The 72,089-nt window shown below is 45.9% G+C and overlaps 1 protein-coding gene and 1 long non-coding RNA gene across 2 annotated transcripts; both read right to left on the reverse strand.

Moving 5' to 3' along the window:
* Window positions 1-952: 952 nt before the first annotated feature.
* Window positions 953-16,892, reverse strand: slc67a1 (solute carrier family 67 member 1). Its single transcript, XM_006793751.3, has 10 exons — window positions 16,411-16,892; window positions 12,188-12,285; window positions 11,965-12,110; window positions 11,681-11,813; window positions 11,342-11,454; window positions 10,496-10,606; window positions 9,245-9,345; window positions 3,520-3,621; window positions 2,138-2,258; window positions 953-1,880 (listed from the first exon to the last, which is right to left on the reverse strand). The coding sequence occupies exons 1-10, from the start codon at window positions 16,564-16,566 to the stop codon at window positions 1,693-1,695; spliced, it is 1,269 nt and encodes a 422-aa protein (XP_006793814.1). The 5' UTR covers window positions 16,567-16,892; the 3' UTR covers window positions 953-1,692.
* A 15,151-nt stretch (window positions 16,893-32,043) lies between these two features.
* On the reverse strand, window positions 32,044-34,228 carry LOC148106444 (uncharacterized). The gene is made up of 3 exons (XR_015719397.1): window positions 34,163-34,228; window positions 32,939-33,043; window positions 32,044-32,193 (listed from the first exon to the last, which is right to left on the reverse strand). It is a non-coding gene; the product is annotated as an uncharacterized LOC148106444 (long non-coding RNA).
* Window positions 34,229-72,089: the final 37,861 nt, after the last annotated feature.

Consider the following 72,089-nt stretch of genomic DNA (forward strand, 5'->3'; position numbering starts at 1 on the left):
TGAGTCACCTGGTCTATAAACAAGAATCCCTATTCACACTGCGCTGTGTGATCTGGAGAGAGCAAGATACATACACAATCATGTATTTTGTGTTCATCTGGACTGCTTAGTTTGTATAAGGAGAAACTCTACTGGTGACACTGATGCCACTTACACAGCACACAGCTGGATGCTAAAAATGCTAAACCAAAACTGATCTGTGTTTCTAAACTGTATAAGAAATGTACAAGAAATAAATAAAGAGTTAATGAATGCTTTAGGCCTGAAATATTCAATAATTTTAAATACAGCAGGTAAAATTAGTTTTGAACATGTCACCAGTTTTCTAAGTAGATGTATTTCTAAATGTGCTATCGAGATGAACTTCTCACCAGATGTCGGTAACAACCCATCCAATCCACACATGCAAAGAAATCAAACCTATATTTAATATTTTCAATACTTTTTTTTTACCAGCTGTATGTTGGTTGCAAACTCTGTTAGAGCTCCAAACAGACTTTGCCAGACTAATACAGCTTTGATGTTGTAGATGTCTCATAGATTTAAATTCAGATAGGATTACAGCTTATAAAAACCTTTTCCAAATTCATATCAGGTGTTGTGAAGACTTATAAATATGTATCTGCAACAGTTAAAAACGTATTTCATCTTTGGGAAAAATTGACTTGATGGTGTGTTACATTAGACACGGATTGGCCATTTTGTAGGTGGCTGCAGTGTTATGATTTTTCCATTTATATACAAATGGAAAGGTTAAAGTGAACAAAGGTAAGCAAAATCAGAGGACACTAGTTAAGTTCTGTAAATGTATTTTAGTTACTTAATTCCAGTTGGTGGTTACTGGATATTGGGGGCACTTAGACTTTTTGTGGGTTGCCAAAATACCCAGAAACGCTCCAGCGACTTTATATCCATCACATGTTTAACATGAGGTGAAACAGAACAAAAAAGGTTTGGGAACCACTGGTTTAATCTTTAACATGCTGTATTTTATCAGTTCACTTTTTTTCACCACATCATTCTAAACCTAAATATGAACAAGTAAATAAAAGTAGTTCACTTACAGTGGTGAGTTGAAGCCTGGCTGGGTGATACTAAGGGTGTTCCAGGGCAGCACTGGCATCAAAGTCTCTGAACTATTCTGGCAATTATTATTATTAAATTTGCTTTTTTTCCCCCTCACACATTTATTTATATGAAAGTTTACAGCCATTAAAAAGTGTGGTTGTTTAGAATTAAGATTGGTCCTTTTCAGTGCAAAGGTAAGTCTACAGTGCATTCCTGACTTTGAATTTATATAGAAAAAACAAAAGCATTTCCGAAAGTTTAATGCAAAACAATAACTTAAGAAAATTAACTTTTATTCTAAATTGTAGTAGCAATGGAGTTGGCCCTGTTTTCAATCATAATCAAACTGATTAAACTCTGATGTTTATGTGAACAACGAGCCAATAAAATCATCAGCCAGTAAAATAGAGGATTTGGTGCCATCTAGTGATCTGACACTGAATCAACAGAAACTTGAACAGAGCACAAAATCTGGAATAATGGGATATGATCTAATTATGGCAGTTACTAAAAAAAGGGAAATATGTGTGTATATGATGCTTGTTTTTAAAATCAACAGCTGATTTCCATCTCCTCTCCTTTTTTTGAGTTTTTGAACAAGCGAGACAAAAAGACTGAGAGGTGTCACTTTCTCTGCTCGGCTGTCTTGTTGAGTCGTCGCTGTAGCAGGTAGACAAACACAGCAATATTCACGAAAAACTGGATTAAACCTATAGAGGAAATGCCATAGTTCATATACAGGAAGCCCCCTATAGTAGGTCCCACTGTGCGAAGCAGAGATTGAACAGATGCGCACAGTCCCAGCATTGTGCCTGCAAATGAGAACAAGATTAAAACTGGCAATAATTCTTTACACTATTTCACAATAGGTTCACCTGTAGTTTTCTAAACCATTTTATTTGGTATTATTACATTTTATCTTTGAATACTGGAGTGTCTTTGCTTCTTTAGTTTAAAGCAGCTTTATTCGAATGCAGTCACACATCAAGTGATCTAAAATGAAGCTTTTTAAAAGTTGAGCCTGTCAAACACCATCTGGTTGTAATAAAGTAAAGCGGGATGGTCTCACCTGTGTCAGAGGACGGTACACTCTTGGTGAGGATGCTGTCTGTGATGACATTAAACACACTGAGAGAAAACATCATCGGGAGGATGTTAAAGCAGAACTGCCACACATTCTGTATATATGCCTGTACAGAGAAATACCAGAAATAAACAGTTTTCAGCAAGGAGTTCAATGGCACATTATATTCATTGCTAGTTAATTATGTTTAATAGGGATTGCTGTCACAACGAGTCCAACGAATGCCTGCAGCAGAACTCTAATGGGCTGTGCTATTGATTAAGTTTTTGCTCTGGATTTCTATGGATTTTTTTTTACCCATATTGTTCATATTGTTTCCTGCCCTCCTTTAAACTGTTTCTTTTTATTCTGTCTTATACTATTGCTCTGACCAACTTTGAAGGACTTTGGTCAACTTTGATGTATTATTATGTGCTATAGAAATAAATTTTGATTTGATTTGATGACGCTCCCCAATTCAGCTGTGAATCCAAATATCTGTCTTAAGGGGCTTTGGCAGTGTGGCAAAGGGGTAACTGATAGTGAGGCCTGTTAGGGGCAGCACCATGTACGAAACATGTAAATGTGGCTGTTAGCATATTGATGTATCAATTCAAAGCTCTGCTATGAATTGATACAGTTTTACGCCCCAGTCACAACTGGTGGTTACCAACCACTTGGTAACCACCAGTTGTTGGGGAAAATTGAGTATTTCTCAACTAGTTGTGAGTGGTTCACAGTCAATTGGAAGTCCCAGTCATGCAGGCCTAAAGCAGTCACCGAGCACTTGATATCCTCTGGTCATCGAACGCTCTCCATTTAATGTTTGCGACGGACATTTTCACCTTTCACTTTTTCAAGTTAATTAGTTGACATTCCTTCCATGCAAACTATGAGTGGCCGGAGTACTCTAGCAGCAACCAAACAAATCACAAAGGTTTCAGCTGCAGCAACCTGTTTTTGACGGATTTCACCCAGTGCCAACCAGCAATCTCAAGCTGTTGAACAAGCTCTTGGGCTCTTATCTGAGCTGATAAAAACAAAGAAACATGAACACATTCATAATAATAAAACAAACAAAAAATACCCTAACAAATTCACACTTGTATACAGGTGAACAAGTATTCAAAAAAGTACAAGCACAATATCACAGTGGTTCAATACCAGGCGATAGTAAAAGTTGTAGTAAGATTTACTATAAAAAAAAACTCATGGTAAAAAAAAAAAGGGGGTTAAAACTTTTCATTTTACTTGCATCAAACAATGGAAACAATTTTTTTTTTTTCATCAAGCTGAGACAAGAGTTTTGCTTCTTAAAAAGAAAAGCTATGGAGTACTTGAGTGAATACTTTCTCTCTAAGGGGTGTGTGCTTATGTTTTGTGCATACCTGAGCCAGTCCCACAAAAGAGGACACTCCAATGGATAGAAGCAGCAATGAATTGTCAGAGTACCTTGCCGTAAGCCGACCGATCACTCCTCCTTGAATAACCTGAACAAACATCTGGGTTTTACTCATTTCATCTTGCAGTCTGGTATAATCTTAAGCTCAACCTATCTCCCTATATCAACATATCACATACAGTCCATTTGAAAAGTGAATCTTTTAGTCAGTGACCACTGGCTTCTTGGTAATCTCTCTGACAAAGACCAGACTACTTAGCTTAGCTATATTGGAATTTCTTGGACCACCGTTGGTGGTTCCAAAAGTTCCCCATCTGACATTAAGAGGCCATCACAGGTTGGGTTTTTTTAGTCTGACAACTGCAAGACCTTAAACAGACCTGTAAGTAACTTTCCTAATTCATGAATTCAGCTAATCACAGGTCTAATGAAGTTATCGAAGCATATTGGGGACTGTTGTTTCATGGAGGAACCATCAGAGCTCAACCCCAAGTGCGAGCAAGAATATATGAGGTGCCGTAAGGGACATTATTACTGAAACGCTCTCACACACACTACTGAAATTTTAGCTCTCACACACACTACTGAAACGCTCTCACACACACAACTGAAACGCTCTCACACACACTACTGAAATTTTAGCTCTCACACACACTACTGAAACGCTCTCACACACACTACTGAAACGCTCTCACACACACAACTGAAACGCTCTCACACACACAACTGAAACGCTCTCACACACACACAACTGAAACGCTCTCACACACACAACTGAAACGCTCTCACACACACACAACTGAAACGCTCTCACACACACAACTGAAACGCTCTCACACACACTACTGAAACGCTCTCACACACACTACTGAAATTTTAGCCCTCACACACACTACTGAAATTTTAGCTCTCACACACACTACTGAAATTTTAGCTCTCACACACACTACTGAAATTTTAGCTCTCACACACACTACTGAAACGCTCTCACACACACACAACTGAAACGCTCTCACACACACTACTGAAAAACCAAGGCATTTCAGTTGAACAGGAAGGCATTTCAGTTAAACAGGAAGGCATTTCAGTTGAACAGGAAGGCATTTCAGTTAAACAGGAAGGCGTTTCAGTTGAACAGGAAGGCATTTCAGTTAAACAGGAAGGCGTTTCAGTTAAACAGGAAGGCATTTCAGTTAAACAGGAAGGTGTTTCAGTTAAACAGGAAGTTAATTCTTGACAAGGAAACTGAAGGAAAAAGTGGTAGATTTCAAACAAACCACTACACAGATGTCTACTCAGCAACCTGCTAGTTAGGGATGGGTTTTTATAATCGATTTATCAATTAAAATCGATTCTGGCTTGGATAACGTGAAATCGATTCATTAAAATCCTGAATCGATTTTTTAATATAAATTCATTTTGCCCGAAATGCCAGAATCTCAGGTGAAACCTCACAAAATTTCAACAACCACCAAACAGCTAAAACAGTAAATGAGAGCAGGAACACGGATTCTGCACAAAGACGTAAACACACAGCGCGGACCCGCGGATCAGAATCAATGGGATGTCGCCTTTCTCACCCGATGGCACGGACACGGTCGGGGCTGAAAGTCAACAGGTGGCTGATTCTGATCTGTCGGCGGTCCGCGCTTTGTTTTCACGCCGTTTTTGCACAGATTCTAAAGCTGTTAGTTTGATCTCTCTTGTCGGATTATAATATTATTTTATGCCATGTTAGACCCCTAATTAAAGATTGTGAATTATTATGTAGCTTTAGTTTGCATTATTCTTCTGAATTAGAAGAAGGTGATAACTATTACATTTGTTAAACTGATTTGCATTACATTAGACTGCTGATTTATTGTGAATGAATGATATTGTTTTATGATGCATTATACTGCTGAGTTATAAGAAATACTGTTTGCAGAAAGTCATCGCCTTATTTGTCTGGTTAGAAGAGAACAGAGCATGCTGCCCCATCTCAGCAGGAGCAGATAAACAGGGAGCCAAGGTCGTAGCTTAGGCACTGTGTGTGAGAAAGAATGTGAATGTTTAGGCTTTTATGATTAGGTGGGGGCCACTAGAGGCTATAAGACTTTGATCAAGGCTCCACCATTTTGAGATCTGATGCTGTCTGCTGTATGGTGTCCATCTCCCACGCGTGTTCATTAAATCATCGTTTGACTTGACCCGGCCGGACCAGTGTTGTTATTTTTGGTTTTCCTCTTGTATCCATCCTCAATATTTGAATCCGTAACACTCTCCAAACAATATTGACTGAACCAGCAGCAAAAGAAGATCCAAACTGCGCTTCACATAAACATCGTCATGAATTCCCTCTGACGTTTACTGTTTTGCTTCCACCACGATAAAATCACATGTCATGCACAGCTCTCTCTCTCTCTTTCTCTCTCTCTCTGTACTTCAAGAACAGTTTCCCATCTAAAAATCTGTTTTCTGCATTATTTGCTTGCTTGTTACGCACAAGTCTACTGTCGTTTACAGCGCTGTCGGCCGCTGGTTTTTTTTTTCGTTTTACATAATTCCGAAAAGAAAATCTTATTTCTGCCGTTCAATACTGAACAAATTTAAACATTTAAAAATTATGCAAAATGCAAAACGCTTAGCCATGTCTCTAATAAAACCGCTGGAACGTCAGAGGTAACGTTCATATGTTGATTAATGGTTTTCTTTCGTTTTTGATGTACTGCAGAATATTTTTTATAAAATCCCAGGCAGGAAAAATCACCTTCATGTTTTTCTGTGTTTTATCTTCAGCTACTTTTACACAAAGGCATCTGCTGTGAGGCTTACACCTTTGATAAAGTCTTGCGTGTGTCAGCTTCCTTTTTTTAGATACAAAAATATGTAAATGTACTGATCTGAATTATAATATTGCTGACTGTCAAAATTTCCCAGAATCAAATTGAATTGAATTGAATCGAATCAAATTGAATCGAATCATGGAACGATAAGTTAGATAGCTTAGTCTTAGTGAGACAGCTGCATTACTTAAAAATATATTAGCCTCAGCATAAGTCAAAATTTAGAATAGCAGGAGATGGGCATTATCCTGGTTATTTTTTTTTTTTTTAGCATATGTTCTTTTTGTCTTTTTTAGCAAAGAAAAAAAATATCTTAAAATCATCAATAAAACCAGGGAGAGAAGGCTTAGCGTTCCTCCATTTAACACAATGGATATGATATTTACTCAAACGTATGATGATGTTAATAATGTCTGAGACACCCAATGCTAGATGATCCATATAAAAAAATTATGATGTAATTCAAATAGTGGCACATCATTAATATTTAGGGAAATCCAAATTTATAAGTTGCACCAAATACATTGTGTGATAGGGCATAGAAAAAAAAAAAAAGATGTTCTACGGTTTCATTTTCATCAGTACAAAAAGAACACTGATCCACCTCAAAGCCAAATCTCTTTTTTTAGAAATTTTTAAAGTGTGTTTCTTTAACTTTAGGTAGAATAGGCTATTTCATAAAGTATGCTTTATCCAGTGTATATGAAATAACTAAATTAGAACCATGCAATGTAACCATTCTGTTGTAACTATGAAATATTTTTGTCTTTGAAGAAACTACTAACAAATTTCTTATTGCATTTTTATCAAACAGCTGACATTGCCCTAGCAATAAATTTGGGAGCACTGATGAGAAATTATTGTATATCATAAAAATTTTAATCAAATGAAGCAGAGGCAGTGGGACCAGTTCACAAAATTTGTTATATTCTCTTTGAGAACAGTTTAGACAATATTTTTCTGAAAAGTCTGGGTAACTTAGAATTACACCGTTATCATCCAACAAATCTGTTATGAATATAATCTTTTTGTTCAAACCAGTCACTCTTGAAAATTGATTTTTGATTAAAGTGTTATTACCCTATTATTCCATAAGGTTGAATTATGAGGAGAAGTTGTGGGTAAATCTCATTTTCCCAAAAATGCACAGTCTGTTTTGGAAACTTTGATATCTTTATGGGGATTTTATTTACCGCAAAATCACATTTCAAAATAAAGTCTAATCCTATATACTATTTTATTAAACAAGGATCATAGGATGTGGAGCTAAGTAGAGTCTGGCTGTGACAGACAAGATTTTAACCATTTAATTCTAAGGGTGCCATCCATAAATTCTAATTCTGGAGTTTTGATACCACCTTTATTGTATTCCTTCACAAGCTGATATCTTTCTATGTAATAGGTTTTATTCCACCACAAAAATTTGAAAATAACTGTGTTAGCCTTATTAATGCTTTTAGAGGAGATATATAGAGAGTGACAAGGATAAATCAATTTGGAGATGCCTTCAGCTTTAGATAGGATGTTTCTGCCAAAAAAAGCGAGGTCTCTGCTTAACCAGTGGCCAAGTGATTTCTTCATCTCGATGATACAGTTAGAAATATTGGTGTCTTTTCTGCTAATTGTGTTTTTTAGATATTATCAGCCCTATATATTTAACTTTAGATTCAACTCTAACCAAAGCTATTGAGGAGTCAGAGCTTGTATGAATCGGGAGAAGTTCACATTTTTTGATACTGAGAGATAAACGAGAAGCTTTAGTTTTCTCTACCATGTATTTATCTTTCAAAAACATAGATGTATCATCTGTGAATTGACTTATTTTGAAGTCTTTATTAAAAATTGATATTTCTTGTATGTCGTTAGAATTTTTGATTAATAGTGTTAACAACTGAGTTGCCAATATAAAAAGCTTAGGGGAAACAGGACATAATTGCCGAATTCCCTGTTGCACCTTGAATCCATGCCTTGATTCAAGGAAGCTAAAATATTGTTAAGTAATGCGGCTGCTTCACTTAGGCTACAAGCACAGCCGTCCCCAACCCCCAGGTCCTGGACCAGTACCGTTCTGTGAGTCGTTTGGTACCGGGTCGCAAGAGTTGAGGCTTGAGTTTGAAATTTATGGTTTTCATGGTATTTATCATTTTTTTTTAATTTTTATGTTGTTTACGTGGCACAAAAAAGGTTGGGAACTGCTGTACTAGCAGGTTGCTGAGTAGACATCCTTGTAGTGTTTTGAAATATACCACTTTTTCCATCAGTTTCCTTGTCAGGAAACAACTTCCTGTTCAGCGGAAATGCCTCTGGTTTCAGTGGAGTGTGTGAGTGCATTTCAGTAGTGTGTGTGAGAGCGTTTCAGTTGTGTGTGTGAGAGCGTTTCAGTTGTGTGTGTGAGAGCTAAAATTTCAGTGATGTGTGTGAGAGCGTTTCAGTAGTGTGTGTGAGAGCGTTTCAGTTGTGTGTGTGAGAGCGTTTCAGTTGTGTGTGTGAAAGCGTTTCAGTAGTGTGTGTGAGAGCATTTCAGTTGTGTGTGTGAGAGCTAAAATTTCAGTGGTGTGTGTGAGAGCGTTTCAGTAGTGTGTGTGAGAGCGTTTCAGTAGTGTGTGTGAGAGCGTTTCAGTAGTGTGTGTGAGAGCGTTTCAGTAGTGTGTGTGAGAGCGTTTCAGTAGTGTGTGTGAGAGCGTTTCAGTAATAATGTCCCTTACGGCACCTCATAAGAATACGTCTGCAAACACGGTATTTTATTCTTTCAGTTGTTAAAGAAAAAAGACATTTAGTCTAAATTAAACAAGTGAATCATAAGTGAATTTTGGTCTGTAATATAACAAAACGTAGAAAACTTGAAAAGGCTAAAATGCGCCAATTCATTTTGGATTTCAGTCTTACCATTTGGACGATGCCAAAATAGGCCATCAGGTAGCCATTCTGCTCAGGTTGCAGCTTAAAGAACTCCAGTGCAATGATAGAAAACATCACTTGAAAAATGCCTTAGAGCACAAAACAATTTTGTTAGATTTATATATGATTTATGATGACACCATCAAAGTTGGCTTTGTGGCAATTTAATTTTCTGTTTGCAAAATGTTTTCAGGACTGCTTAACTTCAGTGCTGGCCTGATATGCTGATTTACAACGTTACAGTTGTATTCAAAGTAGCTTGAAAAGAAAAGCGTCTGGACTTCTTTAAGTTGCTTGAAGACGTTTCACCTCTCATCTGAGAAGCTACACCTTGGCTCAAGATACACCTTGGCTCAGGCGATTAGAGGATCATCAGGGGGTCCTTTTGTCCCTCTGTGGGGGGACACTCCCACTAGGTTTAAATCTGGGACTACCCACGATTTGACCTTAGAACTGAAGAAGCTTCTTGGATGAGAGGTGAAACGTCTTCAAGCAACTTAAAGAAGTCTAGACGCTTTTCTTTGCAAGCTCCTTTGACTATGATGACCTGGATGAGTGAGAACCTTCACAGACATGTTACAGTTGTATTTATCTTGAAGTTGTTCTTGGTGCCATTTGTCTAAAGCCTGCTCCTGTAAGGCCAACTTCCCTTTACACAAACTTGCTTCCGATTGGCTGCTCCTTGCAATTCCAGAAGGTCCAGTTGGGGCTTCTGTGTACTCTGCCTTGCTCTCAAATTATCGTGTTCACAAGGTTTTCACAAAACTTCAGGATTCAAACTCATCAGAACCTTTTAGTAGAAACACCTATGGTATCAATTTGAAACTCCTATGTTGCCTTTTTCTCGAGTTAAACCTGGGGGTCCATGCTGCCCACCTGCCTGCCCGCCCAGCAGGGTGATGACGAACCCCCATCGAGCCTTTTATAGCTGAGCCATCACAAGAGTATGAAGCCTGAACATTTGGCTCACAGATGTTTGACCAGAATTATTTAAAATTTTGTCCTGGTTTAACATGAGCATCCACAAATTTAGCTACATATTCATACCCATTTTAATACACATAAATGTAGATGAGCCCAATCAGAACATATCACCATAGGTAACCTCCAAAAACAAAATGGCAAAAAAGAAAAACATTTAAAGAGTGTGTAACTTAAACACAGTGATATTAGGAAGAGACACAACATTTGTATATTGCAAAGGCTTAAACCAAAACATCTTCACACTTCAAGTCTCACCTGATGGCAAACCTGCGACTATCTTGATAATGAAAGTCTGCATTACTGTTGGAAACTTCATCAGCCTCGTAATCTCACTCAGATTGAATACTGACTTCCTTCTGTTATCATCTGAAGTAAAATCAAAGTGCAAGAGGTACAATTACCATCTCATTATGTGTTATGTGTTTCTACCAATAAGTCAAAGTAGAATAACATGTATGTAGAGAAGTCCCAGGGAAATTTCAGTGCTGCTCTCAGATGAGAGGTGAAACGTCTTCTAGCAACTTAAAGAAGTCCAGACGCTTTTCTTTGCAAGCTCCTTTGACTACGATGACCTGGATGACTGAGAACCTTCACAGACATTCCATACCATGGTTTGGATTATTTGCAACCAAAAAGTGACTCTCTCCAAACATCTCTACAAAAATTTATTACCTTTTTTCTCTTTTAAATACATCTATATGGAAAAGAATGGCACACTGCAATTTTAAGGACATTTGAGTATGTAATTATGGAAGATGATACAGTAACACAACATCAGAGACTCAGTGGTATTCTGATAATAATCTACCTGGATTATTACATGGAATTTTAAAGACTGGCATCAATGGTTTGCTATGAGATGATCCAAAATGTGAAAGAAAGAAAAAAAAGAAAGAGCAGAGTCATAGTTTTTAAAGAAAAAAAAAGTGCAGCTGAGAGTGACAAAATCCAGTTCTAGTAATTTTTATGTGTGCAATGAAGATAGCTGGATTCAAATTACCAGCTCATTCCTGTTGTTGTGATCATGAAGCCAAGGCCACTTTGTACAGACTTCCCAGACAGCTGAGAACATTAGGTTGAAAAGAAGTAGGCATATCTTACCTGTAGTGTTGCCTCTGGTTGTTTCAGCTTTTGTATTTTGGGGGATGAACTTTAAAACCAACAGCAAGCTGAAGGCACTCCCTGCAGCACCAAAACATGCAGTAAACTTCTCCCTGAGAAATACAAAGTAAAAGTGCTGTATGGGGGACACTTTTGGCAAACACACACAATGACTGTGATTTCCATGTTTCATAAAAGCGGAATATTCTAACCTAAGCCAAAATGTCTTCCTAAACCAGAGATGTTTTTTATTTCCTTTGGCTCTGTCAAAGAGCCAATGGTTGCTCAGGTTGGTTTCACACCAGTGCTGCTGTTAATGATACACACTGTGACACTAACCCATAGAGTTTGCTCAGCTGTCCGCCTAATGTGGAGCCAACTATCATACCGATGCCAAAACACAGACCAAGCTTGGATAAGGCGTCGGCCCGTTTCTCAGGTTTTGTAAGGTCTGTAACAACCATTTGTGATGCTGCAGACAGAGGTGGGACAAAGAAAAAAATCAAGTGAAACTTTATTCAGGATAAATAAAATGAACATTTAGAATAAATCTGAATAAATGTAAAAAATAGTTCAGTCACATTGTTAGCAAAGGATAAAAAAACGGTAGGTTTGATGCTCACCAGGGAGGACATGCATAAAGATTGTGGGGATTTTATGGATGAACAACATGGCTGGAGTGTCTGCTGTGGCCAGCAGCAGAAAGAAGACAACAGTTGACGCACATGCCAGGGACAAAGCTGTCCGTGCCCCAAATAGATCTGCAAACCTGCCAAAAAAACCCAGACCCTACAGTCACATTTTTCTACACTGTGTCCAAGCAAAAAATAGCGAACAGAAACTCACCTTCCAAACATTGGGCCCCCGATCAGTTGAATAACTCCAACTGTAGTTTGCAAATAACCAAACCACAACGTGTCGAAGCCGAGCTTCTTTGCCAAATACTATAGAGAGCAACATAAGTAAGTGACCGTTATTTTTTTGTGACAAGTGGTCACAAAACCGAGTAAAATAAATAAGGAAATTAAACACCATAAAAACAATACAAAAACAATTTAAGATCAAAACGAAAATAAAAATCATTAAAAGTATCAAAGAAAAGCCTGATTAAACTAAAAAAAGATTCTTAACTGGTTTTAGAAAGAGTCCACAGAGTCAGCTAAAGTTAATTGTTGCGAGAGACTGCTCTAAATCTCTGCCCTTTTGTATGTGGAATGACCATTAGATTCTGAGCCTGTGATCAAACCCTACAAGCAGAGGTGTGCTTGGTAGAAGATAAGGCAAACAGTCCGGAGCCTGGCCATTAAGTGCTCTGTATGTGAAAACAAAAATTTTATAACAAATTGTAGAATCTACTGAGAGCCAGTTTAAAGAATATAAAATGGTAGTGATTTGAGCTCGGCTGCTGAATGTGTTAATAGTCTTATTACAGTTCCCTTGCTTTATTGCTTTCGAAAGACATTAATGACAATTTACCCAAGCCAGAAAACAAGGCATTACAGTAATCCAAGTGCAATGATGCAAATGCATGACTAATTTTCTCCAGATCCACCAAAGAGACCATATGTTGCAATTCAGAAATGTTAGATAAATTAGAAAAAACAGGAAAAAGACTCCCCTGGTAAGATAGACTTTACTGCCAAAACCCAGAGAAGAATCAAATATTATACCAAGACTTTAAACACTGGATTTAACTGCTGAACAAAATGAACTAAGACCAGTTTAAGACGAGGTCATTGTTAGAGAACCAATCACTAAACAGTGGACTATCCAGCTGTTGGCGCTTAAAAGACATGTACAACTGAATGTCATTAGCATAGAAGTGATAATGAGTGTCAGAAAATAACTTGTGTCTTGATAGACACAATAAAAGTACATCCTTGTTTATGCTAGTCAAGAGTCCGCATTCAAGGCCTTCCTTTATTTTTAATTGATTTATACACTTTAGAAGAACTGTGAACTAATACCCAGCCAACATACCAAGGCCAACATTAGGTAGATGTGGATGAACTGTGGGGGTGTGTGGGCAGGGCAAACCCACAGTCATCCCACCCAAGCCCCAAGTGGGTGTGCTCACACAGGAACCACAGCAGTTTTGCCCTTTAGGGGCCCTGTATGGGTTTTCTAAGGGTAAGTTCACTTTGTGTATTGATGTTGTAGGGAAAATTTGCTACTGCTAGAAATGTGCTTAAGTCGGACAGCAGGGCCAACCCCTAAGATCAGTGGGACCTTCATTTCTTTTCTATAGAACCATGAGCCAAAACACATCTCACTTCTGCAGGGATCGTTTGGAAAAAAAATAATTTAAAAAGCAGAGAACTCCAAAAGCACCCAACCTAAACTCCATTTAATCAAATCTTTTTGGATTGTATTACTAATCTTTACATAATTTGCCTCGTATAGTGTACTTATTTCGCTAGTTAGATAGACACCTAAATATTTGATCTTATTTGAGTCCCATTTTAGTTTATATTCGTTTTGAATTGAATCTTTGGGGAAATAATTCAGACAAAGTACTTGAGTCTTTACGATATTTAATTTATATCCTGAATTTTTGCCAAAATATTTTAATGCTTTAATCAACCGAGGAAAGGTCGTGTCGTGTATAATTATATCATCAGCAAAGAGACCTATTCGTTGTTCGATTTTAGAAACTAAACCCTGTCTGGTCTTCATCCACCAGATCTGGGAGAAACAGCTCTAAGCGTCTTGTGATTATGGATGTAAATAATTTATAATCCACATTTAAGATAGAGATTGGGCGATAAGAGTCACCGTTTTCCTTGTTTTTACCTTCTTTTGGTAAGACTGATATAATCGCCTCTTTCCAAGAGGGTGGAGTTTTAGCGTGTTTTAATGTCCAGTTAAAAGAATCTATCAAAATAGGAGCCAAAACCTCTTTAAAAGTCTTATACCACTCATTGGGTTACCCATCACTCCCTGGACTTTTATTAGATTTCAATTTCCTTATTGCCTTATCCAGTTCTTCCTTAGTGATTGGTTTAGTTCTTTTTTAATCTCTTGTACCACAGATTCATTGTTAAGAATACCAGTATTTAATTTCCACAATGATTTCATATTCTGATTATATAAGTGAATAGTCAAGTGTATGGCGTTGTGATCTGACAGATCAGCTATACCGATATTACAATCTATGACTCTATGTTTATCGCTTCTATTTATCAAAACGATATCTATCCTTGAGTGTACCTTATGGGCTACTGAAAAATGTGTATAGTCCTTCTCCAGAGGGTGTAATTCTCTCCATACATCGCAAAGATCCACTTCCTTTATAAGTAAATTAAGCCTTGGATTTATTATTTTTGTGTCTTTTTAAGCTTGTAGTATCTTTAGTATGATTTAATACATAGTTCCAGTCACCCCCACATATCAGAGTCCCTTCACTAAAACTAATAATTTTTTCAGATAGTTTTTGATAGAATTTTGGGTTGCCCTCTGGAGGGGCATACACATTTATCAGAGATACCACATTATTTTTAATCCTCCCTTTGACAGCAACGTATCTACCATCCTTGTCACAGACTTCCTCTAACATTTCAAAATTTACCGTATTAGAAATTAAAGTTATAACTCCTCTTCGTCTGCTATTCTTACATGAGCTGTAAAAGGAATTTACATAGCCAAACTTTTTAAATTTTTCATGTTCTTCTTTTGACATATGAGTTTCTTGAATGAATATAATCTGCGCCTTGTGTCGTTTCAATTTACATAACAACCTACTCCTTTTAACCGGATTCCCCAGACCGTTGATATTGATTGAGATAATGTTTATTTTACCTACACCACTCATGACTTGTACAATGTGCAGTAACCATCCCCTCAGATTTGAAAAAACAAAAAACAATATTACTAAACATAAAACAAAAAATAATCAAAAACTTGCGACTAGGGTAAAAACCTCCATAAAGGGGGGGCCCTATAAAAAGTTTGAAAACTGAAAATATTGTTCCCATCTTATAGTCCAACGTATTTACCTCCATCCGGTGTTGCTCCTCCCATTCTTTGAATTGATGAGGCAGCAAAGTTGGGAAGATTTTACGTCACAGAATGAGAAGTTTTAGAGTCACTTATGTTTACTGCACTATGACTAGACTATGACTAAATGATGTGTTAGCTTATATTTTTATATTATTATGAAATTTAAATTTCTGCCAGTTTCCTGCTGCTTCTTTTCCAAAATCCTTAATTTACATTTTAAAACGTGATTATTTCCATTATGCCACATACATGTAGTTCTATTTAATCTATCACATTTAAAAAAAAATAAAACATTAACTCATGTACAAGTGGCCTTTCTATGTGGAGCTTGCATGTTCTCCCTGTGTTTTCTTTCTAGCTTCCTTCAACAGTCCAAAGAAATGCATGGGGTTCAATTAACTGGTGATTCTAAATTTGCCACAGCTGTGAATGTGAGTGACCCAAATTAGAATAAGTGGAAGAAAATACATGGGTAGTATTCAATAATGCATTTCTATACTGCAGATTTGTTTTGTGTATCCAAATCTGTTGACTAACTTTATGTTTTCGATCACTGCAGTGGAATTAAATTTTCAATATCTGTTCTTAAGTATGAAATTTAGTAAAGATCCTAAGATTTAGCAATACAATACAACACTTTGCTACATGTACATACTGGCATAGTTCTCATCCATACAAAGTATAAATACTGCCTATGTTCCTGAACAGCCACATATCTGCTGCTTTAACAAAGTGAATTTCACAACTCTGGGACTAATAAATGTCATCTTATCTTATCCCATCTTATCTTGTCACAGTGATTAAGCACATTTCAAAGCAGGATGCTTCACTATGTGTCACTGATATTCAATGATATGAATACCCCTTCTCCAGTGTTTACTATAACTGTATCTAATAGCTACTGTTAGTGTTTCATATAAGACCTGTGGTCAATCTTGCACTCTTAATTAAAACGAGATTTTCAGCCATAGCTGATATCAACGTCAGTAAATCCAGCCTCAATCATAACTGTGCGCACTTCAGGGAATATGGGGACATTTCAGCTTCTTCTTCCCATTTCATATACTCACAGGAGTTACCGAGACTTGTAAAAACATCCATGTGATATCCAAAGCGGCGATGAGATACACAGCGTAAATTGTTGTCATCCTCTGTGAATCGTCTGCGACGTTTGAGGAAACAGAAGCTTTGTCCGTTTCCTCGTTTCTTTCACCTCTTCGACTCATTTTTGCTCCTTGCTGACAACAGCTGTAAAAAACCTTAATGTGTACTCTCTTCAACAAAAGTAAAATGGCAGACAAAAACGTCCTTAGATCTAGCGACCTCTTGCACAAATTGTTAGCCAACCGGTACTCTGGTTGTACTTTGGAACATGAAGGCGTTACCAAGTTTGACGTTAGTCGGTTATGAAGATAGTTTCCGGTCTTTACATTGTTTGGTCATCGGTACAGGCGGACCTATCGCTGCCTTTATCTACGTATCAGACAGAGCAGTTGCTAAAAAACAGCAATGGGCACGTAAACCTCTATGAAAGAAAATCCTCAGGAAGTTTATACAGTGATGCTTTCAGGAACTCCTTCTAGGCTCGTACATTAAAGCATTTTCGAGATCTCTCATCTTCCCTGTCTCGTTTCGAGCATAACATTGATGTTGTTGTTTTTTAAAATGATACAAAACAACATATCACATGTCAAAACTGTAAGACCTTTTTTACTGAAAAATATATATTTGGGTTAATTTGTCTCTTGCTTTTTATAGCATTAGAGTTATTCAACAGTTAAGAGCCTCGTTTTTGTGTTTTATCATTTTATACTGTGCCAGTGTTTCAGTGAGAAACCAACACGTTCTCACTCCCAACTCGTCAAATGTGTGACGCGTAGTCAGGCTCCCTCTGCAGGGTACCCCCCTCGCGTCGAGAATTGACTGCAGGGTTCTCCTATTGAATACTATGCTGCTTCCTAATCGTTGTTTATTGACGACAAAAAATTTCCGAGGAAGAGCCTGTTGTTCGTATATTTATACATTTCCGAATTCACATTATAGTGACATATACTGAACACAATATATTATATAATGTAAACAACTACCTGAGAAACAGCAGATACAGCAGATAAATTAATTATAGACTATTACTTTTGTATCATTTATTGCATTTGTGTAGGGAGAGGTGGGTAATGGCGCAGCTAGAGACTGGGTGACTTTATTCACCCGCTTCCGATGTTATCAGCAGTAGCGGTTTTAGATACGGGCAACACGGGCGGTTGCCCGGGGCGGCATCGTGGGGGGGGGCGGCATCACGGACATCGGCAAAAAAAAAAAAAAATAATAATTGCTCGTACTCATGCTGCCAGCCAGCGCATACTGGGAATGGCATAGGCACCGATCGGTTTTCTATCACCCATTTGCTGGGAGTAAGGGCGCCCTCCGTTTGCGAGGTGCGCACTTAAGGTAAGCAGAGGAGAGGGCGGGGCGACGGGGGATTCTCTGGCTGGTTTGAGCAGCATCTAATAACCAACTCGCAAAATAAAACAAAATAAAAACAAAACAACAAACACGAAAACACCAGACATCATGATGCAGACTTATAATTTGAAATTCGAAATTCTATACAAGAAAAGTGAGCGCGAGAGCCCTCGGTGCGCCTGCTTGCTGCTGAAGTCAAAGTAAACTTTATTGTCATCTCCGCTACATACAGTCCAGTATATAGAGAGACAAGATGACGAGGCTCCAGTTACAGCAGTGAAAGTAAACAAACAATAAATATAAGAAGAGTAAGAAAATAAATATACACTTTAGGACTCGGGGTAAAGGGATCAATAACAATTTAAAATTTATAATTTGCAGTTTGATGATTTAATGCAGTGGCGATTCTAGGATCAGAGCTTTGGGGGTGCTGAGCACCCAGAGAGCTGCCCATCCAGGCAAGGTAAACTTTATTCATCACAATGAGACTTCTTCCCCGTCCCTGTCAGTCCCTGCATCCCTAAATGCCTCCAGTTGTCTTGAGTTCTCTCTGACTGCCTCCTTGGTGCATTTAAACCCCTGTTCCTCCCTGTCCTCATCGTCTGTTGTCTTCATCTCCGTTATCAGTCATCATAATTTTACCCTCTCTGTGCAAGTCTGCAAATTTCTTTATTAAATCATAAGTTTCTTAAATTCATCAAGTCTCTCTGTGCCTGGGTCCTAACATGACATCACTGTTTTGTACAATTTAATCCCCACATTTTTGAAAGAATTTCAAACACTTTTTTGAAAAGTCTGTAACAAAACCATCAAATCTGATCAAGGTTATTAAAATGCTGTCAAAGAAGAATGGATTGGAATTAAAAAAAAAAAAAAATACATATCCTAACCTTAATTACTGGGGGAAAATGATGAATGATGCTCATAGTGAGTAAAAAGTAAACTGTGTGCATTTTTTGGACAGAGATTCACTTCTAAAGTGTATGTATAATACAATACAGATACATAAAAAATACACTCCAAAAATAGAAGAGTCCTTGAAATATACAAAATATTATTAGAAAATGGAGACACTTGGCCTTTGGTACAATGTATACAATGTATGAAAATATCTTTACTGCAGATACTACTATGGCTCTGCAGATTTTTTCTTTTCTTTTAACCTATGTCGCCTCACCTTGAGGTTGGTAAATCTGTCTATCACATTTTGGTGGTCAAGTCTCTCACGCATCTCTTTCTCAACTGACATCACAGCCAGGTGCTGGAGTCTGCTTTGACCCATGGTCCTTCTCAGCCAGGTATGGAGCTGACTCAAGACACTAAAAGGCCTTTCACAGCTACAGCTGCTAACTGGGTTTGTTAGGGCAACCTGAATAACAGTTTTCAGTTTGGGGAAGATCTAATTATCCAGAAGATTGTACAATGTTAACATATCTGGAATGGCACCAGCCTCACTCTTGAGCTTTATAAAGTCTTTGGCAACCGTGACTTCCTCTGACTGAAGCTCAATATGGTAATGCAGGGCTGACAACCCAGTTTGTTTTGCAGATTCTGTATAGCAGCTTTAATATAGGGAGAACACAACTTCCAGATTATATGAGTTGTTTGTATTAGTTGTTTGTCTTTCTTTTTCTTTGACAGTTTAACAGTTCCTGTTTTAATAATAATAATAATGGATTGGATTTATATAGCGCTTTTCAAGACACACCAAAGCACTTTACAATGCCACTATTCATTCACTCTCACATTAACACACTGGTGTAAGCAAGCTACGGTTGTAGCCACAGCTGCCCTGGGGCAGACTGACAGAAGCGAGGCTGCCATATCGCGCCATCGGCCCCTCTGGCCAACACCAGTAGGCGGTAGGGTAAAGTGTCTTGCCCAAGGACACAATGACCAGGACAGAGAGCCCGGGGAATGAACCGGCGACCTTCCGGTTACAGATACGCTTCCCAAACCCCTGAGCCACGGTTGCCTATTAGTACTCCCTGTCTGTTTTCTTACCTGGTACTTTCTGATCTTGTACTTTGTCCTCATGTTCCCCTCTTTCCTCTCTCCCTCTTTGGACTGACAATCTGTACACACACACACACACACACACACAACAGGAGTTATAAGGTTAATGGGCATCCAGTCAGTTAGCTAGTTAGTAACTTGGGTTTAATATCGGCACATGCACATATGGCAAAATAACCAGTTTCTCTCATTACATTTCAAACAGGACAGTGGTAACAACAGCAGGCTACGGACAATGTTAAGTTTTAGATTTTAAATAGGCTGTATACATTTCAATGAGATCAACAGGGCAGTCAAATATCGCTAATTTTACTACAGAGCAAACATTGTCGGAAAACATGTTTTCAACTAGGGCTGCCACAAACGATTATTTTGATAGTCGACTAGTCACCGATTATTTTTTACTTTTGAAGATTAAAATTTAGCATTATGGCTGCTGGTGGTTTGTAAAGCCTCTACTCAGCTGTATTTTTGTTACTAATTTATGTTTGTTGTTGTTTAACACAGATTTCAGAAGAGCAAAGATGAGCACTGTTGCTTCATCCTTAATAGTTTAACTGGATTGGAAATCAAAAAAATCCAGATTCTTCTTCCACAGAAGTTTCATTTGTCAGTGTGGGTCTGCTGAGTCACCTGAAGAACTCATTTCATTCTCCACGATGTTGATTTACAGAAATGTTTCACAGGAACTGATTCCTCCCAAAGGGTGAACTAGTGTGTTTCCATAGATTATCTCTGTATGAATGTACTTCTTAAATGAAGGCAAGTGTTTGTCCTTTTTGTTCCTCAGGTACAGTACATGACATTAAGGGCAGGCGGTCAACACTGGGCGAAGACAAGAAGCAGACGTCCTTCCAAGAGGGAGTTGCAGTGAGGACACAGCCTGCTCACTGAGGTCAGATCTCAGAATCTGAAACAGCTCAGGTTTATATTTTAGGGGTTATAAAAAAATCCAAATGTATTTATAAAGAAACCTTTAAATAATATTTTAAATAATAGTCATAATTATGATTATTATTAGAAATATCAAACATTTAAGTGGATTTTCTGTTACACGTATTGTCTTAGCCCTGCGATAACTGGCAGCCTGTCTTTGTCCTGTATCAGCTGGGATAGGGACCTTGAATTGGATACATGAATTGTTTTGAATTGTATTCCAATTATGTAATCTGATCATTTACAAACTCAAGGTATCCAATCAAAATGTAAGTAATAATGATAAAAATGGGAAAGCAGAAATAAGTGTGACATAAATGTAAATGTGTGAGCTGACATAGAGGACAGCTACATGCAGTCTGAAAAACCTTTGTTGTCAAGTTTGCAGGTCTATCAGCACAAGACATTCTTACATAGAAGAGTCTGTTAATGTCTCTAACTCAGTGAAGCATTATTGGTCCAGTCTGTTTGGATAAATATAGTAAGTTGATGTATGTCCATTTATTGACACATTTCTTAAGTGCTTATCCAGTTCAGGATCACAGTGGAGCTGCAGCTGGATATGTTCAGTAAAGAAACCTTACAAAAGTTAACAATAAACCTGCATCTCTGTACGTTGTTGTCCACAGGATGAGAAAATCGAACTGGAAAACTGTGGAACATGTTAATAAATGTTTGTGTGTTTATGCCTGTGTCTTTCACAGGAGGCGCTGGAAGGTTTCACTAATAGTTCCTGGTGAATCAAAGCAGAACCATAAAGGTTGCTGGACTGCATCATGGCCTTACCCCTGAGCAGTCATCTTGTTAAAGGAGGAACCAGTTAGAAGCTGTTTTCAAAGTAGCTGAGCAGATTTCATCTCAAGTAAGCGAATAACTGTTTGTTCGTTTGTTCTGCCACTTAAAGAGCATTTAAGGACGTCTTTTGAGTGTCCAGTTGAATTAATTCTACTGGCTCTCATGGTCGTTTGTGATTATGGACATATTTTCCATGTACATCAACCATTTAGTAAATTCTATCTATTTAGTAATATCTGTCAGCTATAAAATGTAATATAAGTATAAAAATATCTAAATATCTCCTGCCTGTTATATTTTAATGATGTAAGACCAGACGTCTGTTATCGTGTTACATTAGCATTCCTCACATATCAATGAGATGCTGTACAGTACAATCCTACACACACAGCAGAGGGATAACGATTCAACATCGTTACACGACACATTCGAGCTGCATGATGCAGACAAAATGACTAAATCATCTTTTTGTGGTTTATTGTCTTCAAACCAGCAGACAAAGCCGATGGCAGAAGATGTTTGGAGAAGAACTTCAGGCCGTGTACTGAAAAGGTATTTTTTCTTGTTATCAAAAGACATTTGGAGTGACGGCTTCTACAACTGTGCTGAAGTAAAGCTTACAGTCTAAGAAATCACAGTGTTGATATTCAGCACAAAGAGAAAAACTCACTAGTTTGAATTTATTTACAATCATTGTTTTTATAAATTCTGACTGTAAACAGCTTTTACAACTTTGATATTGTTTGACACTCGATATCAGATGATGGGATTTAATTTAAAGGTTTCTATGTCCCAATGAGCCATTTACACTGACCAGTGTCAGTTTAACTGTAACACATTATTTAGTTCCAACATTTCTAAGAGAAATAACTGAATGTAAAAATGGCTGCACTCAGGCCAGGTTTAATTGATAGAGTTATATGCATGCATTATGAAATTTATGTATCCCAGATAATTGTTAGTCATGTAGTCCTGGCAGACCCACCCCTTTCTCCCAAGTTAACTAAAACCCAAAAGAACTAGTGGGGCTATTTACACACTCACAACCAGTGTGGGGTAAAAAGAGCCACCAAAAACCTGTCAGCCTGCACAGATACAGATGTGCTAAAAGCTATAAGAGTTAGAAACTCTGCTTATGGAGAAACCTTCTAAGCCTAACAGGGGACAGGTACTCCTGCCCAAATAACATGATATAATCCCACATACAGCCCAGCCATAAAGAGAACCAAGTCATTTAGTTAAAGACAGCATGGGACCAAATGCATCTAACCAGCTTGCACCCACCTGACATTTCTTCTTCCTGAATTAAATGAATGAATGGATAAAAGTTAAATGACTACAAACCTAAAGCCACTAGTTCCCACACTGGAGTTCCCTGACACTGTGTTAACTGTACTGAGCTTGTATCAACAGTTGTAACAGGCTAAGCTACCTGAGAGACTGCATTGAACGATTATTTCTATCTTAATGGTTTCGGCTCATATGTTCTTTTTCCTTTCAGTAGATCAAAGCAGCTTGTGCTCTTTCTGCTCCCATTTTGATGGCAACAAGAAGAAGAAGAAGAAGAATGCTTCAGCGAAGTGGCCTTCATGGTCTCAGTGAACTGTCATGGTCACACACTGCATGTGGTTTTAAAAGCAACATGTCTGTTCACCACAACAATCGAGATGTTTAGTATCAGCTACGGTTTGTTCTTGAACATCAGTTCTGTTTTCTACTTTGACCACTTAGACCAAAAAAGTGTTGTTTTCATATTCTTTCTTTTAAATCTATAAAGCACCTGTTCATTTTTTTTATTAAAATTAGTTTCACATAAATGTTAGTTTTTCCCTTATGATCTTTTAATGCTTACACTGCACTGTACACGTCTACATTAGAGACATTTCTGTATGAGACTGGGCTGCTTGACTACAATTTGGAAATGGATGCAAAATCACACGGATTGTGCTATTGTTTGTTTTTTAATATGATTCAATTTAATTCAATTCAATAAAACTTTATTGATCCTGAAGGTTGACCCCGAGGGAAATTTGGGTTAAGGCCAACACAGGACGTGTCTGACTAAGCAAAGATTAATCTGATCCCATTTCTACCTGTCTCTACTGTTTCAACTGTAATTGTCAGGATATATATTTATTCCAGCTCTCATAGGGCAAAGGAATGACTCAGACTTGTCAAATGTTCTTTGACTTGATACACAATTTGAAGTTCATAATTTTCTTACAAATAAAACTATAATAATAAACATGAACACCTGTGCTTATTTCTGAGACATGAATTTTTTTTGAATGTGTTCACATTTAGACAGTATACATTTTTGTGCTGAAACTGTACTGGTGAACCTGAGGTGATGGTCAACACAAGACAAATATATAGAAATATAAAACAATATTGAAGTGATGTCTTTACCCTCTGCAGCGTGTGGACGCACACAACCACCTTATTCACTGTGGTAAACATGCACCGCTAGCCCACGTGACTGACTGTCTCCATGGTTACATGGTATATTATTAGCTATGTAAACAGATTCCAAAGATACCGCCATAGCTCTCTGCAGCTGTAACACTTCCACGCTTTGCAAATCATTTCACGTTTTTGATAGTTATGAAGACAGAAAATGTTTTTAAAGTCATGCTAGGCGGTTGCTATGGTGGTTGCTGTGGACTTGGGTGGACCGCGCGTCCGATTCCTGTTATGGACTATGTGCACGTTAGCATATGCTACTTCCGGTGCGGAAACTCCTGTGGGGACGTTTGTTTCCGGTATCCTATTCGCGCCCTGTTTACGGTCCAAAACAAGTTAAGCAAATAAATAAATAAAGCGGCGATTCACATTTCTATAGATGTCTCGGGCATTTACCCAATATATCTGTAAATGATGTTCATCGACTTGTCGATATTTTCCCCCCACGCCTCAGGGGAAAAGAGAAAATGGATTCAAACGTTATATTTCTCAGCTGTCCGTCGTTATCGTTATCGTGTTATGTTCTAAAAATAACCAGCAATATGTGAAATCAAGTAGCCAATTTTATTTTTTGACGGTGCAAAACGTTTCGTGTACATCGTGGACATACAGCACTGCACTTCAGAGTCACACTGCTAGCGATAGATGCAGCGATTCTGTACTGTACAGGAGAGACGGAGGAGATCGTCTGCAGCGATCAGGACGCAGGACGTAAATAAGCATGCAAACTTGCACTAAAAATCTGCGAAACAGCGAGGTGAAAGGTGAACCGCGTTATAGCGAGGGACCGCTGTAATTTTGAAGGTAAGTCACAACATACCCTTCGTAAATACTAATGTATAGAAACCGTTACCAGCAATCATTGATTTTTTGTGTGGCTTTTTTTCACGGTTTGTTAACATGCTGTGTAGGTGTGTACTTGACTAGCTGATATCGACATAACGGGGAAAACACCTGGTTTGACTATTCTTCACCTGTAGTTTGAATGCTGAACATTTGCCTGTTTAAATCATAAGACCAGTCACTATACAGAGATGTGCTTCTGAATGTGGACGATGTGTCTTCTGCTGCAGTTCTGCTTGTGTTTAGTGATGTAAACAACCGATCGATCTAAACTCTTTAAACGTCAAAATTGATCATTAGATTTTTATGACACAACAGTGGTGAGTGTTCCCACCTTCTGCTCTTTGTAACTTAACGCGATCGTTCCGTTTTCGAGTTTTGGACATCAATTTTGGAGTATATCTTCGCAGTAGCGATTGACCGCAAAGTAAAGCTACCGGAAATGTACAACCCCACATCCGGTCTCAAACCAGGAAGTTAGCATTTTCTCGTGCACAGGGTCCATTAGCTGTCCGCCGTAGGAAGGCTGCGTTCCATTTAGAAGTAGTGACAGTCTGCCGTAACTCGAACTCAAACCCCGCTTTGTTCTTTAATTAAAGGCATTTTATAGCCGTTCATGACATGCATGCACCACACACATATAAAACACTTTGCCTCACTATGAGAATGCAGCTTTACTAAAACCTTATCTTATAAAACCTAAAACCTAAAACCTTATAGTATCTGATATATGATAGAAAAATGAAGCAACCAGAGATTTAATGATGAAGAGTCTGGGTTCTGTAGTTCACGTTTTACAGTCCTGAATGACTCTCTGCACATCCATACAGTAGCAGTTTTAGATACGGGCGGTTGCCCGGGGCGGCATCGTGGTGGGGGCGGCATCACGGACATCGGCAAAAAAAAAAATAATAATAATTGCTCGTACTCATGCTGCCCCGACGTCAGCCAGTGCATACTGGGAATGGCATAGGCACCGATCGGTTTTCTATCGCCCATTTGCTGGGAGTAAGGGCGCCCTCCGTTTGCGAGGTGCGCCTGCTGCTTGCGGCGCAGAGAGGAGAGGGCGGGGCGGCGGGGGATTCTCTGGCTGGTTTGAGCAGCATCTAATAACCAACTCGCAAAATAAAACAAAATAAAAACAAAACAACAAACACGAAAACACCAGACATCATGATGCAGACTTATAATTTGAAATTCGAAATTCTATACAAGAAAAGTGAGCGCGAGAGCCCTCGGTGCGCCTGCTTGCTGCTGAAGTCAAAGTAAACTTTATTGTCATCTCCGCTACATACAGTCCAGTATATAGAGAGACGAGATGACGAGGCTCCAGTTACAGCAGTGAAAGTAAACAAACAATAAATATAAGAAGAGTAAGAAAATAAATATACACTTTAGGACTCGGGGTAAAGGGATCAATAACAATTTAAAATTTATAATTTGCAGTTTGATGATTTAATGCAGTGGCGATTCTAGGATCAGAGCTTTGGGGGTGCTGAGTACCCAGAGAGCTGCCCATCCAGGCAAGGTAAACTTTATTCATCACAATGAGACTTCTTCCCCGTCTCTGTCAGTCCCTGCATCCCTAAATGCCTCCAGTTGTCCCGAGTTCTCTCTGACTGCCTCCTTGGTGCATTTAAACCCCTGTTCCTCCCTGTCCTCATCGTATTTTTTCTTCATCTCCGTTATCAGTCATCATAATTTTACCCTCTCTGTGCAAGTCTGCAAATTTCTTTATTAAATCATAAGTTTCTTAAATTCATCAAGTCTCTCTGTGCCTGGGTCCTAACATGACATCACTGTTTTGTACAATTTAATCCCCACATTTTTGAAAGAATAGCAAAACACTTTTTTGAAAAGTCTGTAACAAAACCATCAAATCTGATCAAGGTTATTAAAATGCTGTCAAAGAAGAATGGATTGGAATTAAAAAAAAAAAAAAATACATATCCTAACCTTAATTACTGGGGGAAAATGATGAATGATGCTCATAGTGAGTAAAAAGTAAACTGTGTGCATTTTTTGGACAGAGATTCACTTCTAAAGTGTATGTATAATACAATACAGATACATAAAAAATACACTCCAAAAATAGAAGAGTCCTTGAAATATACAAAATATTATTAGAAAATGGAGACACTTGGCCTTTGGTACAATGTATACAATGTATGAAAATATCTTTACTGCAGATACTACTATGGCTCTGCAGATTTTTTCTTTTCTTTTAACCTATGTCGCCTCACCTTGAGGTTGGTAAATCTGTCTATCACATTTTGGTGGTCAAGTCTCTCACGCATCTCTTTCTCAACTGACATCACAGCCAGGTGCTGGAGTCTGCTTTGACCCATGGTCCTTCTCAGCCAGGTATGGAGCTGACTCAAGACACTAAAAGGCCTTTCACAGCTACAGCTGCTAACTGGGTTTGTTAGGGCAACCTGAATAACAGTTTTCAGTTTGGGGAAGATCTAATTATCCAGAAGATTGTACAATGTTAACATATCTGGAATGGCACCAGCCTCACTCTTGAGCTTTATAAAGTCTTTGGCAACCGTGACTTCCTCTGACTGAAGCTCAATATGGTAATGCAGGGCTGACAACCCAGTTTGTTTTGCAGATTCTGTATAGCAGCTTTAATATAGGGAGAACACAACTTCCAGATTATATGAGTTGTTTGTATTAGTTGTTTGTCTTTCTTTTTCTTTGACAGTTTAACAGTTCCTGTTTTGCCTGTTAGTACTCCCTGTTTGTTTTCTTATCTGGTACTTTCTGATCTTGTACTGTGTCCTCATGTTCCCCTCTTTCCTCTCTCCCTCTTTGGACTGACAATCTGTACACACACACACACACATACACACACACACAACAGGAGTTATAAGGTTAATGGGCATCCAGTCAGTTAGCTAGTTAGTACCTTGGGTTCAATATCGGCACATGCACATATGGCAAAATAACCAGTTTCTCTCATTACATTTCAAACAGGACAGTGGTAACAACAGCAGGCTACAGACAATGTTAAGTTTTAGATTTTAAATAGGCTGTATACATTTCAATGAGATCAACAGGGCAGTCAAATATCGCTAATTTTACTACAGAGCAAACATTGTCGGAAAACACGTTTTCAACTAGGGCTGCCACAAACGATTATTTTGATAGTCGACCAGTCACCGATTATTTTTGCAATTAGTCGACTAATCAGATCATGCATCCATTGGATGTACAGCGTACAGCTTATTGCACCAGCATGCATCTGCTCTCATATAACTATCATTAGCTTACAGCTCTAAGTGTTTAAGGTATGTGCTAACTAAAAATAAAGACAAGATGATAGTTTATTAAATTTGAATGAAATTTGCAGATTGTTTCGGTGAAGTTTAATAAACTCATTGTTATCTAAAATATAACAGGACACCGGAGTAAATTCTCCAGCATCTCACACTTCTGATAATCAGCTGTCTGCTTGACGTTTATTCAGCTGTATAAAAACTATAACTTTAATCTCAGCCAAACCGATTTACTCAGGAACAAATAAAATACTAAAAGAAGGTGGTCTCAGCCACCATTGCTCTGGCAGCAACAGCGCTAGAGCGAGTAGGAGAGAGCCGAGCTGGAACAAACCATTTTGGGAGGGGGGAGGGGTTATCTATACTTTTGTTGTTAAAATGTTCCATCTCAATTAAGTACTGTATGCTTTTTATACTTTTAGTAGTGTGTCCCACAAACAGCAAATATTTTCAAAAAAAGTAAGACATCTTTGGGGGTGCTTTGATTCATTTTTGGGGTGCTGAAGCACCTCCAAAACTGGGCTAAAATCGCCCCTGATTTAATGTCTCACACACAGCCCTTCGAAAGGGGAGGGGGGCTGGCTGCTTCCAAATAGAGGACATTTCGTTCATAATGTTATAAATCCAAGCCCATTATGTATTCATGATTTGAATCCTGGGTTGTGTGAAATCTCAGAAATAAACCCTAGACAAAGTGAATCTGTGAACTAAGGTGTAGGTGTGTTAGGTTATGTTGTGGTGATCCTCAAGTTGGGGGATTTGTGTTCATACTGGAGTGCAAAATTAAAACCAAGATGGACAAGAAAAGGGAGTGTTCGCCAGGGGCGTCAAATGGGCTAGGACCGCCACTGCCAGCAGGTGAACCTTATCATGACATAACAAGGTCACAATGTAAAAAATTAAACAGCAACAGTCTAAATGTAAAGTGCATTCTAAACTCCTCTTCAATAAACTATATGTGCAGAGAGTCATTCAGGACTGTAAAACGTGAACTACAGAACCCAGACTCTTCATCATTAAATCTCTGGTTGCTTCATTTTTCTATCCTATATCAGATACTTTAAAGGTTTTAGTAAAGCTGCATTCTCATAGTGAGGCAAAGTGTTTTATATGTGTGTGGTGCGTGCATGTCATGAACGGCTATAAAATGCCTTTAATTAAAGAACAAAGCGGGGTTTGAGTTCGAGTTACGGCAGACTGTCACTACTTCTAAATGGAACGCAGCCTTCCTACGGCGGACAGCTAATAACAGGAATCGGACGCGCGGTCCACCCAAGTCCACAGCAACCACCATAGCAACCGCCTAGCATGACTTTAAAAACATTTTCTGTCTTCATAACTATCAAAAACATGAAATGATTTGCAAAGCGTGGAAGTGTTACAGCTGCAGAGAGCTATGGCGGTATCTTTGGAAGCTGTTTACATAGCTAATAATATACGATGTAACCATGGAGACAGTCAGTCACGTGGGCTAGCGGCGCATGTTTACTACAGTGAATAAGGTGATTGTGTGCGTCCACACGCTGCAGAGGGTAAAGACATCACTTCCATATTGTTTTATATTTCTATATATTTGTCTTGTGTTGACCATCACCTCAGGTTCACCAGTACAGTTTCAGCATAAAAATGTACACTGTCTAAATGTGAACACATTCAAAAAAAAAATTCATGTCTCAGAAATAAGCACAGGTGTTCATGTTTGTTATTATAGTTTTATTTGTAAGAAAATTATGAACTTCAAATTGTGTATCAAGTTAAAGAACATTTGACAAGTCTGAGTCATTCCTTTGCCCTATGAGAGCTGGAATAAATATATATCCTGACAATTACAGTTGAAACAGTAGAGACAGGTAGAAATGGGATCAGATTAATCTTTGCTTAGTCAGACACGTCCTGTGTTGGCCTTAACCCAAATTTTACTCGGGGTCAACCTTCAGGATCAATAAAGTTTTATTGAATTGAATTAAATTGAATCATATTAAAAAACAAACAATAGCACAATCCGTGTGATTTTGCATCCATTTCCAAATTGTAGTCAAGCAGCCCAGTCTCATACATAGGTAACAGAAATGTCTCTAATGTAGACGTGTACAGTGCAGTGTAAGCATTAAAAGATCATAAGGGAAAAACTAACATTTATGTGAAACTAATTTTAATAAAAAAAATGAACAGGTGCTTTATAGATTTAAAAGAAAGAATATGAAAACAACACTTTTTTGGTCTAAGTGGTCAAAGTAGAAAACAGAACTGATGTTCAAGAACAAACCGTAGCTGATACTAAACATCTCGATTGTTGTGGTGAACAGACATGTTGCTTTTAAAACCACATGCAGTTTGTGACCATGACTGTTCACTGAGACCATAAAGGCCACTTCGCTGAAGCATTCTTCTTCTTCTTCTTCTTCTTCTTCTTCTTGCCATCAAAATGGGAGCAGAAAGAGCACAAGCTGCTTTGATCTACTGAAAGGAAAAAGAACATATGACCTGAAATCATTAAGATAGAAATAATCGTTCAATGCAGTCTCTCTGGTAGCTTAGCCTATTACAACTGTTGATACAAGCTCAGTACAGTTAACACAGTGTCAGGGAACTCCAGTGTGGGAACTAGTGGTTTTAGGTTTGTAGTCATTTAACTTTTATCCATTCATTCATTTAATTCAGGAGGAAGAAATGTCAGGTGGGTGCAAGCTGGTTAGATGCATTTGGTCCCATGCTGTCTTTAACTAAATGACTTGGTTCTCTTTATGGCTGGGCTGTATGTGGGGTTATATCATGTTATTTGGGCAGGAGTACCTGTCCCCTGTTAGGCTTAGAAAGTTTCTCCATAAGCAGAGTTTCTAACTCTTATAGCTTTTAGCACATCTGTATCTGTGCAGGCTGACAGGTTTTTGGTGGCTCTTTTTACCCCACACTGGTTGTGAGTGTGTAAATAGTCCCACTAGTTCTTTTGGGTTGTAGTTAACTTGGGAGGAAGGGGTGGGTCTGCCAGGACTACATGACTAACAATTATCTGGGATACATAAATTTCATAATGCATGCATATATCTCTATCAATTAAATCTGGCCTGAGTGCTGCCATTTTTACATTCAGTTATTTCTCTTAGAAATGTTGGAACTAAATAATGAATGTGTTACAGTTAAACTGACACTGGTCAGTGTAAATGGCTCATTGGGACATAGAAACCTTTAAATTAAATCCCATCACCTGATATCGAGTGTCAAACAATATCAAAGCTGTAAAAGCTGTTTACAGTCAGAATTTATAAAAACAATGATTGTAAATAAATTCAAACTAGTGAGCTTTTCTCTTTGTGCTGAATATCAACACTGTGATTTCTTAGACTGTAAGCTTTACTTCAGCACAGTTGTAGAAGCCGTCACTCCAAATGTCTTTTGATAACAAGAAAAAATACCTTTTCAGTACACGGCCTGAAGTTCTTCTCCAAATATCTTCTGCCATCAGCTTTGTCTGCTGGTTTGAAGACAATAAACCACAAAAAGATGATTTAGTCACTTTGTCTGCATCATGCAGCTCGAATGTGTCGTGTAACGATGTTGAATCGTTATCCCTCTGCTGTGTGTGTAGGATTGTACTGTACAGCATCTCATTGATATGTGAGGAATGCTAATGTAACACGATAACAGACGTCTGGTCTTACATCATTAAAATATAACAGGCAGGAGATATTTAGATATTTTTATACTTATATTACATTTTATAGCTGACAGATATTACTAAATAGATAGAATTTACTAAATGGTTGATGTACATGGAAAATATGTCCATAATCACAAACGACCATGAGAGCCAGTAGAATTAATTCAACTGGACACTCAAAAGACGTCCTTAAATGCTCTTTAAGTGGCAGAACAAACGAACAAACACTTAATCGCTTACTTGAGATGAAATCTGCTCAGCTACTTTGAAAACAGCTTCTAACTGGTTCCTCCTTTAACAGGATGACTGCTCAGGGGTAAGGCCATGATGCAGTCCAGCAACCTTTATGGTTCTGCTTTGATTCACCAGGAACTATTAGGGAAACCTTCCAGCGCCTCCTGTGAAAGACACAGGCATAAACACACAAACATTTATTAACATGTTCCACAGTTTTCCAGTTCGATTTTCTCATCCTGTGGACAACAACGTACAGAGATGCAGGTTTATTGTTAACTTTTGTAAGGTTTCTTTACTGAACATATCCAGCTGCAGCTCCACTGTGATCCTGAACTGGATAAGCACTTAAGAAATGTGTCAATAAATGGACATACATCAACTTACTATATTTATCCAAACAGACTGGACCAATAATGCTTCACTGAGTTAGAGACGTTAACAGACTCTTCTATGTAAGAATGTCTCGTGCTGATAGACCTGCAAACTTGACAACAAAGGTTTTTCAGACTGCATGTAGCTGTCCTCTATGTCAGCTCACACATTTACATTTATGTCACACTTATTTCTGCTTTCCCATTTTTATCATTATTACTTACATTTTGATTGGATACCTTGAGTTTGTAAATGATCAGATTACATAATTGGAATACAATTCAAAACAATTCATGTATCCAATTCAAGGTCCCTATCCCAGCTGATACAGGACAAAGACAGTCTGCCAGTTATCGCAGGGCTAAGACAATACGTGTAACAGAAAATCCACTTAAATGTTTGATATTTCTAATAATAATCATAATTACGACTATTATTTAAAATATTATTTAAAGGTTTCTTTATAAATACATTTGGATTTTTTTATAACCCCTAAAATATAAATCTGAGCTGTTTCAGATTCTGAGATCTGACCTCAGTGAGCAGGCTGTGTCCTCACTGCAACTCCCTCTTGGAAGGACATCTGCTTCTTGTCTTCCCCCAGTGTTGACCGCCTGCCCTTAATGTCATGTACTGTACCTGAGGAACAAAAAGGACAAACACTTGCCTTCATTTAAGAAGTACATTCATACAGAGATAATCTATGGAAACACACTAGTTCACCCTTTGGGAGGAATCAGTTCCTGTTAAACATTTCTGTAAATCAACATCGTGGAGAATGAAATGAGTTCTTCAGGTGACTCAGCAGACCCACACTGACAAATGAAACTTCTGTGGAAGAAGAATCTGGATTTTTTTGATTTCCAATCCAGTTAAACTATTAAGGATGAAGCAACAGTGCTCATCTTTGCTCTTCTGAAATCTGTGTTAAACAACAACAAACATAAATTAGTAACAAAAATACAGCTGAGTAGAGGCTTTACAAACCACCAGCAGCCATAATGCTAAATTTTAATCTTCAAAAGTTTCTGAGCCGTCTTCAACCTGCTTTTAACAGAGAAAAGTCCCACAGTCAATGTAGCCTGACTCAATCCTAAATGTTCAGCACACAGAGACACAGAGGTACTGTTTAAAGTTTAGTGTTAACCTGAGTCACTGATCATTTACAGTATTACAGAGTCTGGCACTCTTTGCATGATGTCCACGTCACTGTAAGTTTCTAGCTGACTCTCAGGTGTGACAGGTGTGCCAGCAGGAAAGAGTAATAATAACCTGCATCCTGAGGTTTGTCATGCAGGATTAAAGGAGGCTTTGTTCACACAGCTAGGATTGTATTTTACACTGACCCTGGGTCAGTATAAGTATCATACAGTTTAAACGAAGCACTGAAACTTGCACATATTTATTACAGATGCATGGAATCTAATCGGGATATTTACTGTCAGTCTGTGGCTGCGATTAAACACTTTACTGGAACCTTTATTAACTAGTAACTTCATCAGTCATGACAGAAGCTAATATTTCTGTGCTAACATCGTTTAAACAGTAACAGCTTTACTACAATATAAACTAACGTTTACACCGTAACTTTAAGCTAGCACCATAAAGACGGTAAAACACGTAATAATATCTACAAATGCATCTTAAAGCTGTTATATTAGCACTCGGTGTATTACTAACATAACCACATTAACATTATTGACACTCGCTGACTTTTAATAGTCATTCTATAAATGCTGTCCGGTTAAATGGTCTCACCTGTAAACACTGCTGTATCCACCGGATTCCAGCCAAAGTGGATTCTGGAGTATTCCCACGCTCCTGTTAGTGATCCTCCATCTGGATGGATGATAACAACCTTCTGAACAATCTAGCAGGAGATGGCCCATATCTATGGGACTGATTTGTGCTAATAACGCCCATTGTATGGACTGATAACATCCGAAGCGGGTGAATAAAGTCACCCAGTCGCTAGCTGCCATTACCCAGCATACACCTCTCCCTACACAAATGCAATAAACGATACAAAAGTAATAGTCTATAATTAATTTATCTGCTGTATCTCAGGTAGTTGTTTACATTATATAATATATTGTGTTCAGTATACGTCACTACAATGTGATTTCGGAAATGTATAAATATATGAACAACAGGCTCTTCCGCGGAAATTTTTTGTCGTCAATAAACAACGATTAGGGAGCAGCATAGTATTCAATAGGAGGACCCTGCACGTCAATTCTCGACGCGAGGGGCTATATGATTGCATTAGCAATAAATTTAATAACGGTCTATATGAACAGTTACACACTATATAGAACCACTTTATAGAATTATATTTGTTTGCAGATGTTGGCAGCTATCAGCGAATAGTTATCAGCTATTTTGAAACAAAAAAAAACACACTTTTTATCCATAACAACAAATGAACTGTACAACAGAAAATGCAAATGCTATCTATGGCCTCCTCACAACAATGATAAGAAAAATAAACTGGGCCAATATGGCATGTTTGTTAATACAGAGACACACATGTTAATGTGATCTCTGGTCTCCCACTCAGAGACACAGGTCTCCCAGTGTCCAGCATTCAGACGGCTACCTGAGGACACTCATGTGAGAGAAAATCTGCTCACACATATATGTAGAGCCAAATACTGTCAATAAGGCCTCTGCAATGTTCTGAAGACAGTTAAACTTGTCAGGTAGTGATGTCCAGCAGGTGAAAAGGCAGCTCCATGAACACGCACAGCTGTGGATTCCAGCTGCTTCGATGTTGCATTAACTGGCATTAACTCAGCCAGTTAATGCGAGACAAATCTAGCTGCTCATTAAAGCTTTCTGGTTTGATCAGAAAATAAAACATTGGTCCATACACCTGAAAGTCCCAAAAACGCATTGTGAATTCTGTCTCGAGTCTACGGCTGTATCCGTGTATTTCCGCGGTGCTGATGCTGCGCTGAGCGGAGAGCTCCTGAAGCTTTTGAAGTGTCAGAATGTAGAAAGCTAACAACGTCCCTCTCACCAGTAGGCTAAGTTATTTTAACCCAATTACAAGTTGAATCCGATTGTTAGGTTTGTTAGCTAAGATACCGTCATTAAGAAGCGGCACAACTAATGTGTCTATGTGAGCTGATTTGCGATGTGCACCGCTGGCGTGGCCATTTATTTTTTAATGCACCCTCTCAGATTAATTCACTGCGTGTTGTGCCCAGAGCTGGACTGGGAAAAAAAAAAAATACCCGGGCATTTTGACTAGAGACCGGCCCACCAGGTATTATAGGAAAAGCCATAAAGCCTTTGAATGAAAACAAATGCTGTTGTGACAATGATGTACACTGTCTTGTTGGTATATGTATGATTTTTATACATTTTACGTCAGATAAAAACTTTGGTTGTAAGCTTCAGATAATTATTTAATAACAGCTAGCCATTTTAAATGAGAATAAGAAAGTATTTCTTTGTGCGCCCCTTTCCCTGTTAATGCCCTGCCTGGCCCCTGGCAAAACTTTGCTAGAGCCGCCCCTGCACAGCTACCAGCTGTCAGCTACTTAGAAAAGAATCCTGGTGTTATTTGTCTCTCAGAAACAGTTCATAACTTCCCTTCAACTCATTCATGTCACCTAAAAGGTAAACCTGTTTCTCCATCACCTGTTCAGCTCTGATGATTCAGTAAGGACATCTCCTGGTTTCGTCTTCATGTTTCCCTCTCACCGGATAACCAAACCGATATCATGACCAGAAGCTTTTACAGCTGTGGCTCCAGCGAACATCAGCTGATACTAGATATAATATTAAATAAATTCTAACAACACCTGATCAAGCTTAAACGTGCTGCTGTTGTTTAGCGCGACATCCGCTGGTTTCCTCTTTCTGGCGCAAAGTGGGCGATAAACAAACAAGAGAGAAAAGCCAATCAGCTGATCATTGATCAGATTCATGATTGAAGTAGCAACAGGTGAGGGAGGGGGAGAGAATGAGAGAAGAAGAGGCAGCTGACAGCGTAACGACAGAATAAATCCTGCTTTGTGTCTTTTTCCATTCTAGCTGAAGTACGGTGTTCTGACAAACCATCCTACTTTGGCAAAACGTCCTACCGTAAGTAGTTTATGCACATTTCTGCTGTCACAGAGAAATTCCAGCACAAATTTAAGTTGGTATGATGGTTTTCCACTTAACTTTGCCCATCAGAGTATGCTTGTAGGTCATATTCACAAAGGCAGGATGGTTCGCCACTGAATTTTAGCTGTGAAAATATGCTTCTAGCTCAGATTAACAAAGGTAGGACGATTTGCCACTAAATCTTAGCTGTTAGTATGCTTGTAGGTCACATTCACAAAGGTAGGATGGTTTGGCACTTAATTTTACCCGTCAGAATATTTTTCTGGCTAATATTCACAAAGGTAGTACGGTTTGCCACTTAATTTCGTGTTGTGCGCATGCGCAGAAACAATGGGTAGGATGGTTTGTCAGGTAGGATGGAACGGGACAAACTGCATTCCTTTTCAGCTCAATACGAAACGCGTAATATTTTCTCTGAATGCAGGACGATTCCGTCTTTTTACAGGACGCTTGGCAACTCTACTAACTATCAGTAGTATCATAGCACCCACCCAGCTGTATAGAAACTCCATCATGCTAGCTAGCAGGCAGTACGAGTTATTGTAACTGACTGTAAAAAGTCAGCACAACAAAAATAAAACTACACCTAAACTTGGTTTATATCTGACCAACATAGACTGCATGGTCATAACTTCTTACCTGAAGTTCAGTTCACCTGACACTCAGACCGGCGGCCGCCTCGGGTCTCTCCTCTTGCCTCCCCTCTTGCCTCCCCTTTCTCTCATCCACCTGCTGGCCTCCACCACTTGCTAATGTTACTAAGTCTGTGGAAGCTACACCATAGCCACCAACAAACAACTGAGTTATTTTTACACACCGACCAGCATCTGGCCAATCCACCACCTTTCAATGTTTATAACGTTACAAAAAAAAAAAAAAAAAATCATCGGCCCACCGCGCAAATGCCCGGTATTCCCGATGGCCAGTCCAGCTATGGTCGTGCTATCAGTTAACCCTTCGCCTAGGGTTGCCGACCCCTGATCTGTATATACACTGTCAAAGATACTTGTCTTTGAGTGAAGATTTAAGGTGATAGGAAATATAAATAACTTCAACTTGAATCTTTGACACAGAGTTCAAGCTCACTGCTGTAATATATCATAATAATCTGACAATAAATATAATATTGGCCATATTATATTTACATTACCAAAGTGAGATGACTTTAGTCTCATGAACAACATTAGCTAATTGTTATTTACTAACTAATCTTGAAATGACTGTTCAGTACAGAAATGAAGCCCAACAATTATGTTTTTACAGCCCCATGGTCTCAGCCTCAGATACTCAGATACGCGCGAACTGCGTGTACTCCGAAGCGTGCGGTCGCTGGATTGGGACACAGCCCATGTGTGCTCATAGCCTTTAAACAACAGTGCAGTCTGCTAGTTCAAATGCACAACATAAACGACAACTTACTGTACAATGAACACACATGCTCACTGAGTTAGGTCATTCTTGCACCTTTTTAAAAACACACCCCTTTAGCTTACATCTTGAAAGTAGTGCAAGCCATATGGGTTTATATTCCAAACAGTGACACACGAACTTGATCACCGAAATCCACTTAACATGGCTGCTAATTTTCAAGCTTACTAGCTTATTCACGATTAGCACACTAATAATCATCATTAACCACACATCATAACATAACCAAACGATAACATATAGAAAGAAACAATGTACGTATAAAACACAAATTCTTATCTAGCAGGAGAATAAATAATCAGTATTTTAAGGCTACTGCATGTACAGATGTCACTGCTGGCTCACATGAGCTACCTCTGAGAACCCCACAGTTTACTCCCCAGCTGACTGTCGCGAAAGAGTCGTAAATCACCGGCATTGTAAAACTTTAAATTATTCCAGGGCATGTTAAAAACAAAACACCAAACAATTGGACTGGATATTAAACGGTATCAAACGACTAGATTAACACAGGGTTACAATTACATTCTACCATCGTCACATCGAGAGTTTATTCATTAATCATCAGAGTTCAACAGTGTGACATCCAGTTGAAAACAACTTCAGTAACGCCAGCCAAAACAGGCTAACAGTGAATAACAGCACAAAAACAGCCGTGCTTATCGACAGCTCGACATATCCTCAACAACTCCCCTCAGTATGGCTGCCATCGGTCACATTTTAACTGTCCGTTTTACAGCCTCTTCCAGAAAACAAACGCTTACGGGTACACTATACACATATACAGTATATTGATTTTTATTTAGTTTTAGAGTTTAACCTGAAATCTTTTGCTGCTGAGCAGCAGAGCTCCAAAGCGTCCCCTGTAACCATGGTTACGCAGAGGCATAACAGTGTTCCAACTGTGACGTCACAGAGGAGAACCTATGTCAAACTGATACCTGGATCAGCCTGCAACTTTTATTGGCACTTTTCTGCTGAGATCCGGAGCTCGACGCCCCGGCACCCCGGGATAAGATGAGTTGCTGTATTTTTCACGGAGAAAAAAAATTTAACATGGAATAACGTCAGTCTCCGATGGAAAAAAAAAGATGCAAGCAAAAGAGGACAGCAGATTGAGAAGAGATTTCTTCAAACGGTAAGGAGCTTCTACCAAGTGATATTTGATAAGGTTAAAACTTCAAGCTTAAATCTAATGTCCAGATTCATGCTAAACTTTTCTGATTACTCAGTGAATCTGTTCATATGTTGCCGTTTTAAGCTATTAATTTCATGGTGACAAATATCTTTGACAAAAAATGCAGGATTAATTAAAGGCTATATATGACTGCTAGGTTAGGACATGGTTAGGAGCAAATACTTAAGAGAGAGAAAGAGATATTTTTGCTCTGATAGAAATCTTTATTAATATTTATGGGAAATGGGCCTCTATTAGATTGTTTGTGGCCAATACAATAAATTGTCTCCTGGCTTTCAGGTCCCCCTGAGCCAAATTTGCAAAAATACCAGATTTTACAATCAAGGAACAAACTAGAGTAAAGAACAAATTGCCTATTAAACAGTAATTTGGAGCAGAGGGGCAACTTCCTCAGAAGCCATTAAAATGATTTGAGAGTAAAGATCATGCATCATCGTGGTAAGAAAAATTATATCCAATGTGTAGCAAAGATACAAGAGGGAGTCATTGAAGTGACAGAACACTGAAGTGACACAAAAGATAATTCAAATTTTACAGTTTTTGCAATTAAGAAAAGAAAAAAAAAACAGATTTAAAGTGTAACACATGGATATTCTTTGATCTAATGCATTCCATTGAAGCTCTAACTGTATATTTAGGGTCATTGTCTTCCTGGAAGGTAAATCTACATCCCAAGCTCAAGTCCTTTGCAGCCTCCAACAGGTTTTCTTCCAGAATTCCCATCTATTTAGCTCCATCCATCTTCCCATCATCTCTGACCAGTTTCTCTGTCCCTGTAGAAGGAAAACATCCCCACAGCATGATGTTGCCATCACCATGTTTCACAGTGGGGATGGTACGTTCAGGGTGATGAGCAGTGTTATTTTTCTGCCACATGTAGCGCTTTTCATATAGGCCAAAAAGTACCTTCTTCCACATGTTTGCTGTGTCCCCTACATGGTTCCTGGCAAACTGCAGATGGAACTTTTTATTACTTTCGGTCAACATTGGCTTTCTTCTTGCCACTCTTCCATGTAAGCCAGATTTGTGGAGTACACAACTTACAGTTGTCCTGTAGACAGATTCTCCCACCTGAGCTGTGGAATTCTGCAGCTCCTCCAGAGTGACCATGTGCCTCTTGGAAGCTTCTCTGACCAGTGCTCTTCTTGCTCAGTCTGTCAGTTTAGGTGGACGGTCATATCTTGGTAGGTTTGCAGTTGTAGGAAACCTTTTCTATTTTTGGATGATGGATTGAACAGTGCTCCTTGAGATGTTCAAAGCTCAGGATATTTTTTTATAACCTATCCCTGCTTTAAACTTATCTACAACTTTAAAACTGACCTGCCTGGTGAGTTCCTTGGTTTTCATGAAGCAGTTTGTTCATTAATGTTCTTTAACAAACTACTGAGGCCGTCACAGAGCAGTTGTATTTATAATGAGACTAAATTACACACAGGTAAACTTGTCTAATTTGGTTGACTTCTAAAGGCAATTGATATCACTGGATTTTGTTTAGGGGTATCAGAGTACAGGGAACTGAATGCTAATCAACATGACACTTTTCAGATTTTATTTGCTTGATATTCTGAAATCCATGTATCATTTTGTCTGTGAAGGTTCTCAGTCATCCAGGTCATTGTAGTCAAAGGAGCTTGCAAAGAAAAGCGTCTGGACTTCTTTAAGTTACTTGAAGACGTTTCACCTCTCATCCGAGAAGCTTCTTCAGTTCTAAGGTCAAATGGTGGGGAGTCCCAGATTTCCCAGACTTGGCTCAGGCGATTAGAGGATCATCAGGGGGTCCTTTTGTCCCTCTGTGGGGGGATACTCCCACTAGGTTTAAATCTGGGACTCCCCACCATTTGACCTTAGAACTGAAGAAGCTTCTTGGATGAGAGGTGAAACGTCTTCAAGCAACTTAAAGAAGTCCAGACGCTTTTCTTTGCAAGTTCGTTTGACATGTATCATTTTCATACCACTTTACAGTTATGTGGTAACTTGTGTTGGTCTGTCACAGAAGATCTAAGAAAAATTCCATTTACGTTTGTTGTTGTAAAGTGACAAAATGTGTGAAAGTTTTTCAAGGTACTGTAGGTCTACATTCTTCTTCTTCTATGGTAGAGCTGCCATCTGTTAGCACAAATGGTTGTAGAAAACATTGGTTATTGCAAAAGCACATTTTTTGGGGGGGAGGGGGGGGCAGAGATTGAAACTTTACTGATAAATGTGACAACCTATATATGTGATGTCATTACGGGATAATGACATCACATATATTTAGAATCTTACCACCAGTTTGATCCTTTGATCCTTAAATCCATAAATAGGGGTGAAAAGTGATGACTTTTAGTCCATTAATTGCAGCAATTATGCTTGCAGAATTGAAACATTTGCCAGAAAAGTATTTTGAAACATCTGGATCCTTTTCAGAGTAACTGTTTACAGATTCCAACATGTCTCAGAGAAACCAACCCTACAGATTTCTAAGGTAAGGTTTCTTTCTTTTTTCTGTTGTTCATAAACAGAAAAAAGACTCACACAGACTCAACCTCTACACGGCTGCCGTCTCCTGTAACCTGGCATGTTTCTAGGGTTTGTTTTCTTCTTTTTTATGTTGTTCTTTCAGTGTTTGTCTTGAGATAAGGTATGAAGTGTCTGTGGTGCAGCTGGTCTGGTCTGTCTCGAGACAGTGCAGGCTGCACCCACCTGTAACAGGTGGAGACTCACCAGGACATTCAGAACTCACAAGTTTTGTCTTTCTAAACTCTTCTGTAGAGGGTTTCTCTGAGAAGCAAGGCCTCACAGGCCTCACAGAGACCTCCCCCAGGTCTCTGTGAGGCCTGGGGGAGGTCCACCGATATAAAGCGTGGCCAGGAGGCCTGGTCCAGGTTTTTTCTGCTTTCTTTTGTGGCAATTGTGGCTCAAGAGTTGGGCGTTTGCCTTGTAATCGGGAGATTGCCGGTTCGAGCCCCAACTCGGACAGTCCCGGTTGTTGTGTCTTTGGGCAAGACGCTTCACCCGTTGCCTACTGGTGGTGGTCAGAGGGCCCGGTGGCACCAGTGTTAGGCAGCCTCGCCTCTGTCAGTGCGTCCCAGGGTGGCTGTGGCTACAATGTAGCTTGTTCTCACCAGTGTGTGAATGGGTGGATGACTGAATACAAACTAGTAAAGTGCCATTTACCATATTTTTACCATTCTTTTCCACGCCTGGGGCGTGAGGGCTGGCAAGGCTTTTGGAGCCTATGTGTGTGTATGTGTCTGTATGACTGTGCTTATGGTTTTCTCTATTTCACAACTGATACAAACAGATACCTCTGCAGTGCTGCCGTCTCTTTTAACCCGACGTGTTTCTAATGTAGGTTTTCTTTCTTTTTCTATGTTGTTCTTGTGGTTTTTATCCTCAGATGAGGTTTGATGACAGGGATTGAAACTTTACAGATAAATTGTGCAAGTAAAAAGGACACCAGAATCCACAAATGTCATGTGACAGCCTAATTGGCTTACGGGACAATGATGTCACATATATTTAGAATCTTACCACCAATTTGATCCTTAGAGCCTTAAATTCTTTGATCCTTTGATGTTTGATCACAAGGGCTGGCAAGGCTTTCGGAGCCCGGGGAGCAGACACCCGCACAAAGGATGGCCAGGCGGCCCGGTCCGGGATTTTTCTTCTTTCTCTCACACGCCTGGTGGGTGGTGCCACCCGATCACAAGGGCTGGCAAGGCTTTCGGAGCCTGGGGAGCGGACACCCGCACAAAGGGTGGCCAGGCGGCCCGGTCCGGGTTTTTTCTTCTTTTCTTATTTCTTTCACACGCCTGGTGGGCGGTGCCACCCGATCACAAGGGCTGGCAAGGCTTTCCTAACCTGGGAAGCGGACACCCGCACAAAGGGTGGCCAGGCGGCCCGGTCCGGGATTTTTCTTCTTTCTCTCACACGCCTGGTGGGTGGTGCCACCCGATCACAAGGGCTGGCAAGGCTTTCGGAGCCTGGGGAGCGGACATCCGCACAAAGGGTGGCCAGGCGGCCCGGTCCGGGCTTTTTCTTCTTTCTTTCACACACCTGGTGGGCGGTGCCACCCGATCACAAGGGCTGGCAAGGCTTTCGGAGCCTGGGGAGCGGACACCCGCACAGAGGGTGGCCAGGCGGCCCGGTCCGGGTTTTTTCTTCTTTCTTTCACACGCCTGGTGGGCAGTGCCACCCGATCACAAGGGCTGGCAAGGCTTTCGGAGCCTGGGGAGCGGAATCCCGCACAAAGGGTGGCCAGGCGGCCCGGTCCGGGTTTTTTCTTCTTTCTTTCACACGCCTGGTGGGCGGTGCCACCCGATCACAAGGGCTGGCAAGGCTTTCGTAGTCTGGGGAGCGGACACCCGCACAAAGGGTGGCCAGGCGGCCCGGTCCGGGTTTTTTCTTCTTCCTTTCACACGCCTGGTGGGCGGTGCCACCCGATCACAAGGGCTGGCAAGGCTTTCGGAGCCTGGGGAGCGGACACCCGCACAAAGCGTGGCCAGGCGGCCGGGTCCGGGTTTTTTCTTCTTTTCTTCTTTCTTTCACACTCCTGGTGGGCGGTGCCAACCGATCACAAGGGCTGGCAAGGCTTTCGGAGCCTGGGAAGCGGACACCCGCACAAAACGTGGCCAGGCGGCCCGGTCCGGGTTTTTTCTTCTTTCTTTCACATGCCTGGTGGGCGGTGACACCCGATCACAAGGGCTGGCAAGGCTTTCGTAGTCTGGGGAGCGGACACCCGCACAAAGGGTGGCTAGGCTGCCCGGTCCGGGTTTTTTCTTCTTCCTTTCACACGCCTGGTGGGCGGTGCCACCCGATCACAAGGGCTGGCAAGGCTTTCGGAGCTTTGGGAGCGGACACCCGCACAAAGGGTGGACAGGCGGCCCGGTCCGGGTTTTTTCTTCTTTCTTTCACACGCCTGGTGGGCGGTGACACCCGATCACAAGTGCTGGCAAGGCTTTCGGAGTCTGGGGAGCGGACACCCGCACAAAGGGTGGCCAGGCGGCCCGGTCCAGGTTTTTTCTTCTTTTCTTCTTTCTTTCACACGCCTGGTGGGTGGTGCCACCCGATCACAAGGGCTGGCAAGGCTTTCGGAGCCTGGGGAGCGGACACCCGCACACAGGGTGGCCAGGTGGCCCGGTCCAGGTTTTTTCTTCTTTTCTTCTTCCTTTCACACGCCTGGTGGGCGGTGCCACCTTATCACAAGGGCTGGCAAGGCTTTCGGAGCCTGGGGAGCGGACGCCCGCACAAAGGGTGGCCAGGCGGCCCGGTCCGGGTTTTTTCTTCTTTTCTTCTTTCTTTCTCACGCCTGTTGGGCGGTGCCACCCGATCACAAGGGCTGGCAAGGCTTTTGGAGCCTGGGGAGCGCACACCCGCACAAAGTGTGGCCAGGAGGCCCGGTCCGGGTTTTTTCTTCTTTTCTTCTTTCTTTCACACACCTGGTGGGCGGTGCCACCCGATCACAAGGGCTGGCAAGGCTTTCGGAGCCTTGGAAGCGGACACCCGCACAAAGCGTGGCCAGGCGGCCCGGTCCGGGTTTTTTCTTCTTTCTTTCACACGCCTGGTGGGCGGTGCCACCCGATCACAAGGGCTGGCAAGGCTTTCGGAGCCTGGTGAGCGGACACCCGCACAAAGGGTGGCCAGGCGGCCAGGTCCGGGTTTTTTCTTCTTTCTTTCACACGCCTGGTGGGCGGTGCCACCCGATCACAAGGGCTGGCAAGGCTTTCGGATTCTGGGGAGCGGACACCAGCACAAAGGGTGGCCAGGCGGCCCGGTCCGGGTTTTTTCTTCTTTCTTTCACACGCCTGGTGGGCGGTGCCACCCGATCACAAGGGCTGGCAAGGCTTTCGGAGCCTGGTGAGCGGACACCCGCACAAAGGGTGGCCAGGCGGCCAGGTCCGGGTTTTTTCTTCTTTCTTTCACACGCCTGGTGGGCGGTGCCACCCGATCACAAGGGCTGGCAAGGCTTTCGGATTCTGGGGATCGGACACCCGCACAAAGGGTGGCCAGGCGGCCCGGTCCGGGTTTTTTCTTCTTTTCTTCTTTCGTTCACACGCCTGGTGGGCGGCGCCACCCGATCACAAGGGCTGGCAAGGCTTTCGGAGCCTGGGGAGCGGACACCCGCACAAAGGGTGGCCAGGCGGCCCGGTCTGGGATTTTTCTTCTTTCTCTCACACGCCTGGTGGGTGGCGCCACCCGATCACAAGGGCTGGCAAGGCTTTCGGAGCCTGGGGAGCGGACACCCGCACAGAGGGTGGCCAGGCCGCCCGGTCCGGGTTTTTTCTTCTTACTTTCACACGCCTGGTGGGCGGTGCCACCCGATCACAAGGGCTGGCAATGCTTTCGTAGTCTGGGGAGCGGACACCCGCACAAAGGGTGGCTAGGCGGCCCGGTCCGGGTTTTTTCTTCTTCCTTTCACACGCCTGGTGGGCGGTGCCACCCGATCACAAGGGCTGGCAAGGCTTTCGGAGCCTGGGAAGCGGACACCCGCACAAAGGGTGGCCAGGCTGCCCGGTCCGGGTTTTTTCTTCTTTCTTTCACACGCCTGGTGGGCGGTGCCACCCGATCACAAGGGCTGGCAAGGCTTTCGGAGCCTGGGGAGCGGACACCCGCACAAAGGGTGGCCAGGCGGCCCGGTCCGGGTTTTTTCTTCTTTCTTTCACACGCCTGGTGGGCGGTGCCACCCGATCACAAGGGCTGGCAAGGCTTTCGGAGCCTGGGGAGCAAACACCCGCACAAAGGGTGGACAGGCGACCCGGTCCGGGTTTTTTTTTCTTTCTTTCACAGGCCTGGTGGGCGGTGCCGCCCGATCACAAGGGCTTGCAATGCTTTCGGAGCCTGGGGAGCGGACACCCGCATAAAGGGTGGCCAGGCGGCCCGGTCCGGGTTTTTTCTTCTTTTCTTCTTTCTTTCACACTCCTGGTGGGCGGTGCCACCCGATCACAAGGGCTGGCAAGGCTTTCGTAGTCTGGGGAGCGGACACCCACACAAAGGGTGGCCAGGCGGCCCGGTCCGGGTTTTTTCTTCTTTTCTTCTTCCTTTCACACACCTGGTGGGCGGTGCCACCCGATCACAAGGGCTGGCAAGGCTTTCGGAGCCTGGGAAGCGGACACCCGCACAAAGCGTGGCCAGGCGGCCCGGTCCGGGTTTTTTCTTCTTTCTTTCACACGCCTGGTGGGCGGTGCCACCCGATCACAAGGGCTGGCAAGGCTTTCGGAGCTTTGGGAGCTTACACCCGCACAAAGGGTGGACAGGCGGCCCGGTCCGGGTTTTTTCTTCTTTCTTTCACACGCCTGGTGGGCGGTGCCACCCGATCACAAGGGCTGGCAAGGCTTTCGTAGTCTGGGGAGCGGACACCCGCACAAAGGGTGGACAGGCCGCCCGGTCCGGGTTTTTTCTTCTTTCTTTCACACGCCTGGTGGGCGGTGACACCCGATCACAAGGGCTGGCAAGGCTTTCGGAGCCTGGGGATCGGACACCCGCACAAAGGGTGGCCAGGCGGCCCGGTCCGGGTTTTTTCGTCTTTTCTTCTTTCGTTCACACGCCTGGTGGGTGGCGCCACCCGATCACAAGGGCTGGCAAGGCTTTCGGAGCCTGGGGAGCGGACACCCGCACAGAGGGTGGCCAGGTGGCCCGGTCCGGGTTTTTTCTTCTTTCTTTCACACGCCTGGTGGGCTGTGCCACCCGATCACAAGGGCTGGCAAGGCTTTCGTAGTCTGGGGAGCGGACACCCGCACAAAGGGTGGCTAGGCGGCCCGGTCCGGGTTTTTTCTTCTTCCTTTCACACGCCTGGTGGGCGGTGCCACCCGATCACAAGGGCTGGAAAGGCTTTCGGAGCCTGGGAAGCGGACACCCGCACAAAGCGTTGCCAGGCTGCCCGGTCCGGGTTTTTTCTTCTTTCTTTCACACGCCTGGTGGGCGGTGCCACCCGATCACAAGGGCTGGCAAGGCATTCGGAGCCTGGGGAGCGGACACCCGCACAAAGGGTGGCCAGGCGGCCCGGTCCGGGTTTTTTCTTCTTTCTTTCACACGCCTGGTGGGCGGTGCCACCCGATCACAAGGGCTGGCAAGGCTTTCGGAGCCTGGGGAGCGGACACCCGCACAAAGGGTGGACAGGCGACCCGGTCCGGGTTTTTTCTTCTTTTCTTCTTTCTTTCACACTCCTGGTGGGCGGTGCCACCCGATCACAAGGGCTGGCAAGGCTTTCGTAGTCTGGGGAGCGGACACCCACACAAAGGGTGGCCTGGCGGCCCGGTCCGGGTTTTTTCTTCTTTTCTTCTTCCTTTCACACACCTGGTGGGCGGTGCCACCCGATCACAAGGGCTGGCAAGGCTTTCGGAGCCTGGGAAGCGGACACCCGCACAAAGCGTGGCCAGGCGGCCCGGTCCGGGTTTTTTCTTCTTTCTTTCACACGCCTGGTGGGCGGTGCCACCCGATCACAAGGGCTGGCAAGGCTTTCGGAGCTTTGGGAGCGGACACCCGCACAAAGGGTGGACAGGCGGCCCGGTCCGGGATTTTTCTTCTTTCTCTCACACGCCTGGTGGGTGGCGCCACCCGATCACAAGGGCTGGCAAGGCTTTCGGAGCCTGGGGAGCGGACACCCGCACAGAGGGTGGCCAGGCCGCCCGGTCCGGGTTTTTTCTTCTTTCTTTCACACGCCTGGTGGGCGGTGCCACCCGATCACAAGGGCTGGCAAGGCTTTCGGAGCCTGGGGAGCGGACACCCGCACAAAGGGTGGACAGGCGACCCGGTCCGGGTTTTTTCTTCTTTCTTTCACAGGCCTGGTGGGCGGTGCCGCCCGATCACAAGGGCTTGCAATGCTTTCGGAGCCTGGGGAGCGGACACCCGCATAAAGGGTGGCCAGGCGGCCCGGTCCGGGTTTTTTTTTCTTTCTTTCACAGGCCTGGTGGGCGGTGCCGCCCGATCACAAGGGCTTGCAATGCTTTCGGAGCCTGGGGAGCGGACACCCGCATAAAGGGTGGACAGGCGACCCGGTCCGGGTTTTTTTTTCTTTCTTTCACACGCCTGGTGGGCGGTGCCGCCCGATCACAAGGGCTTGCAATGCTTTCGGAGCCTGGGGAGCGGACACCCGCATAAAGGGTGGCCAGGCGGCCCGGTCCGGGTTTTTTCTTCTTTTCTTCTTTCTTTCACACTCCTGGTGGGCGGTGCCACCCGATCACAAGGGCTGGCAAGGCTTTCGTAGTCTGGGGAGCGGACACCCACACAAAGGGTGGCCAGGCGGCCCGGTCCGGGTTTTTTCTTCTTTTCTTCTTCCTTTCACACACCTGGTGGGCGGTGCCACCCGATCACAAGGGCTGGCAAGGCTTTCGGAGCCTGGGAAGCGGACACCCGCACAAAGCGTGGCCAGGCGGCCCGGTCCGGGTTTTTTCTTCTTTCTTTCACACGCCTGGTGGGCGGTGCCACCCGATCACAAGGGCTGGCAAGGCTTTCGGAGCTTTGGGAGCGGACACCCGCACAAAGGGTGGACAGGCGGCCCGGTCCGGGTTTTTTCTTCTTTCTTTCACACGCCTGGTGGGCGGTGCCACCCGATCACAAGGGCTGGCAAGGCTTTCGTAGTCTGGGGAGCGGACACCCGCACAAAGGGTGGACCGGCCGCCCGGTCCGGGTTTTTTCTTCTTTCTTTCACACGCCTGGTGGGCGGTGACACCCGATCACAAGGGCTGGCAAGGCTTTCGGAGCCTGGGGATCGGACACCCGCACAAAGGGTGGCCAGGCGGCCCGGTCCGGGTTTTTTCTTCTTTTCTTCTTTCGTTCACACGCCTGGTGGGTGGCGCCACCCGATCACAAGGGCTGGCAAGGCTTTCGGAGCCTGGGGAGCGGACACCCGCACAGAGGGTGGCCAGGTGGCCCGGTCCGGGTTTTTTCTTCTTTCTTTCACACGCCTGGTGGGCTGTGCCACCCGATCACAAGGGCTGGCAAGGCTTTCGTAGTCTGGGGAGCGGACACCCGCACAAAGGGTGGCTAGGCGGCCCGGTCCGGGTTTTTTCTTCTTCCTTTCACACGCCTGGTGGGCGGTGCCACCCGATCACAAGGGCTGGAAAGGCTTTCGGAGCCTGGGAAGCGGACACCCGCACAAAGCTTTGCCAGGCTGCCCGGTCCGGGTTTTTTCTTCTTTCTTTCACACGCCTGGTGGGCGGTGCCACCCGATCACAAGGGCTGGCAAGGCATTCGGAGCCTGGGGAGCGGACACCCGCACAAAGGGTGGCCAGGCGGCCCGGTCCGGGTTTTTTCTTCTTTCTTTCACACGCCTGGTGGGCGGTGCCACCCGATCACAAGGGCTGGCAAGGCTTTCGGAGCCTGGGGAGCGGACACCCGCACAAAGGGTGGACAGGCGACCCGGTCCGGGTTTTTTCTTCTTTTCTTCTTTCTTTCACACTCCTGGTGGGCGGTGCCACCCGATCACAAGGGCTGGCAAGGCTTTCGTAGTCTGGGGAGCGGACACCCACACAAAGGGTGGCCTGGCGGCCCGGTCCGGGTTTTTTCTTCTTTTCTTCTTCCTTTCACACACCTGGTGGGCGGTGCCACCCGATCACAAGGGCTGGCAAGGCTTTCGGAGCCTGGGAAGCGGACACCCGCACAAAGCGTGGCCAGGCGGCCCGGTCCGGGTTTTTTCTTCTTTCTTTCACACGCCTGGTGGGCGGTGCCACCCGATCACAAGGGCTGGCAAGGCTTTCGGAGCTTTGGGAGCGGACACCCGCACAAAGGGTGGACAGGCGGCCCGGTCCGGGATTTTTCTTCTTTCTCTCACACGCCTGGTGGGTGGCGCCACCCGATCACAAGGGCTGGCAAGGCTTTCGGAGCCTGGGGAGCGGACACCCGCACAGAGGGTGGCCAGGCCGCCCGGTCCGGGTTTTTTCTTCTTTCTTTCACACGCCTGGTGGGCGGTGCCACCCGATCACAAGGGCTGGCAAGGCTTTCGTAGTCTGGGGAGCGGACACCCGCACAAAGGGTGGCTAGGCGGCCCGGTCCGGGTTTTTTCTTCTTCCTTTCACACGCCTGGTGGGCGGCGCCACCCGATCACAAGGGCTGGCAAGGCTTTCGGAGCCTGGGAAGCGGACACCCGCACAAAGGTTGGCCAGGCTGCCCGGTCCGGGTTTTTTCTTCTTTCTTTCACACGCCTGGTGGGCGGTGCCACCCGATCACAAGGGCTGGCAAGGCATTCGGAGCCTGGGGAGCGGACACCCGCACAAAGGGTGGTCAGGCGACCCGGTCCGGGTTTTTTTTTCTTTCTTTCACACGCCTGGTGGGCGGTGCCACCCGATCACAAGGGCTGGCAAGGCTTTCGGAGCCTGGGGAGCGGACACCCGCACAAAGGGTGGACAGGCGACCCGGTCCGGGTTTTTTTTTCTTTCTTTCACAGGCCTGGTGGGCGGTGCCGCCCGATCACAAGGGCTTGCAATGCTTTCGGAGCCTGGGGAGCGGACACCCACATAAAGGGTGGCCAGGCGGCCCGGTCCGGGTTTTTTCTTCTTTTCTTCTTTCTTTCACACTCCTGGTGGGCGGTGCCACCCGATCACAAGGGCTGGCAAGGCTTTCGTAGTCTGGGGAGCGGACACCCACACAAAGGGTGGCCAGGCGGCCCGGTCCGGGTTTTTTCTTCTTTTCTTCTTCCTTTCACACACCTAGTGGGCGGTGCCACGCGATCAAAAGGGCTGGCAAGGCTTTCGGAGCCTGGGAAGCGGACACCCGCACAAAGCGTTGTCAGGCGGCCCGGTCCGGGTTTTTTCTTCTTTCTTTCACACGCCTGGTGGGCGGTGCCACCCGATCACAAGGGCTGGCAAGGCTTTCGTAGTCTGGGGAGCGGACACCCGCACAAAGGGTGGACAGGCGGCCCGGTCCGGGTTTTTTCTTCTTTCTTTCACACGCCTGGTGGGCGGTGACACCCGATCACAAGGGCTGGCAAGGCTTTCGGAGCCTGGGGATCGGACACCCGCACAAAGGGTGGCCAAGCGGCCCGGTCCGGGTTTTTTCTTCTTTTCTTCTTCCTTTCACACACCTGGTGGGCGGTGCCACCCGATCACAAGGGCTGGCAAGGCTTTCGGAGCCTGGGAAGCGGACACCCGCACAAAGCGTGGCCAGGCGGCCCGGTCCGGGTTTTTTCTTCTTTCTTTCACACGCCTGGTGGGCGGTGCCACCCGATCACAAGGGCTGGCAAGGCTTTCGGAGCTTTGGGAGCGGACACCCGCACAAAGGGTGGACAGGCGGCCTGGTCCGGGTTTTTTCTTCTTTCTTTCACACGCCTGGTGGGCGGTGACACCCGATCACAAGTGCTGGCAAGGCTTTCGGAGTCTGGGGAGCGGACACCCGCACAAAGGGTGGCCAGGCGGCCCGGTCCGGGTTTTTTCTTCTTTCTTTCACACGCCTGGTGGGCGGTGCCACCCGATCACAAGGGCTGGCAAGGCTTTCGTAGTCTGGGGAGCGGACACCCGCACAAAGGGTGGCTAGGCTGCCCGGTCCGGGTTTTTTCTTCTTCCTTTCACACGCCTGGTGGGCGGTGCCACCCGATCACAAGGGCTGGCAAGGCTTTCGGAGCTTTGGGAGCGGACACCCGCACAAAGGGTGGACAGGCGGCCCGGTCCGGGTTTTTTCTTCTTTCTTTCACACGCCTGGTGGGCGGTGACACCCGATCACAAGTGCTGGCAAGGCTTTCGGAGTCTGGGGAGCGGACACCCGCACAAAGGGTGGCCAGGCAGCCCGGTCCGGATTTTTTCTTCTTTTCTTCTTTCTTTCACACGCCTGGTGGGCGGTGCCACCCGATCACAAGGGCTGGCAAGGCTTTCGGAGCCTGGGGAGCGGACACCCGCACACAGGGTGGCCAGGTGGCCCGGTCCAGGTTTTTTCTTCTTTTCTTCTTCCTTTCACACGCCTGGTGGGCGGTGCCACCCGATCACAAGGGCTGGCAAGGCTTTCGGAGCCTGGGGAGCGCACACCCGCAAAAAGTGTGGCCAGGCGGCCCGCTCCGGGTTTTTTCTTCTTTTCTTCTTTCTTTCACACGCCTGGTGGGCGGTGCCACCCGATCACAAGGGCTGGCAAGGCTTTCGGAGCCTGGGGAGCGAACACCCGCACAAAGGGTGGACAGGCGACCCGGTCCGGGTTTTTTTTTCTTTCTTTCACAGGCCTGGTGGGCGGTGCCGCCCGATCACAAGGGCTTGCAATGCTTTCGGAGCCTGGGGAGCGGACACCCGCATAAAGGGTGGCCAGGCGGCCCGGTCCGGGTTTTTTCTTCTTTTCTTCTTTCTTTCACACTCCTGGTGGGCGGTGCCACACGATCACAAGGGCTGGCAAGGCTTTCGTAGTCTGGGGAGCGGACACCCACACAAAGGGTGGCCAGGCGGCCCGGTCCGGGTTTTTTCTTCTTTTCTTCTTCCTTTCACACACCTGGTGGGCGGTGCCACCCGATCACAAGGGCTGGCAAGGCTTTCGGAGCCTGGGAAGCGGACACCCGCACAAAGCGTGGCCAGGCGGCCCGGTCCGGGTTTTTTCTTCTTTCTTTCACACGCCTGGTGGGCGGTGCCACCCGATCACAAGGGCTGGCAAGGCTTTCGGAGCTTTGGGAGCGGACACCCGCACAAAGGGTGGACAGGCGGCCCGGTCCGGGTTTTTTCTTCTTTCTTTCACACGCCTGGTGGGCGGTGCCACCCGATCACAAGGGCTGGCAAGGCTTTCGTAGTCTGGGGAGCGGACACCCGCACAAAGGGTGGACAGGCCGCCCGGTCCGGGTTTTTTCTTCTTTCTTTCACACGCCTGGTGGGCGGTGACACCCGATCACAAGGGCTGGCAAGGCTTTCGGAGCTTTGGGAGCGGACACCCGCACAAAGGGTGGACAGGCGGCCCGGTCCGGGTTTTTTCTTCTTTCTTTCACACGCCTGGTGGGCGGTGCCACCCGATCACAAGGGCTGGCAAGGCTTTCGTAGTCTGGGGAGCGGACACCCGCACAAAGGGTGGACAGGCCGCCCGGTCCGGGTTTTTTCTTCTTTCTTTCACACGCCTGGTGGGCGGTGACACCCGATCACAAGGGCTGGCAAGGCTTTCGGAGCCTGGGGATCGGACACCCGCACAAAGGGTGGCCAGGCGGCCCGGTCCGGGTTTTTTCTTCTTTTCTTCTTTCGTTCACACGCCTGGTGGGTGGCGCCACCCGATCACAAGGGCTGGCAAGGCTTTCGGAGCCTGGGGAGCGGACACCCGCACAGAGGGTGGCCAGGTGGCCCGGTCCGGGTTTTTTCTTCTTTCTTTCACACGCCTGGTGGGCTGTGCCACCCGATCACAAGGGCTGGCAAGGCTTTCGTAGTCTGGGGAGCGGACACCCGCACAAAGGGTGGCTAGGCGGCCCGGTCCGGGTTTTTTCTTCTTCCTTTCACACGCCTGGTGGGCGGTGCCACCCGATCACAAGGGCTGGAAAGGCTTTCGGAGCCTGGGAAGCGGACACCCGCACAAAGCGTGGCCAGGCTGCCCGGTCCGGGTTTTTTCTTCTTTCTTTCACACGCCTGGTGGGCGGTGCCACCCGATCACAAGGGCTGGCAAGGCTTTCGGAGCCTGGGGAGCGGACACCCGCACAAAGGGTGGCCAGGCGGCCCGGTCCGGGTTTTTTCTTCTTTCTTTCACACGCCTGGTGGGCGGTGCCACCCGATCACAAGGGCTGGCAAGGCTTTCGGAGCCTGGGGAGCGGACACCCGCACAAAGGGTGGACAGGCGACCCGGTCCGGGTTTTTTCTTCTTTTCTTCTTTCTTTCACACTCCTGGTGGGCGGTGCCACCCGATCACAAGGGCTGGCAAGGCTTTCGTAGTCTGGGGAGCGGACACCCACACAAAGGGTGGCCTGGCGGCCCGGTCCGGGTTTTTTCTTCTTTTCTTCTTCCTTTCACACACCTGGTGGGCGGTGCCACCCGATCACAAGGGCTGGCAAGGCTTTCGGAGCCTGGGAAGCGGACACCCGCACAAAGCGTGGCCAGGCGGCCCGGTCCGGGTTTTTTCTTCTTTCTTTCACACGCCTGGTGGGCGGTGCCACCCGATCACAATGGCTGGCAAGGCTTTCGGAGCTTTGGGAGCGGACACCCGCACAAAGGGTGGACAGGCGGCCCGGTCCGGGATTTTTCTTCTTTCTCTCACACGCCTGGTGGGTGGCGCCACCCGATCACAAGGGCTGGCAAGGCTTTCGGAGCCTGGGGAGCGGACACCCGCACAGAGGGTGGCCAGGCCGCCCGGTCCGGGTTTTTTCTTCTTTCTTTCACACGCCTGGTGGGCGGTGCCACCCGATCACAAGGGCTGGCAAGGCTTTCGTAGTCTGGGGAGCGGACACCCGCACAAAGGGTGGCTAGGCGGCCCGGTCCGGGTTTTTTCTTCTTCCTTTCACACGCCTGGTGGGCGGCGCCACCCGATCACAAGGGCTGGCAAGGCTTTCGGAGCCTGGGAAGCGGACACCCGCACAAAGGTTGGCCAGGCTGCCCGGTCCGGGTTTTTTCTTCTTTCTTTCACACGCCTGGTGGGCGGTGCCACCCGATCACAAGGGCTGGCAAGGCATTCGGAGCCTGGGGAGCGGACACCCGCACAAAGGGTGGTCAGGCGGCCCGGTCCGGGTTTTTTCTTCTTTCTTTCACACGCCTGGTGGGCGGTGCCACCCGATCACAAGGGCTGGCAAGGCTTTCGGAGCCTGGGGAGCGGACACCCGCACAAAGGGTGGACAGGCGACCCGGTCCGGGTTTTTTTTTCTTTCTTTCACAGGCCTGGTGGGCGGTGCCGCCCGATCACAAGGGCTTGCAATGTTTTCGGAGCCTGGGGAGCGGACACCCGCATAAAGGGTGGCCAGGCGGCCCGGTCCGGGTTTTTTCTTCTTTTCTTCTTTCTTTCACACTCCTGGTGGGCGGTGCCACCCGATCACAAGGGCTGGCAAGGCTTTCGTAGTCTGGGGAACGGACACCCACACAAAGGGTGGCCAGGCGGCCCGGTCCGGGTTTTTTCTTCTTTTCTTCTTCCTTTCACACACCTAGTGGGCGGTGCCACCCGATCACAAGGGCTGGCAAGGCTTTCGGAGCCTGGGAAGCGGACACCCGCACAAAGCGTGGCCAGGCGGCCCGGTCCGGGTTTTTTCTTCTTTCTTTCACACGCCTGGTGGACGGTGCCACCCGATCACAAGGGCTGGCAAGGCTTTCGGAGCTTTGGGACCGGACACCCGCACAAAGGGTGGACAGGCGGCCCGGTCCGGGTTTTTCCTTCTTTCTTTCACACGCCTGGTGGGCGGTGCCACCCGATCACAAGGGCTGGCAAGGCTTTCGTAGTCTGGGGAGCGGACACCCGCACAAAGGGTGGACAGGCCGCCCGGTCCGGGTTTTTTCTTCTTTCTTTCACACGCCTGGTGGGCGGTGACACCCGATCACAAGGGCTGGCAAGGCTTTCGGAGCCTGGGGATCGGACACCCGCACAAAGGGTGGCCAGGCGGCCCGGTCCGGGTTTTTTCTTCTTTTCTTCTTTCGTTCACACGCCTGGTGGGTGGCGCCACCCGATCACAAGGGCTGGCAAGGCTTTCGGAGCCTGGGGATCGGACACCCGCACAGAGGGTGGCCAGGTGGCCAGGTCCGGGTTTTTTCTTCTTTCTTTCACACGCCTGGTGGGCGGTGCCACCCGATCACAAGGGCTGGAAAGGCTTTCGGAGCCTGGGAAGCGGACACCCGCACAAAGGGTGGCCAGGCTGCCCGGTCCGGGTTTTTTCTTCTTTCTTTCACACGCCTGGTGGGCGGTGCCACCCGATCACAAGGGCTGGCAAGGCTTTCGGAGCCTGGGGAGCGGACACCCGCACAAAGGGTGGCCAGGCGGCCCGGTCCGGGTTTTTTCTTCTTTCTTTCACACGCCTGGTGGGCGGTGCCACCCGATCACAAGGGCTGGCAAGGCTTTCGGAGCCTGGGGAGCGGACACCCGCACAAAGGGTGGACAGGCGACCCGGTCCGGGTTTTTTCTTCTTTTCTTCTTTCTTTCACACTCCTGGTGGGCGGTGCCACCCGATCACAAGGGCTGGCAAGGCTTTCGTAGTCTGGGGAGCGGACACCCACACAAAGGGTGGCCTGGCAGCCCGGTCCGGGTTTTTTCTTCTTTTCTTCTTCCTTTCACACACCTGGTGGGCGGTGCCACCCGATCACAAGGGCTGGCAAGGCTTTCGGAGCCTGGGAAGCGGACACCCGCACAAAGCGTGGCCAGGCGGCCCGGTCCGGGTTTTTTCTTCTTTCTTTCACACGCCTGGTGGGCGGTGCCACCCGATCACAAGGGCTGGCAAGGCATTCGGAGCCTGGGGAGCGGACACCCGCACAAAGGGTGGTCAGGCGGCCCGGTCCGGGTTTTTTCTTCTTTCTTTCACACGCCTGGTGGGCGGTGCCACCCGATCACAAGGGCTGGCAAGGCTTTCGGAGCCTGGGGAGCGGACACCCGCACAAAGGGTGGACAGGCGACCCGGTCCGGGTTTTTTTTTCTTTCTTTCACAGGCCTGGTGGGCGGTGCCGCCCGATCACAAGGGCTTGCAATGTTTTCGGAGCCTGGGGAGCGGACACCCGCATAAAGGGTGGCCAGGCGGCCCGGTCCGGGTTTTTTCTTCTTTTCTTCTTTCTTTCACACTCCTGGTGGGCGGTGCCACCCGATCACAAGGGCTGGCAAGGCTTTCGTAGTCTGGGGAGCGGACACCCACACAAAGGGTGGCCAGGCGGCCCGGTCCGGGTTTTTTCTTCTTTTCTTCTTCCTTTCACACACCTAGTGGGCGGTGCCACCCGATCACAAGGGCTGGCAAGGCTTTCGCAGCCTGGGAAGCGGACACCCGCACAAAGCGTGGCCAGGCGGCCCGGTCCGGGTTTTTTCTTCTTTCTTTCACACGCCTGGTGGGCGGTGCCACCCGATCACAAGGGCTGGCAAGGCTTTCGTAGTCTGGGGAGCGGACACCCGCACAAAGGGTGGACAGGCGGCCCGGTCCGGGTTTTTTCTTATTTCTTTCACACGCCTGGTGGGCGGTGACACCCGATCACAAGGGCTGGCAAGGCTTTCGGAGCCTGGGGATCGGACACCCGCACAAAGGGTGGCCAGGCGGCCCGGTCCGGGTTTTTTCTTCTTTTCTTCTTTCGTTCACACGCCTGGTGGGTGGCGCCACCCGATCACAAGGGCTGGCAAGGCTTTCGGAGCCTGGGGAGCGGACACCCGCACAGAGGGTGGCCAGGTGGCCCGGTCCGGGTTTTTTCTTCTTTCTTTCACACGCCTGGTGGGCTGTGCCACCCGATCACAAGGGCTGGCAAGGCTTTCGTAGTCTGGGGAGCGGACACCCGCACAAAGGGTGGCTAGGCGGCCCGGTCCGGGTTTTTTCTTCTTCCTTTCACACGCCTGGTGGGCGGTGCCACCCGATCACAAGGGCTGGAAAGGCTTTCGGAGCCTGGGAAGCGGACACCCGCACAAAGCGTGGCCAGGCTGCCCGGTCCGGGTTTTTTCTTCTTTCTTTCACACGCCTGGTGGGCGGTGCCACCCGATCACAAGGGCTGGCAAGGCATTTGGAGCCTGGGGAGCGGACACCCGCACAAAGGGTGGCCAGGCGGCCCGGTCCGGGTTTTTTCTTCTTTCTTTCACACGCCTGGTGGGCGGTGCCACCCGATCACAAGGGCTGGCAAGGCTTTCGGAGCCTGGGGAGCGGACACCCGCACAAAGGGTGGATAGGCGACCCGGTCCGGGTTTTTTCTTCTTTTCTTCTTCCTTTCACACACCTGGTGGGCGGTGCCACCCGATCACAAGGGCTGGCAAGGCTTTCGGAGCCTGGGAAGCGGACACCCGCACAAAGCGTGGCCAGGCGGCCCGGTCCGGGTTTTTTCTTCTTTCTTTCACACGCCTGGTGGGCGGTGCCACCCGATCACAAGGGCTGGCAAGGCTTTCGGAGCTTTGGGAGCGGACACCCGCACAAAGGGTGGACAGGCGGCCAGGTCCGGGTTTTTTCTTCTTTCTTTCACACGCCTGGTGGGTGGTGACACCCGATCACAAGTGCTGGCAAGGCTTTCGGAGTCTGGGGAGCGGACACCCGCACAAAGGGTGGCCAGGCGGCCCGGTCCGGGTTTTTTCTTCTTTCTTTCACACACCTGGTGGGCGGTGCCACCCGATCACAAGGGCTGGCAAGGCTTTCGTAGTCTGGGGAGCGGACACCCGCACAAAGGGTGGCTAGGCTGCCCGGTCCGGGTTTTTTCTTCTTCCTTTCACACGCCTGGTGGGCGGTGCCACCCGATCACAAGGGCTGGCAAGGCTTTCGGAGCTTTGGGAGCGGACACCCGCACAAAGGGTGGACAGGCGGCCCGGTCCGGGTTTTTTCTTCTTTCTTTCACACGCCTGGTGGGCGGTGACACCCGATCACAAGTGCTGGCAAGGCTTTCGGAGTCTGGGGAGCGGACACCCGCACAAAGGGTGGCCAGGCGGCCCGGTCCAGGTTTTTTCTTCTTTTCTTCTTTCTTTCACACGCCTGGTGGGCGGTGCCACCCGATCACAAGGGCTGGCAAGGCTTTCGGAGCCTGGGGAGCGGACACCCGCACACAGGGTGGCCAGGTGGCCCGGTCCAGGTTTTTTCTTCTTTTCTTCTTCCTTTCACACGCCTGGTGGGCGGTGCCACCCGATCACAAGGGCTGGCAAGGCTTTCGGAGCCTGGGGAGCGCACACCCGCAAAAAGTGTGGCCAGGCGGCCCGCTCCGGGTTTTTTCTTCTTTTCTTCTTTCTTTCACACGCCTGGTGGGCGGTGCCACCCGATCACAAGGGCTGGCAAGGCTTTCGGAGCCTTGGAAGTGGACACCCGCACAAAGCGTGGCCAGGCGGCCCGGTCCGGGTTTTTTCTTCTTTCTTTCACACGCCTGGTGGGCGGTGCCACCCGATCACAAGAGCTGGCAAGGATTTCGGAGCCTGGGGAGCGGACACCCGCACAAAGGGTGGCCAGGCGGCCCGGTCCGGGTTCTTTCTTCTTTCTTTCACACGCCTGGTGGGCGTTGCCACCCGATCACCAGGGCTGGCAAGGCTTTCGGAGCCTGGGGAGCGGAAACCCGCACAAAGGGTGGCCAGGCGGCCCCGTTCGGGTTTTTTCTTCTTATCTTCTTTCTTTCACACGCCTGGTGGGCGGTGCCACCCGATCAAAAGGGCTGGCAAGGCTTTCGGAGCCTGGGGATCGGACACCCGCACAAAGGGTGGCCCGGCGGCCCGGTCCGGGTTTTTTCTTCTTTTCTTCTTTCGTTCACACGCCTGGTGGGCGGTGCCACCCGATCACAAGGGCTGGCAAGGTTTTCGTAGTCTGGGGAGCGGACACCCACACAAAGGGTGGCCAGGCGGCCCGGTCCGGGTTTTTTCTTCTTTCTTTCACACGCCTGGTGGGCGGTGCCGCCCGATCACAAGGGCTTGCAATGCCTTCGGAGCCTGGGGAGCGGACACCCGCACAAAGGGTGGCCAGGCGGCCCAGTCCGGTTTTTTCTTCTTTTCTTCTTTCTTTCACACTCCTGGTGGGCGGTGCCACCCGATCACAAGGGCTGGCAAGGCTTTCGTAGTCTGGGGAGCGGACACCCACACAAAGGGTGGCCAGGCGGCCCGGTCCGGGTTTTTTCTTCTTCCTTTCACACGCCTGGTGGGCGGTGCCACCCGATCACAAGGGCTGGCAAGGCTTTCGGAGCCTGGGAAGCGGACACCCGCACAAAGCTTGGCCAGGCGGCCCGGTCCGGGTTTTTTCTTTTTTCTTTCACACGCCTGGTGGGCGGTGCCACCCGATCACAAGGGCTGGCAAGGCTTTCGGAGCCTGGAGAGCGGACACCCGCAGAAAGGGTGGACAGGCGGCCCGGTCCGGGTTTTTTCTTCTTTCTTTCACACGCCTGGTGGGAGGTGCCACCCGATCACAAGGGCTGGCAAGGCTTTCGGAGCCTGGGGAGCAGACACCCGCACAAAGGGTGGCCAGGCGGCCCTGTCCAGGTTTTTTCTTCTTTTCTTCTTTCTTTCACACGCCTGGTGGGCGGTGCCACCTGATCACAAGGGCTGGCAAGGCTTTCGGAGTCTGGGGAGCGGACACCCGCACAAAGGGTGGCCAGGTGGCCCGGTCCAGGTTTTTTCTTCTTTTCTTCTTTCTTTCACAGGCCTGTTTGGCGGTGCCACCCGATCACAAGGGCTGGCAAGGCTTTTGGAGCCTGGGGAGCGCACACCCGCACAAAGTGTGGCCAGGCGGCCCGGTCCCGGTTTTTTCTTCTTTTCTTCTTTCTTTCACACGCCTGGTGGGCGGTGCCACCCGATCACAAGGGCTGGCAAGGCTTTCGGAGCCTGGGGAGCGGACACCCGCACAAAGGGTGGCCAGGCCGCCCGGTCCGGGTTTTTTCTTCTTTCTTTCACACGCCTGGTTGGCGGTGCCACCCGATCACAAGGGCTGGCAAGGCTTTCGGAGCCTGGGGAGCTGACACCCGCACAAAGGGTGGCCAGGCGGCCCGGTTCCGGTTTTTTGTTCTTTTCTTCTTTCTTTCACACGCCTGGTGGGCGGTGCCACCCGATCACAAGGGCTGGCAAGGCTTTCGGAGCCTGGGGAGAGGACACCAGCACAAAGGGTGGACAGGCGGCCGGGTCCGGGTTTTTTCTTCTTTCTTTCACACGCCTGGTGGGCGGTGCCACCCGATCACAAGGGCTGGCAAGGCTTTCGGAGCCTGGAGAGCGGACACCCGCACAAAGGGTGGCCAGGCGGCCCGGTCCGGGATTTTTCTTCTTTCTCTCACACGCCTGGTGGGTGGTGCCACCCGATAACAAGGGCTGGCAAGGCTTTCGGAGCCTGGGGAGTGGACACCCGCAGAAAGGGTGGCCAGGCGGCCCGCTCCGGGTTTTTTCTTCTTTTCTTCTTTCTTTCACACGCCTGGTGGGCGGTGCCACCCGATCACAAGGGCTGGCAAGGCTTTCGGAGCCTGGGGAGCGGACACCCGCACAAAGGGTGGACAGGCGGCTCGGTCCGGGTTTTTTCTTCTTTCTTTGACACGCCTGGTTGGCGGTGCCACCCGATCACAAGGGCTGGCAAGGCTTTCGGAGCCTGGGGAGCGGACACCCGCACAAAGGGTGGCCAGGCGGCCCGGTCCGGGTTTTTTCTTCTTTCTTTCACACGCCTGGTTGGCGGTGCCACCCGATCACAAGGGCTGGCAAGGCTTTTGGAGCCTGGGGAGCGGACACCCGCACAAAGGGTGGCCAGGCGGCCCGGTCCGGGTTTTTTCTTCTTTCTTTCACACGCCTGGTGGGCGGTGCCACCCGATCACAAGGGCTGGCAAGGCTTTCGGAGCCTGGGGAGCGGACACCCGCACAAAGGGTGGCCAGGCGGCCCTGTCCAGGTTTTTTCTTCTTTTCTTCTTTCTTTCACACGCCTGGTGGGCGGTGCCAGCTGATCACAAGGGCTGGCAAGGCTTTCGGAGTCTGGGGAGCGGACACCCGCACAAAGGGTGGCCAGGTGGCCCGGTCCAGGTTTTTTCTTCTTTTCTTCTTTCTTTCACAGGCCTGTTTGGCGGTGCCACCCGATCACAAGGGCTGGCAAGGCTTTTGGAGCCTGGGGAGCGCACACCCGCACAAAGTGTGGCCAGGCGGCCCGGTCCCGGTTTTTTCTTCTTTTCTTCTTTCTTTCACACGTCTGGTGGGCGGTGCCACCCGATCACAAGGGCTGGCAAGGCTTTCGGAGCCTGGGGAGCGGACACCCGCACAAAGGGTGGCCAGGCCGCCCGGTCCGGGTTTTTTCTTCTTTCTTTCACACGCCTGGTGGGCGGTGCCACCCGATCACAAGGGCTGGCAAGGCTTTCGGAGCCTGGGGAGCTGACACCCGCACAAAGGGTGGCCAGGCGGCCCGGTTCCGGTTTTTTGTTCTTTTCTTCTTTCTTTCACACGCCTGGTGGGCGGTGCCACCCGATCACAAGGGCTGGCAAGGCTTTCGGAGCCTGGGGAGCGGACACCCGCACAAAGGGTGGACAGGCGGCCCGGTCCGGGTTTTTTCTTCTTTCTTTCACACGCCTGGTGGGCAGTGCCACCCGATCACAAGGGCTGGCAAGGCTTTCGGAGCCTGGGGAGCGGACACCCGCACAAAGGGTGGCCAGGCGGCCCGGTCCGGGTTTTTTCTTCTTTCTTTCACACGCCTGGTGGGCGGTGCCACCCGATCACAATGGCTGGCAAGGCTTTCGGAGCCTGGGGAGCGGACACCCGCACAAAGGGTGGCCAGGCGGCCCGGTCCGGGTTTTTTCTTCTTTCTTTCACACGCCTGGTGGGCGTTGCCACCCGATCACAAGGGCTGGCAAGGCTTTCGGAGCCTGGAGAGCGGACACCCGCACAAAGGGTGGCCAGGCGGCCCGGTCCGGGATTTTTCTTCTTTCTCTCACACGCCTGGTGGGTGGTGCCACCCGATAACAAGGGCTGGCAAGGCTTTCGGAGCCTGGGGAGTGGACACCCGCAGAAAGGGTGGCCAGGCGGCCCGCTCCGGGTTTTTTCTTCTTTTCTTCTTTCTTTCACACGCCTGGTGGGCGGTGCCACCCGATCACAAGGGCTTGCAAGGCTTTCGGAGCCTGGGGAGCGGACACCCGCACAAAGGGTGGACAGGCGGCTCGGTCCGGGTTTTTTCTTCTTTCTTTGACACGCCTTGTTGGCGGTGCCACCCGATCACAAGGGCTGGCAAGGCTTTCGGAGCCTGGGGAGCGGACACCCGCACAAAGGGTGGCCAGGGGGCCCGGTCCGGGTTTTTTCTTCTTTTCTTTTTTCTTTCACACGCCTGGTGGGCGGTGCCACCCGATCACAAGGGCTGGCAAGGCTTTCGGAGCCTGGGGAGCGGACACCCGCACACAGGGTGGCCAGGTGGCCCGGTCCAGGTTTTTTCTTCTTTTCTTCTTCCTTTCACACGCCTGGTGGGCGGTGCCACCCGATCACAAGGGCTGGCAAGGCTTTCGGAGCCTGGGGAGCGGACACCTGCACAAAGGGTGGCCAGGCGGCCCGGTCCGGGTTTTTTCTTCTTTCTTTCACACGCCTGGTTGGCGGTGCCACCCGATCACAAGGGCTGGCAAGGCTTTTGGAGCCTGGGGAGCGGACACCCGCACAAAGGGTGGCCAGGCGGCCCGGTCCGGGTTTTTTCTTCTTTCTTTCACACGCCTGGTGGGCGGTGCCACCCGATCACAAGGGCTGGCAAGGCTTTCGGAGCCTGGGGAGCGGACACCCGCACAAAGGGTGGCCAGGCGGCCCGGTTCCGGGATTTTTCTTCTTTTCTTCTTTCGTTCACACGCCTGGTGGGCGGTGCCACCCGATCACAAGGGCTGGCAAGGCTTTCGGAGCCTGGGGAGCGGACACCCGCACAAAGGGTGGCCAGGCGGCCCGGTCCGGGTTTTTTCTTCTTTCTTTCACACGCCTGGTTGGCGGTGCCACCCGATCACAAGGGCTGGCAAGGCTTTTGGAGCCTGGGGAGCGGACACCCGCACAAAGGGTGGCCAGGCGGCCCGGTCCGGGTTTTTTCTTTTTTCTTTCACACGCCTGGTGGGCGGTGCCACCCGATCACAAGGGCTGGCAAGGCTTTCGGAGCCTGGGGAGCGGACACCCGCACAAAGGGTGGCCAGGCGGCCCGGTTCCGGGATTTTTCTTCTTATCTTCCTTCTTTCACACGCCTGGTTGGCGGTGCCACCCGATCACAAGGGCTGGCAAGGCTTTTGGAGCCTGGGGAGCGGACACCCGCACAAAGGGTGGCCAGGCGGCCCGGTCCGGGTTTTTTCTTCTTTCTTTCACACGCCTGGTGGGCGGTGCCACCCGATCACAAGGGCTGGCAAGGCTTTCAGAGCCTGGGGAGCGGACACCCGCACAAAGGGTGGCCAGGCGGCCCGGTTCCGGGATTTTTCTTCTTATCTTCCTTCTTTCACACGCCTGGTGGGCGGTGCCACCCGATCACAAGGGCTGGCAAGGCTTTCGGAGCCTGGGGAGCGGACACTCGCACAAAGGATGGACAGGCGGCCCGGTCCGGGTTTTTTCTTCTTTCTTTCACACGCCTGGTGGGCAGTGCCACCCGATCACAAGGGCTGGCAAGGCTTTCGGAGCCTGGGGAGCGGACGCCCGCACAAAGGGTGGCCAGGCGGCCCGGTCCGGGTCTTTTCTTCTTCCTTTCACATGCCTGGTTGGCGGTGCCACCCGATCACAAGGGCTGGCAAGGCTTTCGAAGCTTTGGGAGCGGACACCCACACAAAGGGTGTTCCAGGCGGCCCGGTCCGGGTTTTTTCTTCATTCTTTTATTAAGTGCTTTGAACGCCTGATCATAGACTTCATCATTTCTTCACTACCAGACACACTGGACCCACTACAGTTCGCTTACCGTCCAAATCGTTCCACAGACGATGCCATCTCTCATCTCCTCCACACATCACTTACTCACTTGGACACTAGAAGGGGGAATTATGTTAAAATGCTCTTCATCGACTACAGCTCTGCATTAAATACCATAATTCCCTCCACACTCACCACCAAGCTGGAGCATCTGGGACTCAGCTCATCTATGTGTCAGTGGATCTCCAACTTCCTAACTGGCAGACCACAGGCAGTAAGGATGGGCGGACATGTCTCAGCCTCCACCACTCTCAGCACTGGAGCCCCTCAGGGGTGTGTTCTGAGCCCCCTGCTGTACTCTTTGTACACATATGACACTACCAGCTCCACCACCATCATCAAGTTTGCTGACGACACGGTGGGCCTGACCTCTGACAACAACGAGATGCCCTACCTGAAGGAGATTAGGAATCTGGAGAACTGGTGCCAGAGGAACAACCTCCTTCTAAACGTCAGTAAGACAAAGGAGTTGATAGTGGACTTCAGCACTAAGCAGGAGAGGAACTACCAGACCCCCGTCATCAACGAGTGCCCAATGAAGAGAGTGGACAGCTTCAAATACCTCTGAGTTCACATCACGCAGGACCTGTCATGGTCCTGTCACATCAACACCGTGGTGAAAAAGGCCCGTCAACGTCTCTACCACCTCAGACGCTTGAGAGACTTCCAACTGCCCTCCAAGGTGCTCAGGAACTTTTACTCGTGCACCATAGAGAGCATCCTGACGGGAAACATCTTAACCTGGTTCGGGAACAGCACCATGCAGGACAGACGAGCTCTACAGAGGGTTGTGCGTTCAGCTGAGCGCACCATCCGCTCCGAGCTCCCTGACCTGCACTCAATCTACAGCAGGCGGTGCTGGACCAAGGCCAGGAAGATCGTGAAGGACCTCAGCCATCCCAACAACAGACTGTTCTCTCTGTTGAGGTCAGGAAAGCGATTCCGCTCCCTGAAGACCAACACAGAGAGACTGAGGAGGAGCTTCTTCCCGCAGGCAATACGGTCTCTCAATCACACCACCACACAGTACTGACCCACACATATAGTTCTTACACACACACTGGACATTCTGGACATTGTTTTCACCTCATCACTTAAATCACTTTAAGCATATTTGCACTGCACAAGACACTTACAAATGTGGATTGCACAACACTGGACATTATATTCTTCATTTCCAGTTAATACTTGTACAGCTGCTGTTATTGTGTATATATATATTTATATTTCTTCATACATTCTTATATATTTCTATACTGTGTATTGTGTATTTTGTTGTACAGTTATTTTATTTTCAACTTTAATTTATATATTTTATCTTATTCTTTCCCAGTTAAATTTACCCTTTTTTTTCTTTAGGTCACGAGCAGTTGTCTAAGCATTTCACTGCATATCGTACTGTGTATGACTGTGTATGTGACAAATAAAATTTGAATTTGAATTTGAATTTTCTATGGAGGTGGGTTTTATTTGGGGCAGCATGAGGAAAGAAGCTCCAGAGAGTCGTGTTCCATGTTAAAAGCTAAAATATAACAAGAGAAATTATGCTAAATAAAACAAAACCTTTCAATTGCCCAACCCTATCTGTCCCCGCAACGGGTTGTATGTTTTCAATGTTTCCTTATTATTTTTGTCATAAAAATAAATCAAACAAATAAATCAAGTTGTGAGACAGCACCTTACATTTACGCCAGGCTGTGAGCTGTCCTAAATCTAGGTCCTTCACCCCCTTTTCAACTAGAATCCCAGTTTAATTTTCTTTCAATCCCAGTTTAAAACGACTCCTGACTTCCCTCAGTGTACACTGTAAACTCCAAAAAGATAAAATTAATTTTTCCTGGTAAAAGATCCTACTTTACTTTTGTCACTGGTTTGGAAACAGCCTCTATAAAGTTAACCTTTTTCCTCTTTAAAAATTTACCTCGTTTCTTCTTTAAACTTAGTCCTGGTTTCTTCGCCCCCTTTAACGGGTAGCGCATATCTTTTATGCTCCCATTTAACCTTTGTCTATCGAGCTTTCAGTCTCTTAAACACATTTTCTGGAACAATGGTTCTCTGTGCTTCTGTTTCGGGTTCCCCTTTCTCTGGTTGGTTCCATTCGGTCTCGGGCTTCCAGGGTTCTCGCCACCCCTGTGGTTGCTGTGATCCTGAAATCTTCTCCTGTAAAGGATAGAAAACAAAATGCCTCTCTCTGCTACACCTCACTAATCTACTGTGTTCATCTAATGTTCCCTTAATTATTCAAAGTTGGTTCAAAATATCATGTTCTGGGCTCTAGCCTTTATATTAACTTTACTTAATCTTTATTTACTTAATCTCAATGCTCTTTATGTGTGTGCGCAACACTTTTAATTTTATTAAACAAACCCAGGGTAAGATATACACCATCACCATATCAGCCTAAAAACAGACAGAGACGTTCCTCTTTCTATCACATTCTTCCATACAAGGCAATTTGTTTCACCTTCCAGATGATTCCTGGGGACTTACAATTTCTTGACTCTTCTTCTGTCGCTTGTTACTAGGCAAGCTCAACTGCAGTTAGAAGCTAAATGAATTCCAGGCCCTCGGCCTGGCCTATGTTTAAATAATTTGTGTTTGTAAGCGTGTATGCGGTTTAACCCTCTATTGCTCCAAGTCACTTACACAATAAATCGTCGGGACATCGCGCCAGCCAAAGCTTAAGACCTTGAATAGACTGAGCATCAACTCTTTCATGAGCACAATCGCAATGTGTATAAAAATTATTTCTACGTCTATAGTCTTCAATGTTATTCATTTGGGTAAGCGACACTTTTAACACCCTCTTAAGAAGCTCTCTTCTTCTCTCATCTGATCATGACCCTCCTGTGCTCAACTTACTTCCTCTTTTTAGTCACACATACATTTACAAGTTCTGCCACCTTTGCCCTATATGGTTGTCTCAGTCTCCAGATGTGTCCTGTCGACCTATTCAGAGCAGGCCTATTTTCACACCTTCTGCATTACTTCTTGCTAAGCAAAGACAAAGCAAACTGTTTTTCACCTCTACCCCAGAAACCAATCTACATCATGTCTGCATCTGTAAGCCTGCATTATAACCGCTTATTCTAGAAATCACAAAGAAATCAAACATTTTACTCCTAAAATCTTCCCTCCTTTCACCAAAGCATATGTTTTATTCAAGCTGTCCCACAGTTTCCCTTTAAGTTTGGTATTCAACTTATTATTAACACTGGTATTTTATCTTCTAAACAGGATTCAGTTCATTTTAATCCTTTAACTTAAACATGAAAATAACAATTTCTGCCTCAGTTTTACCATATCTAAATTATCAAACACCCCAAAAGTCATAAAATGATCCTAAAACCCATTTCAAATTAAACCTTAAATCCCCCCTTTTGACACCTCTTTTGTGTCACAAACTCAAGATGCTTCACCGAGCTTAGGAAATTAAAAGAAAAAGGTTAGTCATATTATTTAACTAAACACCTCAGCGATCCTCCTCTCAGGTATATCTGCTCCGGGCCTGCAAACCTGTGTTTAAGGAATGAAATCAATTTAATCATCATGTCAAATCTTTCCGAACTCCTTGGAACTTCCTAGAAACAAAACCTGTGTGTTAACCTGAACTTCACATTTCATACTCAGTTTCCCCCACGTATGATCCAATCTGTGTTATAAGAAAGAAAACTTAAAACAGAACAGTTATCAGTCATGTGTTTAACCTTAGTCCAGTCTTTATCTCAGTGTCCAGTCAGTCCAACTTTTAGTCCACCTTGTCCGTCCAGTCACCGTCCATTTACACACATTCACTCACACGCATTCACACCAGGTATTGCTGATAGTGGAGACTCCCGCGCAAATAATCAGATTCTCCACCCTCAGCAACATGAGCTCATTCATTTGTTTTATTTTGTTTGTTAGGAAAATAGTTCTTTATGCTTTTGGACTGGATTGGCTCGCGGCAATCATTTTAGACAGGGACTTACAATCTGATCAGGTCCCCACAGGTAGCCTTTTCCTCTGCCAGTTGTAATCTGGAAAGCCCACCTTATGTTTGTTCTCCCGGAAATTTTTACAGCGCTGTTATTCACTCTTGCAGGCCTGCTTAGAACAAAAATCAGAAAAAAGAGAGCTGATTATTAGCTCATCAAAGCACAAAACAAAATCACCTGCCTGATTTTCTCTAAGTGCACTGTTACAAAAATAATGGGCCCCCTTAGACATGTCCATGTTTAATAAAACTCCCTCTATTAAAATAAGAAGAACACCCAAAGCAAACTGACCGAATCAACCCATCACTACAACAACCTCGAAAATCTTAAACACAGAGAATTTTGCTTATTAATCTATCAATATGTTGTTGGGATTAGAACTTCAGGGTCACAAAAGTTTTGCCCTACTTTTGGCTTAACTAATACTTACATAGTCTGAAATCAGACTTAAATCACTCCCTCTGTTCATTTTCCCCACATCATATTTCAATGGCCTCAGGTTCTTCAGCATCCTGACAGTCTGAGGTCAACTGACATAATTTTCACCTACACAGAAAATCATATTAAAAGCCACACAACTTGCACACCATCATCACTAAATTCTAAATTTTATTTTCTAAAAACTACTACACACTAAGTGATTTGGACAAGATGATAAACAGACTCACACGCTCAACATGCTGTCTAGTCTTCATGAGCTCTCTTGTATTTCTAAGGTTAATGCATTTTCTGTTTGTGTGTGTGAGTTTGTATATGTTTCTTTTTGCAGTGTTTCAGACTCCTTCACAATTTTCCCTTTAAACAGTCAGTTTTCTCTTTCCCAGGTTTGCTAACCCAAATTTTGATTTCCCACATTAAATAACAGCATTCCTCTGTGTTTAGCCAGGAGTTAGAGCTCGCTGGTGAGGTTTAGTAACACATGGCGTTGTAAACACTTCAACCAGAAACTTGCCTGAACATTTCCAGTGATGTTAACCTATAACTTTCTTCCGACCGCTGCATGTGGAAAATTGATCCAGGTCTTCTTTGCGTCTAAAAATAACAAAACTGAGACATTTTCATTATTATCATCACTGCTTAACCGACCCGTTTCTCTCTCTCCGGTCAGAAATACCAATTTATGTCATGTATGTAAGTGTAAGCGTGTTCTTCATTGCATTTATGTTATGTGTTCATATTAATGTTGAGTGTAAGCTGCTTCTTCATTGCATGTGTATTTTTGTAATCAGGTGTAACTCATGCCTCTTTGCGCTGAGCTGTGGATTCAAACGGTCTCACTTTCTCTTTCCAAAAATAATTTCACATGTAACAATTTGTGTATGTGTGTTTTCTATTCATTCATGTAATTGTTAGTTCATGTATTTATTTTCTCGGTCTTTCTCTTTTCTTTTCTTTTCTTTTTTTTTTTAGATGTGGTGGACAATCCTAAACCTCCATGATTTAGCTTCCATTTTCGATCCAATTATATCCTGTACTCTCGCTCTCAAACTCGTCCAGGCTTGACCTCTGACTGGTCCCTGTCCCTCTTCTCACAGTGTCCTGTTTGGCCTTCAAATCTCCAGGTAACAGGCTCAACTCAGCTGTTTCTTCTTCTCTGTTTCTTCTCTGTTAATCTTTCAGTCTTTTCTTTTAGGTTAACTCCCAGCATGGCAAATATCCAGTGCCTTCAAACAGTCATGTCACTTGTCAGGTTTCCAGCTTGTAATTCAAAGCTCATGTTCCATCAGTGGTATTCATACATGCTGCTGCTTGACCCTTTAGTGTTATAGGTCAGTTGCACTGACTTTTGCCTGCTGTTAACTCTTCAAGTACACGGTGTTCTGTCTGTCTTCTGTCTTCATCAGGAGATTAACTGTCCTTTAAGCTTCTTCTCAGGGTGGGGACAGAATGAGAGGTCAGGCTGTAAAATTTTTAAGCCAAAGGCTGGCCTGTTTCTCATCCCAATTCTGTTAATCTATCCTTTTGCCGCTGTACTCATGTTTTGAGGTTGAGAAGAATCCACCTGTATTGACACACTAAAACATGTAATTAATATCATTTTATTGCTTTTTCTTAAGACATTCAGCTCACAAGCTGTATTCAGACTTGCTGTTTCACATCCTGTTTGACACACACACCCTGCAGTTTGCCTACGCACACACACTTCTTATCTCAGTGAATTGTCATCTACTTTTTTAACTTAAACAAACTCTTATTTTATATTTACAGTATATAAACCCTCTGTAACTCTGCCAAGTGTTGATCTAAAAAGAATGTACCCTCAGTACACGCACACACACTTAAATATACTAAGCTCTTTGCATTTGCAAGCATTCACATTAAAATCTTCAGTGTACTTAGGAGAGCTCTTTCAGACCTCAGCACAATTAACAGTTTTTGTTTTTTGTTTTTGTTTTTCCCACACATATCACCATTCTTTCAGCTCAGTTTTTTGTAGCATCATCCACACAATACTTTCCTCAGCATTTTGCACCCTTCCCTGAACTTCGTCGTCTCACACACACACTTTTCTCTCAGACTTCCTCTTTTTACGCACTCTGCTATGAACCTACGTAGTGTTATTATTACTTATTTGTTATTTTGTACAAATCACACAGAATCACTCAAATCCAGTACTCACAACATTCACACACTTAGAATCACTCAAAATACGCTTTCCTAAGAGTACTTTATCAAACATGCTTTTAAAATCAGAAAGAGGAAGTACACTGCAGCCAGTAACTGCGTATGTCCTCTTAAAAGAGAAGAGAAATAAACACATATGGGACAATTCTCCCCAAATTAGACAAAATATGACCATAAATGCCCTTTTCTGAGTCATGTTCTTCTCTATACACAACTCTTGGCCTCCAGGGCATAAAACTTTGGACTTATAACCGTGATATAAGTCCTCACAGCGCACCAACCACGGAGAAAATCCAGCCTCAGTGCTTCAAAATCCTTACTGCACACCAAGCACAGAGAAAACTCACTCTCAGTGCTTCAAAATTCTCACAAGATTCAAAAACTGTATCTGTCATTTATCTGCCCAAGAACTTCATCAAATGGACCTCTATGGGTCCAGTAATCTTCAGCACATGTATATCACTGCAGCCAGTGAAGATTTAAAACAGTTTCTTGTCTCAGTGCACCCAGCATTAACTTATCACATGGACCGCAGCCGATCCATCAATATCAACACAATTGTGTATCCCCATGTACACAACTGATTCTTCACTTGTGTCACAGCACATCTAGTAATATCTTCAGAATTACTTCAACATGGTAAACACTGATTTTCCTTTAAAATCAATTCCTTCAAATTTAATTTACCATTAAAACTCAAGACCACAAGTGACTCGATTCTCTGAAATCCTGAGTCACTTAGACACCTTGCCCAGTTCAAGGTGCCCTTCTCATCGGACTTCCACGTCCGGAATTACTCTTTTTACTCACAAATAAGTGTCTCCCAAAATGATCCTCTGATCATAACCTATTTTTAAACCAAGGTCCCAAGTCTTGGTAGATGGTCAATCTCCAGTCCCGCACGCCAGCGACGGCCCCTAATAGACGTCTCTAATAGGGAGGGGGTCTGCACCCCTGAACTTGACACTTATTAACCCATAAAATGACCAATAACCTATGATCCTGTGTTTTCCTA

This window comes from Neolamprologus brichardi, chromosome 1 (assembly GCF_056152115.1).
Source record: "Neolamprologus brichardi isolate AB-2024 chromosome 1, ASM5615211v1, whole genome shotgun sequence".
NCBI classification, from domain to species: domain Eukaryota; kingdom Metazoa; phylum Chordata; class Actinopteri; order Cichliformes; family Cichlidae; genus Neolamprologus; species Neolamprologus brichardi.

Coding starts and splice junctions, on each gene's coding strand:
- slc67a1 (XM_006793751.3), bottom strand. CDS start 16,566: ATGAGTCGAAGAGGTGAAAGAAACGAGGAAACGGACAAAGCTTCTGTT. Junction 12,111..12,187: donor GGGGGCCCAATGTTTGGAAG/GTGAGTTTCTGT, acceptor TTTTTTTGGCAG/GTTTGCAGATCTATTTGGGG. Junction 3,622..9,244: donor ATTTTGGCATCGTCCAAATG/GTAAGACTGAAA, acceptor ATGTTTGTTCAG/GTTATTCAAGGAGGAGTGAT.